This window comes from Dermacentor silvarum, chromosome 10 (assembly GCF_013339745.2).
Source record: "Dermacentor silvarum isolate Dsil-2018 chromosome 10, BIME_Dsil_1.4, whole genome shotgun sequence".
NCBI classification, from domain to species: domain Eukaryota; kingdom Metazoa; phylum Arthropoda; class Arachnida; order Ixodida; family Ixodidae; genus Dermacentor; species Dermacentor silvarum.
In genome coordinates, this window is record NC_051163.1 from 48,152,992 (window position 1) to 48,207,764 (window position 54,773).

The 54,773-nt window shown below is 44.4% G+C and overlaps 3 protein-coding genes and 1 pseudogene across 3 annotated transcripts; 1 reads left to right on the forward strand and 3 right to left on the reverse strand.

Annotated features, from left to right (window-relative positions):
- Nucleotides 1-4,705: 4,705 nt before the first annotated feature.
- Nucleotides 4,706-10,782, forward strand: LOC119466279 (uncharacterized). Its single transcript, XM_037726756.2, has 4 exons — nt 4,706-4,895; nt 5,803-5,954; nt 8,453-8,533; nt 10,714-10,782. Exons 1-4 carry the CDS (start codon nt 4,838-4,840, stop codon nt 10,780-10,782), a joined length of 360 nt encoding a protein of 119 aa, XP_037582684.2. The 5' UTR covers nt 4,706-4,837.
- Nucleotides 10,783-17,659: 6,877 nt separating this feature from the next.
- LOC125940581 (uncharacterized) lies at nt 17,660-48,581 on the reverse strand. Its single transcript, XM_049656919.1, has 4 exons — nt 48,394-48,581; nt 45,690-45,885; nt 23,662-23,879; nt 17,660-18,155 (listed from the first exon to the last, which is right to left on the reverse strand). Exons 1-4 carry the CDS (start codon nt 48,549-48,551, stop codon nt 17,711-17,713), a joined length of 1,017 nt encoding a protein of 338 aa, XP_049512876.1. The 5' UTR covers nt 48,552-48,581; the 3' UTR covers nt 17,660-17,710.
- LOC119432086 (U2 spliceosomal RNA) lies at nt 20,970-21,149 on the reverse strand (annotated as a pseudogene).
- Nucleotides 39,943-41,978, reverse strand: LOC125940582 (uncharacterized). Its single transcript, XM_049656920.1, has 2 exons — nt 41,765-41,978; nt 39,943-40,425 (listed from the first exon to the last, which is right to left on the reverse strand). The coding sequence occupies exons 1-2, from the start codon at nt 41,938-41,940 to the stop codon at nt 39,981-39,983; spliced, it is 621 nt and encodes a 206-aa protein (XP_049512877.1). The 5' UTR covers nt 41,941-41,978; the 3' UTR covers nt 39,943-39,980.
- Nucleotides 48,582-54,773: the final 6,192 nt, after the last annotated feature.

The following is a 54,773-nucleotide window of genomic DNA, read 5'->3' on the forward strand; positions in this document are numbered from 1 at the left end:
GTGAAATGATTTGATATCTAAACACCCACGAATATTTTTAAATACGTTCTAAGAGCCACTAAGGTTGATGAAATTTATAAGTGAAGGCGCATGACTACAGACGTCAACAAAAATAGATACCGGTGTACCGAAATGTAATCGAAGAAGTGAATCGAATTTCTGAGTAAGATCGCGTTTGATTGTCCCGATCGTTTGATGTAGCACTTGGCAATCTTACTTTGGGATATTTAAGAAAAAAAGTGCCAACTTGCCTTCATCTGCGTCGCTGCAATGCATTTTAGAGCAAATATTGGAACCTAATCTGAAAGGACACGCTTTACGGTATTGCAGACGACGGAATTGACACCGTCGTCATGTTTTACAATTCAGTTACTGGTAGATGCTAAGCCGAAGCCGCCTTCAATGCTTTTTCTTGATAAACAACAAAGAACTGTGCCAAGTATTATATCGAATCATCGGTACGATAAGATTTAATCTTCTTGGGGAAGTTTGGGCAAGAACAAAACAGTAGTAGGAGCGCAATCTTGATTCTTCAATTTTTCGAAAGAAATACGCATGTCGCTATATGGCGCGTGGAGTTTTTAAAAGCCAAAGAAGCAGGCAGAGATATTAGTACCATTTTTTTCGTTTCTCCTCTTTAAAAAAATGTATTTCTCCAGGCGTCTACCTCATTCCAGTTTGCATATTTCTCTCTTGTATAAGTGACTCTCTTCTTTTCCTTCTGCTTTACAGGGATGTCTGCAAAAGGCTCTTGGCTTTTAAGGATTCCGTATTGCGGTGTGGTCGCCTTGCAACTAAAGTCTTCCTTAGGATAGATTAACAGGAAATTACGTTTTGGAAGATGCTGAGGAGAGCTGTTGAATAAATTCATTTTCCTTGCAATTTACGCTCGTGGCGAGTGCGTCTGCCTGAAATAAAGCTTTATAATCAGCCATGCAGGTGGGTACAGGGACCTTTACATCCGAGTGCTTCGTGCTTTTGTGGTTCATGCTTCGTGCTTTCTGGGTGTGTGTTCGATGAAGCATTTCAGCGATTCCTTTTGTTTATTTATTTTCTCTTTATAAAGGGAGGAGCGGGGTTCTGAAATATTTATTTAAGTCTATAATCACAGGATATGGATTCCAAAACAGCAGTTAGGGCTTTTCCAAAGGGTCGCATCGCCGAGCAAGCTGCTCGTCTTCTTAGCGTCTCCAATCCGGATGCTCTCACGCATCATTCGATTCACTGGTTTCCCGCTCACGTAGGGTCGGTCGAGGGTGCTCCCCCGAACCTCAATGAGTCTGCTCACGAGGCTGCGCGCGACCTCACCGACCGCGCTTCCTCTGTAAGGAGAGCCGACACCCCTCCCCCTACGGCCACAGGGATGCTCCCGCTACTCACAACGAGGTAACAAAATTCTTTTACGTGTCCAGAAGGGTCTTTCCACCCCCTCACCCCAAATTGAATAGGGCGCAAGCTGTTTCGCTCAGACTTTTACAGACCGGCACATATCCATGTCTGGCCGTTCTGCACGTAGTTTACCCTGACGTATATCGCGACGACGCCTGCCCGTCCTGCGGGCAGACCTCCACTCTAGCACACATGCTCTGGGAGTGCGGGTCGAGATACCCCAAGTTCAGCAAGGATGAGTGTGAATCGCTACTGCGTAGCCCCGCTCTAGACAAGCAAATCCTGGCTGTCCGGCGTGCCCGCGACCGGGCCGGTGGGCTAGACCTGCCGGTCCCGACGTGGGACTAGCCGGGTGCGCGACGAGTTCGCGTCCTCGCCGGACCTCTAATAAAAGTTATTTCACTCACTCACTCACTCACTCACAGGATATGGAAGTGAAACATACAACTAAGAGAATTACTTGTACAAAGTCTCTTACGGTTCCTGGAATTACTGTCATCTTTATCACACTACTGATAACTCCGAAGTGTGCTCATGTGATAACTCCTACATAGACACACACGCTTTCAAGACTATTATGCAATCCTGGGATGTGAAAGTCGACGCCTTACAGTTCCTTCATCCTCCAATCTTAAAGAAGAGTGAAATAAACAGTAAGCAGTGTGTGAAATTCGTCGAATTCGGCTGGCCGAATTGTGTTCCTTCGCTTGAACACTAGTTGGACAGAGGGCTACGAAACATATAGTAGTCGTAATCGTTTGTTGAATGTCGCTCAACTAGGAACTGTTCAACGTTCCATCCAAGATGTGACTAAACCAGAGCGACGCTATGCTGGCATCACTGGCATAAAGGCGCTAGCGCCGTGATTATAGACCCCTTTCACCGCGTTATCGTGGGCGCCACCATGTTAGATCACGTGGTGACGCGCCCATTGCTCGCATCAGGTTATAGCGGAGCGCTCGACACCAGTGCGACACAGAATGCGACAGGTTGTCATCTGTTTGGTTCAGAAACAATATTTCGTGCGATGTCATTACATCATTTAATTTCTACGTAATCATACGTTGAAGTGTCAATTGCGCTATATGTGTTTATGCCGGGCCTTTATTTTATTCCGGGGCTGTGGAGCGACGAAATAAGGACGAAGAAAATCATGGCGTTCTGCAGTAAAGCCGAGTTAGCAGAACGCCATTCACGAGGGGTAGATCAATGGCTTTATGGTTCTTCGTTCTGAACACAGAACACTGTGCGCTGATTAACTTTTACTCCAAAAAAATCATGTGTGAATGCCACAGTTGTCAATCCACAAACTATAAAGTAGCCTTACTTAAGCGTATACGAACGTGCGGCATATTTCGCTGATATAAAAAGGCGAAGATTAGCGTACTGAAAGTTGATTATGAGGGATGCAATAGTGCTGGGGCTTCAGATTTGTTTCGACCATATGACGTAGTTCAGCGTGCTCCTAAAATTAAGTATGGGAGCGTCTTTGCGTACCACCCCTATCGGAACGAGTGCACGGTGACCTGAGCTTAATCGTACTGATGGGCTTATAAGTTATTGCTTAATAGTTTCACTGTAGCAAATGTGGTTCCTTCTAGATATATATTTTAGAAGGTACAGTTAAAAGTTACTCCAGAAATTCTTAGCTGTGGACATTGCAACTTATACTACACAATTATATCACTCTCGTGTCATCTTGCTGGCTTTTTGTGGCTGATGTACAGGTGTGATTCACGAGATAATAGAATTACATGGTCAGCAGCCTTTTGTATTCCTGTTCAACGAGCCTTTCTCTGTGATACTTTACGTTACAATGTTGAAGGCAGTGCTCGCCACAGTTGTACCTATCTTGTAAAATTTTAATGATGAGCACAGGTTGGGACACATTTGACATCAAGGCATGCTCATCCAGATATTCCAGGCTTCGGCAGTGTGACACTATGTGGTTTTAGTGCAAGCAATACGGCCAGAAACGCAGTACTGGCGATTCAAAGTGTACAAGAACTTGCACACAGGTATCAACAAAGTGGCGCAAGCAAGGCAGCAGGTCTTGACCAAAATCAGTCAGGCAAGTTAAGGCGAAAGATTTCGCCACATGGTATCAGACTTTCCGGGTACAACAGGTCTGCTTCATCGCTGAGGCCCGAATTGAATGCCTAATGAATAATGAGGGGATCTGCGTGAGCTTGGTCTTTGTAAGCTGGCTTTCCTACGTTCCACGTTGCAGTGAAGCCTACTCATAAAAAATACGATGCGAACGGGGCTCGACAACGCTATCGCGTTCCACTCTTAAAGGCGAAGCTTAAGTGTCCTCCAATTTTTTCCATGATTTACTATGTCACACGTGTGCGCTGTACAGCGCCAGCGTATCTCTGTGTATACCATCTACCCGCCGTGGTGGCGTAGCGGCTCTGGTGTTGCGCTGCTAAGCCCGAGGTTTCGGGATTGAATCCCGCCCGCTGTGGCCGCATTTTGATGGGAACGAAATGAAAAAACACCGGTGTACCGTGCATTGGGTGCACAATAAAGAACCCCAGGTGGTCAAAATTAAACCAGAGTCCCTCAATACGGCGTGCCTCATAGTCATATCATGTTTTTAGCACATAAAACTGAGGAACTTAATTTGTTTTTTGCATATATCGTCTTGCTGCAGTTATCGTGTACTAACGTTATTTCTATTTTGTTCTTTGAATTGCAGAAGAAACAGGGTTATGTTCACATCACTGAAGTTTCAATGGCTAAATAAACGGCATTGGATGCCCTTTGGTCAACGCAGAATCGAGTGAACGCGAGAGCAGATGACAAGAAACGTTGTTACTCTGACTCAACACGAAAGAAACAACGCCAGAAACGCACGGTACATACCAAGCGTGAGAGCCCGTGCGATCACGCAGGAAAGTCGCGGCTTTTCATGACAAGTGCCAACGCCAAAGCCCGGGAAAAAAAGACATTCAGTGTTGAACCGCACGCGATAGACATGAGGCAGCATCCCTGCTCGTGGGAGCGTGCCCGCCGCCATTGACGTATCTCCGCGGTCTAGATGGCCAGAAAACATTGAATAATTTACATTGCTATCAATGCAGCGCGATGTAGTGGCGCTCTCTTCTGGCCATTTTTCAAGAAGCGCTCAAGGTCAGCGCCGTATGGCGTTAACGACTGCGTGAGCTGAGTGATTCCTGTAAAGACGTGATCAAATGCAGACACACTGAAAAATAAGTAAGAAAGACTAGTCCATGACGTCTTGACGCATTGCGTGACAATCGCAATGATGCGATCGGATTCGGAAAGAAAAATGTACGCAACCACGTTCTTTTTCAGCTTATTTTGCATGCTTCATCAACCGTGCGAGACCCACTTATATTGTTAGAGGTCCCACACGTGGGCATGTGAAGATACCGAAGGTGGACCCTTCTGAATCCAGATTCAGTCGTGCATCCAGGATACCATGCGCCTCAGGATCGCCGCACTTTTGATCATCGCCGCCGCAGTGGGCTCCATCCGAGGTGAAGAAACTGTTTTGGCAGGCGCCCATTCCTCTGAAACTTTCCGCGGCTCACGGGTGTATGAAGTGCGTAAACGACAACATATCAGTCCTGAACGGCTATACTAATGGCGTATGTGACATAAGGGACTACGTAAATAGTTTTACGTGTCATTTGGTAGGATGGTCTCTGAAAAAAATAGTTTCTGCGTCATTATTGAACTTTATGGAAACTTGCTGGTTGCCAATGTTCGTTATTTCCTACATGTCGTATACGTCGTATTGCACGTGAAATTGGGCATATTTCTTCTACTTAATCAGAAAAGGACATGAAACTACGTCTCGTTCAACAAAACGTGCGACTTGTCTGCGAGATGCTCTTCGAACCGGGTGAAACATGACGAAATTGGTTTAAAACTTGTTGGATGCGTTTGGTGTCTACGTGACACCGTACGTAGAATCGCAGGTGGGAGGAAATTACATGTTTAATCTAACCGATGGCGCAGCACATGCGGCTCCCTAGTTACCTTGCAAGCCCGCAGACCGTGTTCATCGATGCTCCCACTTTGATGGCATGGTGTCACTGGTGACATGGCAACCAATGGTACACCCAGCACCTTTTCTGATACTGCTTGTTACATACGTGGTCTTCTTGCTCCCTGATAGTGCCTTGAGAACCCTGAGAACGACTGACAGTTGAGCAAGTTGGTCGGCAGGTGTGGTACGAAAGGCAGGCAGGCAAAACATGGACAGAAATGGGCGTTCCAGTTTTCTTTCATGTTCTGTGTTTTCGTGCATTACATGCCTGTCTTCGGGACATTCTGAAGAAGCGTGCGGGAGATTGTCATAAGCGCATGATATACGCCCTTAAATCATGACTGTGCCCTTTCCTAATGTTCTGCGTCGTTTCTTTTTCGCGTGCTATCAAGGTGATGCGGATGGCATGAAGGAAATGCTCAAAAGAGTGGTCGAAGAGAAGGTAACCGATCCTTACAGCAAGAAGCTCTTTATGAGCAAGTACTCAGAGATGCGCGACTGCCTCTTGGACATGGCTTCAATGACGCCGGATGTTGCCGTGCAGGTGAGATTCTATATACTGTCTAAGTGGGACGTTGTCTGGCAATTAACATGAGCTACCGAGTCAACTCCTGAGAAAGAGCACAGTGCATGAAAGGATGAAGTATCGGAAGAATTGGAGAAAAGAAGGTTTGAAATGATGCTAGCATGTCAGATAATATTTAGTGGTAGAAAGCGGAAGAACCGAATAGACGAAACAAAACGGAGCACCGACTATACACTTGCCTTTATTGATCCGGTTTAGTAGATTGCGCACGCATGAATAAGACAGGTAAATATTGACAAATAATGCAGGAGAAAACGGGATATTTTTTGTTCTGTCTTAAATACATAAGGACGTCGCGACATGGCAGTACAGGAGATTCACAAGAAGAGTGAAAATATTTTGGGAGTAATTAATGGTGGCCCCATCTGCCTATCACAGTGTAAACAATACACCAGGACATCGATTAAGAGTGTTTTAACACTGAAATAAATTTTAAAATTCTCAACAAATACTTGAAAAACAATTGACAGAACTTTGAATTGAGTGATGAAAATGTTCTTGCTTTGCGAAACAGGCAAGAACAGTTATGTCTAGAGTAATAGGTGGAAAAATGTTATTCTCTAGAACTCATGTATTGCTATTTGCAGGTTAGTTCCCGCGGAGAATAGTATATATATATATATATATATATATATATATATATATATATATTCTCACGAGCCTCGAGAAGTAATCTTGAAGGTTTAATAAACCGTAGAGCAGCTGGCTCTTGGAAAACGCGACCGTCGCGGCTTGCTCGAGCAGGTAAGGAGCGCGCGGTCTTGCTTCTTGCTCTGCTTCCCTTGGGCTCGACCCACTCTTGCCCTCGACCCACTACCTACAGGGGGCAATATATATATATATATATATATATATATATATATATATATATATATATATATATATATATAGATCATACGAAGCCAACAATCCGTGACACCAAGGACAACATAGGGGAAATTACTTGCACACACTAATTGAAATAAAGAATTGATAAATTAATGAAAATGATAATGGATGAAAGCACAACTGGCTGTAGGTGGGGAACGAGCCCACGTCTTGGCATTACGCGTGCAAAGCTCTCACCATTAAGCTACCGCTCGCCGTTTTACCATCCACTTTCTGGGGTATTTATGTCTAACAACTAGAATTAACCCTGGGAGTGTTAGCCAGCGCCACCACTCACAAACCAAGGCAGCGGATGTGGAACATCCTTTCTGCCGCAGGCGTCACGCATACGTGATCTTTTTGGGTGAAGGCAACTGATCAATAAACCCCCATATGCTACCTGAAGGCATCAATGTTGCCGGATTCGAGCCCTCGTTATGTAATGAACGAGAAGAAAGGGAACCGCGGGGCCCGATTTGTATTAATCATAGCTTAAGAAGCCAACAAACAGTGACATAAGGCGCCTCGGTATATATATATATATATATATATATATATATATATATATATATATACATATATGTGTGTGTGTGTGTGTGTGTGTGTGTAGCGTGCGCATGTGTGGTTAAGGGTATATACATGCGTTGTCTTAGGAATAATAGAGCAGTTGTTAATCAGCGACAGTGCTTGTCTCGTCTCTTCTTTGTGGTTTGGCCTGGGTGTTCGAGCTGAGTTTATTCAACTCGAAAAGAATAGTACAGTTTGAAAAACTCACAAATTTTTCAGGCTGACTTACATAGGCCACTTCAGATGGCCTATTTCATGCATTGACTTTGTCAAAATCACCGCACGCAGGCTCCAAGAACCGTTGCCACCCCGTATATGTAGTCTTCAGTCATCAAATAATAGGAGAAATACAATTAGAAATCCTGCAAAGTATGGAAGGAATATGAACTGTTTCAATCGCATTCAAAATTTCGGATATTGCCACTTGATTAGTTCCGGTGTAATTGAACTGCAGCCGTTTAGTCCTTGGAGCAACAGGTGCCATCACATCTCCATGCATTCACAAATTGTGTTGGGAGAAGCGGGAGTCACATTCTGGTACGAATGAAATGCTTCATTGACATTTCTGTTCTGCGGAGAACTTTGTCACGATTGCTCAGTCATGTGTTTGTCTGTTTATCTCCGTGGTGGGGCCGTGTTGTACGTCCTCGACGCTTTTATCTAATCGACATCTGTTGTTAATCCGTGTCCTCTATTGAAAACTGTGCGCTCGCTACATTCCGGTCGGGAATGCTATAACACGCTGATAACGTACCCGTCGTAACCTGCAAGTAAAGGGGGATCAGCGCCAAAAGAAGGAACTGCACGCGAGGTAAATGATGATTGCTGTCCGAAGACGCGATAAGCGCAACAGGGAGCACATTGTTTTTATAGTGCACAGTTTTTTGTTCAAATTTTTGTAACAGTTTTGTATAAAAAGGCAGAACCAAACCCAGCATGGAAGACACTCATGTTCCATAAATTCAAATATGCATCCCTCTGATGTTTTTTTTTTTTTTTGTATGCTTCTCAATTACTCGCAGGTCGTCAAGCAGATGGTCCCGCACCTAAACGACTGTGGTGCAAAGCTGGCGTCGGAGCCAGACGACAAGAAGGCAGCTGTGGTGAGAGTTCCAACCACGCTTTGGTGGTGCACGTGCGTGCGAAATCACGTTCACTGCACTGAGCTGTTATCAGTGATAACGTGACATGTTTCAAGTCGGAGACTAGTTTGACGTCCAAACCTTAAAAGTTGAATATCGAAAGATTGTATATTGAAAAGCTGTGTATTGAAAGGTTGACACCAGGAAATGGTAGGACATGCCAAATACAGGCTCAAAAAGCCAATATCTACACCTGACCCTTAATGTTCTCTATCTCACCTGCTGAACAATATTAACACTGCGGGAGATATCTATCCCAACACGTGATGAATACGAAGTCATACATTATAATCAGCACTCATATGTAAAACACGGCTACCCATTGGATTTTAAATTTGACAGTCATGTCCTCACATAACGCTATATGTGGTTGTACAGCTGTCAGAGACACAAGTTAGGTTAGTTTTAGCCGGCAAACCAGGTGGAGAGGTTGGAAGCAGGGGCTTCCTAGCTACCCCGTTTATCTTCTATAAGGGGAAGGCGCTATGAGTGATGAAAATGACGGTTAAAAATGTCTGCCAAAAATTATGAAAAGAAAGGCATAGGGGACTATAGGGCTGATGTATCACTTAAATGATAGTTAAACGAAACATTTATCGAATACCCACTGTCAGCAGTTTGATGGCTATATTCATAGCATACAAGCGACATGTGCAGTGTACGGTAACTGATACTGATAAATGATAACTGATGCCTGCAGGCAGGCATCTATGAAAAAGCCTTTCACTACGAAAGAAGTCAAGGGCATGGGAACAGGGTTTCTCGTGTCGGTACTTTTCATTACGCCGTCACTGTTGTTAAATCCACATCGCCGCCCCCAGCTCCATTATCAACGCGTCGCAAGGAAAATTATGGTGGAACTCAGCTAAGGATGAGTGTCAACGTTCCTGCGATTAGCGTTCAGGCAATGTTGTGCCCCGTATCGGTGGAGACACCTTTATTTACAATCTGTTGTGGGGATGAAGGCTCAGAATGCTTACCGCTTGAACACACCTACGCACCACAGCGCCGTTAGAGACCACCGTGTCTGCACCTTCGGACACTACATTGAAGCCTGTCTTAAACGCGGCCTTTTAACCGGAGTCAATTTTGCGCCGCTGGCACTTTAGACATGGAAGATCTCCATATCTCACTTCTAATGAACTGCGGTGCAACTAAACAGGCATGTTTTTCAGGCGTAAACGATAAATTTCAATGCCAGTTAGAATAGCGCGCATTCTCACTTTTATCAGAGGAACATGTAATTTTCTTTTCGTTTTTTTTTTATTTCGTCAGCCAGAGCGAAGTTTCAGGAGCTAGGTAGCACAGAGGCACACAAAAGGGAGTAAGTTGGTTAAGAGCGTTATTTGCATTAAAAAAAACAGACTTACCTCACCCACCGCCACTGTGCACTGAACACGTGTTCCTGCTGCAACATGCTGTATCTGGCCGAGCGCGCTAACCACTCTACTATTACACAGCGCCCGCAAATCTGTGCGGGTTTCTGGTCGTCACATAGATTCTGAGAGTTGTAGCGTCGATGCGCGCATTTCGGAGGCACTGCAGTATTGCGTAGCACTATACTTGCTATTAAAACGTTTGCGGCGCCGGCTGCGCGGTATCAATGAGTTCAAAGCTGTAGGAATCGCTACGTTTGTTATTTCAATTAATGGTAGAACACAGGCTTTCCTTTGTTAGGGACGTCCAGACCGTAACTCTCGCCTCGACTAGTGACCAATTCCGTTTACTATAAACTAAAGACCAGGAATACGGAAACAAAATAAGGATTGTACACGATGTTAACGCCAGTATAAGGACGTTAAAAGCCAATATTGAATCTGTATTCCGCTATCAGTTTGGAAAAACTGCATAGGCCCAGATCCGCTCTGCTGTGACTTGTAGAGGGCGTCATTGCGGACTGAGATTCCAACCTTCTTCAAAAATAGTGCGTCACTATAAAGTAAGCTTAGGCTTGCTAAACTTCAGCTTGAAGGCATAATGCTGGTATTTGAACATCGGTACGCAGTATTGCTGATGAAATTGTTTCCACGAAATCATTCTCATGCACATAAATGTGTTCCTAACTTCACAGTGACAAGACATCTCAGCATGAATACTAAGAATGGTGATACTTTTATACCACCTTTGTTTCTTTATTGCAGTACGTGACCTGTACTCAAGACGCTGCTGGAAAAGTCAAGGTGTGTGGCAAGAACAACACAGATTTTTAAAATGCGTCTTTAGGATGTGAGCTGTATGCTATTCTCACTTCAACGCGACACAAGACGTTCAGTGTTGCGTTACCTATGTCATAGAGGTGACTATCCAAGGTAACTAGGGCCAAGGTAACTCATATTGTGATAACCATATATATATATATATATAATATATATATATATATATATATATATATATATATATATATATATACATAAAGCTGCACCAAGAGGAATGTGCTGATACGGATTGCACGCTGTCATTTGTTCAAGGATGCACTAGCTTATGAACTGTAAACTGTCTCCAGTGAACCTCCAATACTACCACAAAGCCTGAAACTTGCTGCCTACTACGAAGATCAAGTGCTGTCACTCGCCATTCTTACAGAGGCCCCTGATTCTGCGGATGAAGGCCGTTTCGTTAACGCATGCCCTACTGTGGTCTCTTCCATTCTAGCTATAGTCAACAAGTCGCTCAGCACTAAAAAGCGTCATAAGTGGCCAATATTCTGCTGAGACAGGCTGGATTGTTTGACTTTTCGCAGCAAGAATGGCCACCATCGTTTTCTCCTTCCCGTATACACCATCGCATAGATACGGAATCTGCCCAGCCTGTGCGACAGAAGCCGTACAGAGTCTCACCATCAGAACGCAATGTGATCAACGACCAAGTCCGCGAAATGTTAAATAAGAATGTAATCCAAGAATCATGCAGTCCGTGGGCAGCGCCAGTGATTCTGGTTAAAAAGAAAGATGGTACATGACGTTTTTGTGTAGACTACCGGCGTCTCAACACCATCACTAAAAACGACGTGTATCCTCTTCCACGTATCGATGATGCTATCGACTGCCTTTCATCAGCATCTTACTTTTCGTCTGTCGACTTGAGGTTGGGGTACTGGCAGATTTCTATGAACAACACAGACAAGTAGAAAACGGAATTTGTAACATTAGACGGATTTATTGAAGTTAATGTCATGTCCTTCGGGCTGTGTAATGCGCCTGCAACTTTCGAGCGCTTCATGAACAACATCCTGCGTGGTTTGAAGTGGGAAGTGTGCAGGTGGTACTTAGACTATGTAGTGATTTTGGGTCGCACGTTCAGTGAGCACAACGCACGTCTCGATCTTGTGCTAGACTGCTTGGGAAAAGCAGGTTTGGTGCCCAACTCAAAGAAATGCCATTTTGGAGAGCGCCAAACACTGGTTTTGGGCCATCTAGTGGACATGGACGGCATACGAGCCGATCCAGCGAAGACTGCTGCTGTCGAAGCCTTGAAACAACCTCCCTCAGTAAAGAGCTACGCAATTTCCTGGGCCCTTGCTCATATTTCCGCCGGTTTATTTGTAGATTTGCCAACATCGCGTATCCGCTTACGTGCCTCCTTCAGATGGGCGTTCCTTTTAAATGGACCCCTGAACGCGAGGCCAGTTTTCGTGAGCTGAAGTTGCTTCTGACGGCCCATCCCATTCTCCGGCACTTCGACCCGGCTGCTCCCACAGGAGTTCATACGAACGCTAGCGGTATTGGAGTCGGCGCCGTCCTTATTCAACGCGTCAGCACCAAAGAACACGTCGTTGCCTACGCGAGTTGTTCCTCAAGCAAGTCCGAGCGCAACTACCAAGTCACAGAGCAAGAATGTCTCGCAGTAATTCCAGTCATACCTGTACGGACGCCCCTTCACCGTGGTGACAGACCATCCTTCTCTCTGCTGGCTGATTAATCTCCGTGATCCGTCAGGTCGGCTTGCGCGTTGGACGCTTCGTTTACAAGAGTATGATTTTACCGTTTCTTATAAAAGCAGCCGACGGTACGCCGACGCTGACTTCCTCTCACGCCTGCTGCTTCCGACGATGGACTGCGGCGCGGACAACTTCGATCGCTATATCGCATCGTTGGAACCAGGACTTCCCGCTATTAAACCTTCAAGATCAAGCAGCAAAAGGACAGAACTTTAGAGCCACTGCTTACTACTGCAAGGCAATCAGCGCCATCCACTCGTTTCTGCGTTCGTGACGGAGTACTGTACAAAAAGAACTGTTCTACTACAGGCCCACGATATCTCCAGGTGGTCCCGGAGAGTCTTCATGTTTGCATCTTGCGCGCTATACATGCCGTTCCAGCTTCTGGTCATTTGGGATCTGCGCGAACGCTCTACCGCACACAAGAAAGGTTCTACTGGCCTAGAATACGTCACACGATCGACCAGTACATGTCCAGCTTCAACGAGTGCCAACGTTACAAGCGTCCGACGAGCGCTCCGCCTGGTCGACTACATCCAGTACCACTCCCAAACACTCCGTTCGAGCAAGTCGGCATCGACCTTCTCGGTCCATTCCCGCGGTCATCTGATGGGAATCGCTGGATTGTCGTGTGTGCTGATCGCTTGACACGCTGCTGTGAGACAGCTGCTAAACCATCGGCTACTGCCAACGAAGTGTGTATTTTTCGGCGGTGTTTCGTCATTCTCCGACATGGACCTCCCAGAGTCATCATCAGCGATCGTGGGTGACAATTCACTGCAGATGTGGTCCAAGAGATGCTCCGTCTATGTGCTTCAAGTTTTCGACATTCCACCCCATATCATCAACAAACAAATGGCCTTACGGAACGCACCAGCTGAACCCTAACTAACATGATTTCCATGTATGTCGCGTCCAATCATAAGAACTGGGACAGCGTGCTACCTTTCATGACGTACGCATTAAATACCTCACAGCACAAAACTACGGGCTACAGTCCCCCCTTTCTTCTTTATGCTCGTCCGCCGCCTCGTCCGCCGCTTTATACATTGGACACGCTCTTCCCGTTTTCAAGCCACGATAATCTTTGTATATCCGAGACTGTCTCTCTTGCTGAAGAGGCCCGACGACTTGCTTCTTTGCGCAGGCTAGTTTCACAAGACCGCTCGAAGGTACGCTACGACCGCCGACGCCGACACGTGATACATGACCCTGGTAACTTCGTGTGGCGGTGGAAACCAACAAGAAAACATGGGTTATGTGAACAGCTACTGGCGCACTACGTGGGGCGCTATGTTATCACGGATCGTATGAGCGAATCGACCTACCGTATAGCACGCCTCACATCAAATGGCCGACGGTCAGCAAAGAGTGAAATTACAGATGTCGCCCGTTTAAAGCATTTCATCTCGCGACAGCCTGTTTGACTTAGCCGGCGGGCTTCGTCTGCGCGGAGGGAAATGTGACACTCTTACGTGCCTTCGAGGTTTACGCCCGAACAGAATGTGGGGCACCCAAGACGGGTGAAGAGGAAGGCGACGTGCGGCTGGCTAGCTGAATCTTGACAGGCACTTAGCTGATCAAGGCCGTCGCGACTAACTCTGCCTTGCTGGCTGTTCAATAAACACCTTTCGTGGGCGTAGCATTATACAGAAATAAACATAGAAACAATATATATATATATATATATATATATATATATATAGCGTCAACTGACCTAACAAATGAAAACCGAGCTAGTTGGTTCTGACTCATAGTTAACTGCATGTGGTTTGTGCTCGTGTTAGCCGGTGCTCTCGCTTCGCTTCTGTCCTTTGTCTTTCTGTGGCGCTGCAGTTAATAATGAACTACACCTAAATTCTGTAGTTAATTTTTTGCACTGTGCTAACTGTTACCATACTTCCCGGTTTATGAGCCGCAGATTTCATTCTAAGGTTTTTGGTGGTGCGTCTTATAAAACTTGGAAGTCTTACATATGAAATTTGTCCTAATAAAGAAAGGAGATGCCGCATCGCTGCACAAATGACAAATTCGAAAGTCATATCAAAGTTCCCCTAGACAACGTTAGCTTGACGTGAATAACACAATTTCATTTTATACATTCAGAAAATGGTGTGGCATCTTTTTCTTCGATTACATAAATAAGTGGTAATGAGCGGTGCGTAGGAGTTAAGCGCGTCAGATTCGGATAAGTATACGGTATTCCGCGAGAAAGGCACGTGCGTGCAAACCCCTGAGTAGCTTGTTGCAAAGTGTGTAACTTTGTATAAAATGTACCTCTTATACAACGGTGTGTCTTTTTCGTAAGAATGGCCGCTTTGGGTGGGAAGTGCGTCTATTAAAAGGGTGCGAGTTCTACACCGCAAAATACGGCTTGTTGCTTTTGTTTTTTTAGATGGAGCGCGAGAAATGCAGGAACGGTAGGGATATATTTACCGGAATACTCTCCGCAAGTACACATATCGATGGAATGGAAGCTTCACGAAATGGTTACATTTAGCGCGCAGTTCTTGTTCGACACGTGTGCATATTTGCAATATTCTTTGCAATATTTCTATCACGAAAGCCTCATCTAAACGATTTTCACAAGCAGCAAGGCTAAGAGGAACCCTTAATCCGGGCCGATACCGATTTCATTATTGCTGGAAAAGGCAGAAACGCCATAACTGGAGAACTGTTGAAGCGATATCAATAACTTTCATTGCATTCCGGCCAAGAAAAGCATATTCCACACGACAGTAAGGCACAGGATTTTGACTCCCACTATAAAGTGTTACGATAAAATTTGCGAAGAATGACGACAAAAAAAGAAAAAAGAAAACTCGAACGCAGTTTGCGAATCCATCACTCAATACCAAAAAGAGCTATTGCCGCTCCGCAAATGCAACCGCATAAGTTTGATCTGTGAATGCACACTTTACTGAATTCACGTCTATTGAAAAAGTGGGGCTGTAATTGAGAGCGGTGCATATTACGCAATTTGGTCTGCTACAGGTTACTGAATTCTGATATCGTTTTTATGCTGATATAGAGTTGCGAACTTGTATTTGAGATTTTTTTGGCGTTTTTAATAGTAAAAAAAATCACGTACTAAACATTTCGCGTCCAAAAATCACCGGATATGTTTTCGTTTCTTTTTTTACTTTTAATTGCAGCAAACGTTATAAAATTTGGTCCAGCGGTTGCTGAGAAAACGATTTCTCCTTTCACATGTGTTTATATCAGGAGCTCTCTAGCTACAACGGGATTAATATAGGGGTAAAGAAAGAAATGCAAAAATAACGGAAAAGAAAAACGTAAATTACTTGGCATGCAGATGACGCAAACACATCTATGAAAGCCTTAGATTGTGGACGATGGTCCATTTGATCCCGCATAGTACCCAAGGTCCTTTATCCTCTGCACCGCCATCGTAGGTAGGTGAAGAGAGTGAACGCCTACCTCTGTTTATAAAACGCCGTGGTAGACGAACTACACCAGTTTTTTACGTACACGGTAAAGATTTGCAATGCGTTGAGCCACTGGTGAACGCATATTGGAAAGACTCAATGGACATTCGTGAGTTGAACTAAGTTGTAACCGCACACTGGAGGCGCGAGAGTTTCAGATTAGTTGGCTTGCCGTTGGTAGAGTCCAGCCTCTCCAGCACTCATTAAATGCATCCTTTCTTTATATCTTAGGCTACCGCCGGAATGAATAATGAGGACGCGAAGATCTTCGACGACGGAATGGTACGTCAAAGCTTGTGAAGATAATAGAGTGATACAAGGGGCGTACAGCTCGGCTTTTCCTAATCACAAAGAACGAGTGGCTGAACGATTTGTGATCCAGTACGGTGGCTGACGTGTGCTTCCAGTTTTACTGCTTAGTTAACTTCATGACTTATGCGGTTAGTGGCCCAGATGGACCCCTGTGGTCATAGCTATTTAAAGGTATTCTTCGTCTATTGAAAAGACATATTCATAAACCAACGATTGTAGCTTCTATAACAGGTTATAAAATTGTCAACAAGTGTAAAACATTACGGCACTTGAAAAAGCAGATTGTAAAAATTTTTATTCCCCTAATCACTTAGCAAATAGTCCTACAGTCGGCGGTTACAGTAAGACGGCACAAGAAGTTATAACAATGTTTTATGCGCTCAATGTTGTAGTTTCATGTTTTAGCGTTCTTAGAGGAGACTGTATTTGTGAGGTCTCGCTATCAGGGTTAAAAATGAAATGTCTTGACAATTTTTGGAACGTAAAGAGCTGAAGTTTATGTCATACTTGATCAAGAAGATTCCTCAGGATTGCTCTGACAAAAACGAATTCAATATCTACATTATTGCAGAAAAAATATAGCATTGAAAAACTTGTATGGTACCCCTATGCTATCCTACATTATAGGTACAAATCGGTCGTTCGCGCGTATCGCTTCTACTTGTGAATTATTCAGTATTTCCTTCCCGTTTTTTTTTTTTCGTTTTTTCATCCCTTGCATTATCTATACTAATTTCTTATCTTATCTCTTGCTCTCATTTAAAAATGTTATTTCAACCTTCTGCCTAATCACTAAGACTGACATATCGGGAATTTTCCCAGCATAACGCCTTCAGGCCTGTTTAAACTCTTTTACTCTTGTACTAGAAATGCCAGAACCACCTTAATTAAATAAAACAATGAACTTCAACAGCTTCATAAATGAAATACTGCGATCTCCTAATTACAAGAAAGCAAGGTAGCTATGGAGTTCAACCAGGTAGACAATATTTGTGAGCAGAAGTAGGCTAAAACCATTAGGATATTTGCTTGCATTTTTTTTAATTTCCAGGAGTGCCTTAAGAAGTCATTGGAGTTTTGACCCTCCTAGGGAAGCGAATTTACCTGAAGGCCTTGGCTCAAATAATGCGCAGCAAGATGCAATACGTGGCGATGCTGAGGAGGAATTTGAGTAAACGGTATTTGTATACAAAGAGGTCCTTGACTGCAATGAAGCTCGGAGGACAAACAGCTCGTCTCTTCAGAAACCTGCGAATAAAAACCCTAACACCTTGCACGGTGTTGCTGTTCTTTATTCGGTTCCCTTTTGTCGGTGAAAAACAGGAGAACTTTGCACCAGTAGATTGCAGATGTAACCATGGGAACATCGATGACATACGCCTTCTACGCAAGTAGCAACAGTTATGTTGCTTCAGCACATATAATGCCACCTGGCATGCTTTATTCGGTCGAGTTTATCACGGGATGAAAAAATGGCCGCACATTGCCGGAGCGCATGCTGGTGAGGTCCTCGCCCCGGTCCTTTCTAGCGGCGAGCTCGGCGACGCTCAGCACTGGTGCATCCGGGGACACGAAGTCGGAGGTTCCGAATAGAACCGAGCGCGCCATCTGTCCAAAGGCATTGTCGTAGTCTCTGATGTTGCTTTCGTTCAGCGGAGCGGCGTGCAACGGATCGTATGGCGACTGCATCCGGTAATGCGACAGAAAGTGTATGGCAAAGGCATTCCGCCAATACGGGTACGCATGTGGCTCGTAGAGCACGTCGAGCATGTCCAGTTCGGTTTCCAGGCCGTAGTACATTCGATGGACGAGGTGCGGACGCGGTTCAAGTATAGCTTCGGTGGGCAGCATGCCCGCGTTGTAATACCACACTGAGTCGTTCAACCTGCGCCATGGAAAGAAGAAACACTGAAGCGATAAAGTGACCCCATGTCTCTACGTCGTGCCGAGGCAAGTCAGCAAGATTTTACGCCGGTGGATGGATAGATGTTAGGGGCATCCCCTTTGGAACGGGGCGGTGGGTTTGGCCACCAAGCTCAGGTTATTATATTGCATAAATGTCCTACCTATGTTCAAAAAAACAACAAAAATTTCCTTCACGAAGCTTTCTGAACTCCTACTGGGAACTTAGTTTTTGTACGCCTCCATTGTTTGTCGTTTCCATACTATTCTTCCACCGAATCTTCGAATTGCCTCTTCGGAGTCTCAATTCGGACACATTTACTTTCGTAATGCTCTCGCTGAGCCAAAGGACTTCAAGGAGGCCAGTGGTGCCTTAATCGACCGATGGGCAGATAGCGTCACATTCTAAGGAAACATGTTCCATAGTTACCCTAGCTTTACCGCCGCAAGCTCACGCTTCTTCTTCCTTGTTGTATCTTGCTTCATAAGTGCGTGTTCTAAGGCATCCTGATCTCGCTTCGAAAATTAAAGAGCTTCCCTTTGAGTTATCACATCACGTGATAACTTCTATCGCACTTCCTTCTGGACAGTACGCGCAATCTACGGTGCGGCAGTTTGCCTTTGTTGCCACATTCGGCGTTATGACGCACAACTACTCACATGGCGCCCCCGATAGCGGGCGACATCTGCCCCAACTACAAACAACCAGTACAACCGACCATGTACCGAACACTTCACGTGGGAATGTCCAGCACACTAAGCTGTGCGGTAAAATACCTTCCGCGAGGAACACATACTGAGATACGAGGAGTCCACCTGACCAGTGGGTGGCCTAAATGAGTCCACCTGACCAGTGGGTGGCCTAAATGACCGTCGCACGGCCCATGTGTCTCTCCCGGCGTTTGCCAGGAAATTCGGGCTGTAAAACCAGTTGTAGATCCTGATCGATGATCCTGATCTTGATCCACTCCGCGCACAATTTCTCCCGTTGCCATAGCTTGCATTAGACCAAAGAGCCTTCTCATAAATGAAACATTTATTCAACCAATCCATATGAATGTGCGAATAGTACTGTTTGAAGCCGAATCGAATACAAATTATAGTGCCAGAAGCAATTTATTCAAATATGAAATACTTTTTGAAAAACTCGCGAACTGTAAGGGCTTTCACTGTGAAATTTAAAACGGTATTCACATTGTAGTATACTCAAAACATAGGGAAGCTCCTTAGGAACCGTTCTTTATTAAATTCACACGTGGAGCATTGGGAACAAATTATCAGCTTGCTCACGTACACGGTAAGCGCGAATGACAGCGGTTTAGCTGGAAACAGTCAGCTCCTAGATCAACGTATTGCACGCTCTTCATCGTAACTTCTCATGTTCTAGCGCGATAGCGTTAAGGGCCCCGTGTCACAGAAAATCCGGCGTCGGCATGGATGTCGGTGTCCTTGGCGTGGAAAATTATCCCGAACCACTCCGACCCCGCAGGCCCTCCCCGCGGTGCAAGGTGTTAGTGAACAAAAATTTAATTTCTCACAGGGAAATCAGTCAAAAAATGGCAAAGTACGACTTAACCACAACCTACAGACATGGTGGCGTCGGACTGTTATTTGAATGTACGATAAAACGTAATTCTGTTACGAGGAAAGTCAAACACAAACCCCTTTTGCCAGAATTTCGACCATACCAATGGCGGCACGCTCGGGTACGCTACTTGCGAAAATCTTATCCAGATGGCGCTCCCATCATTGGGACTTGGCCTGCCTAATGCGTTTTGGACACGCGCGCACGTCGGGGCAATAGCAACAATTATTAAAATAATAGCGAAATGTCCTACGGCCTTCACATTTTAATATAAGACGATTTATATTACCCCAGGAAAAATGTATTTCCAGCAATGCATTTCTTTTTAAAAGTGAAGCCGACTTTAAGGGGATCGGTGTGTGTTTGGTTTTTGTAAGGTGCCTTTCCAACGTTCTGTCTTGCAGTGAAGCCTACTCAAAGAAAAATGCGATGCGAACGGGGCCCGATAACGATATGGCGTTCCACACTTAAAGGCGAAGCTTAAGCGTCCTCCAATTGTTACCTCTACTCTAGCCACCGGAGATAAAACTTACCCCATGTTTGCTCCAACTTTTCCTTTCATCCTGAACAGTTGTAGGACTTAAAGTATATTGTAACTGAATTCAGAATTTATGTGCGCTTACGAAACATGACACTTTCATTCGAAAAGAGAATCGAATAGGACAATATCATAATATCTTAATACACCTTGTTGTTGGCCTAGTTGGTGCGTGTCTTATACAACCTCATCATGCTGTGTGTGCGAATTTTGCCGTGTGGATTAGTTTCGTAGCCAAAACTGCCTTAAAGTGGCACTGCTATGAACCTACCACTGAAATCCGCGCCGCGCGCCACGACGCTTACCCGTTTAGACGTACTTGTAGGAGTGCGCTTGTACAGATAATTTAAGTTAACGAAAGTATTATTGTCTTTCATACAACAAAAAGACGCAACACACCAAGGAAAACAAAGACGAAAGGAAAGAGCGTCATCCGAAACTAACTTTACTCCTAGCAAACATCGCAATATATAGCCAAGTCACACCTACGCAGCACGGTTCCGCGCATCATACCACTCTAGATCAGTCAATATCAAACATGTGCTAGTTTATAAAGGGTCTGAAAAATTCAAACTCAGTGCCGCGCAACATAACTGATGTATCGCTATTGCAGATATCCTTTTTACAGCGAATCTGTATATGATTTATTTCTAGCGAATCGATTTATAGACCAAAAACCGTGCGCGGATACCGAAGATAGTGCAATACCTAGCCGACCCGCAGAGGCGGTGAATCGGGCTTCAAGCACCCCACCAACTTGAGAAATTAAGTTTAATATCTTGGGTCCAAATACAACCCGTATCATATATTAAGATGATAAGAACAGATACTACAGTTTGACCCACGTCGGCCATGTCTACATTCGCACCATACACGTGTACGCCATTCCGCGTAGTCAAACTAGTGTGACCAATCTGAGTGTCTTCCGTCTCGTGACGTCATGCTCTACGTAGGCTGCTTACCTCAGTTCTGCTCTGACTGTGAAATGGGTAAGCCGCGTGTTGTACGGTCTGAAGAAGAACAGCGTGCCTACCGAGAACGACGGCGTGAACAGAAAATTTCGCAGTTTCACCCAAAAGGCGGAGCATCAATTGCAATAGCAAATTAGTAGAGAGCTATATGGAGTAAGGTTACTAGTTTTATCAGCTGTATAAACTTGGACATGCAGCAGCACCAGCGACGCGCAGAACTGTTGTCCACGCCGTCGGCGTTTTATTAGCGTGCGCACCGAACGCGCGCGGCGTTGGTGACTGTCGCCGGTGCCTCTGGGGGCGGCTCGGAGGTTTTCGACGAGATCAGAACTGGACTTGTTCCAGTATATTATTGCGATAGCAATTATATGGACACTCAAAAGCAGATTTCTGCCGTAGGCGTCGCCGTCGCCGTGAGGTTCCGTATGACGTCAATGGAGATGAAATCGTCGCCGCGCGCCGAACGCTGTATGTGCGAGTGAAAGGGGGCGAGGGACGCGCGCTTTCACGGGGAGTGAACGCACGGCGGAGAACAAACGCGCGTTCTGCGCTGTGCTCCCTTAAGGCACGTTCACACCGAAGGCGTACCCGCCAAAGCGGGCAGGCGGGTGCGCGCAAAGCGTCGAAAACCTCCTCGCCGAGCGGGTATACCAGGCGTAAAACGCGGCGGCGAGCCCGATCGCTCTCGGACCGATTTTTTCCGCCCCGCCGGAATTCCCGCTTTGCCGCAGCCAATCAGAAAGCTAGACGACGGTGGCGCTGGTGTATCTCGGCGCGAGATCTGCGCGCGGGCGGACGACCGGCGCCACGAGATGGCGACACGTCCCCCGCGAAAGCGCTTGATGCTCCGCCTCCTCGGCGGCGCGGGCAACCAGGCAAGCCGCCTGGTCTGAACAAGCCCGCGCGCTCGCCGACTCGCCGCGTTGAAAACCCGCTTGGCCGCTTAGACGCTCCGCTTTCGGTGTGAACGTGCCTTTAAGGATGATGATAAGTGGTTCTTGAGGGAAAGGTTGGAGCTATCTTCTGCAGCCCTTGAGGGAGCACGGCTCAGCGCCAAGCTCCCTTAAGGGCTGCAGAAGTAGGCGTCTCTTTCCTCTCTACAATCACCATATATGTAGAGCAAACGTGCCTTCTTCCGACGCGCGAAAGGCCGTGGGGGAGGGGGGAGGGGAGGAAAGGGAGGCGACGTTTAGCTGCGGCACCAAGTGCCTATTTATATCAGAGGCTCCGGCAACAGTCACCAACGCCGCACGCATTTTCAGCGAATGCGGGCAAAACGCCGACGGCGTCGACAACAGTTATGCGTGTTGCCGGTGCTGCTGCATGTCCAAGTTTATACAGCTGATAAAGCTGCCATCATTACTCCGTATAGCTCTCTTCAAATTTGCTATCGCAATTGATGCTTCGCCTTTCAGGTGAAACTGCGACAACTTTTTTTTAAATTATGTGTGCGTAAGAGGAAGGTGTGCCTGTAGGCGCCTTAACTAGATGTCTTCATCGACTATCTATGTCTAGGCACCGTGAGTCTTCTTTGAATCGGATCTTATCGTCCGCGCCTGCTGTCGAATCGCACTGGAGACTCAAATTGACCTGTATAATGGACCAGAGGAAGACAGCTTCCTTTAATGCCATGAGCCTTAATTGCTCCACCTAAAGAACTTGGAGGACGCTTAATCATCGTTTTCAAGTACACAGCGTTGCATGTAGGCTACCCAAGGTTTTTGGTAGAAACGCGGCCTCTGGCGTGGGCCAATCTCGATGGTAGCCAGAACCACGTCCGAAAAGTTACATAATTTTATGGTTTCTTTAATTGTATCGCATTTTTAATATTTCTGTCTGAGAAGATTTAACATAAAAGGCATGCGCTGTCGGTGTTTTGTTTCATGACATTTGTGTGTAGGCGGCCATTCTCAAACGTCCGGGGAACAACTTTGTCAATAATGTAAGACAGGGTATGAGCAACTTTAGTGATATAATGGTGTAATATAACCCGCATATACCGCATGTAATATAGCAAGGCATCGTATATAGATATACATAAATATATACAGTAATTTTCGTTCACGGGACACCGACGCCGGACGTCGACACCGTATTTTCTGCGACAAGGGGCCCTTAGCGCTACCGCGTGAACGTACAATCATGTTGAGTACAGCTTTATTGTTATGTCCGCGCTTACGTTGGACAATCGTCTGGTGAGCTGTCAAACATCAAATTGATTTATCATGGCTGCGCGCTTGCAGTTTCCGAATTCATACCTAGGCGCTTGGGGAAGCCTTTTTTTCAGAGTCAATTAACTCTGTGCTTCTCATTAAGGGGATTCGATTTCCTACGAACATCCGACCTCGCTCCTCAGAGAGAAAAGAGTATGCGGCGGCGAACGGCCCGAACTCACTTGCGGTAGGTGTCCAGGTAGAGCCGAAGGAACCGCGAATTCTTGTGAAAGAAGATGAGGTTGTTTCCCAGTGCAGCATTGCTCGCGCAGCTGATCGTTGCCTCGTATCGCAAAAAGCGTCGCAAAGATTGAACCACGAACACGTCTCGGTCGAGGTAGTAGCCTCCGTAGCGCATCAGCGCCCTCAGGCGGAGCACATCGGTTGCGTGGTGAGGCAACTGCGTAAAAATGCGGGCGTAAAGCAAGGAATTCACTCAGCAAGGCGCGCGGGCTGGTCGCCAGTTTGGCCGTGCTCGAACATGTAATAATAAATCTTCATCTGTAGTGCTAGCTATACGGAGACATTCATGTCTAGCAACTTAAATGATTTCCCATACAGGGTGCTTTCTTTAGGATATGCGGACGTTCCATGAAGAGGCTGTTAAATGAAAAGGGAAGAAGTACCGAACGCGGTATTTTGTGCAGAAATGCCTGGATGAAGCAGACATACTTTACCTCTAACAATGGGATTTCAGATGAATAATAAACAGAAATTTGTAAATAAACTTTGATTAGGGTGTTGAGGTCAGTTGAGTATTTGGCAAGCTTGGGGGCTGTCACGTTTATTTGCACCTTATTCTATTTAGCCTTAAAATCGTGCCACATTCATTATATATATCATCAAACTGCAACGCTGAACCCAGGCAATATTGAAACCTAGTGGGCCCGGCTGGGAAACGCCCCATGACAAAGTGTGCGATGAAGATTCAATGATGGCACGTCGCCGCCCACACAGAATACTGCACGTCGCGGCAAATGCTTTCTAGGCGAAACATGCCGTATCAGCAAAAAAAAAGTTAATTTCTGGGGTTTTACGTGCCAAGACCATGATATAATTATATGCCATACCGTCGTGAGGGACTCCTCAATAATTCTCGCCACCTGGGGTTCTTTATTGTCCACCCAATGCACTAGACAGGCGAGACACAAAATCCACTACCCAAGCACGGCGTCTGACATCGCCATCAGATATGATAGCCGGGCAACCTTTGTTGTGCGCACCAGTGTGCTCGGTTTGGATATTGTCGGGATTGAGCGCTCAAATTTGGAGATGAAGATTCCCAATTAGGCGTGATTTTTAAGATAAGGATACAAATGGTGCTGCAAAAACAGGACTACCTGCATGATTCTCAAACAAATAATTCCTTCAGATTTTCTAATCAAAAGTGTATAATTAACTTTTGTGAACTCTTATTCTGAAAATCATGGTATTTGCATTATCGTCAACTGCATTCAAGGCTCTAATAAATTTTTATTCAACAAATTATTCTAAATAATTATTCAGAGACTCATGTTATTAATGGAAAAGAATGTCTGGCTCGTCTAGAAATTTCTCTGCAATGACAGACGTTCACTACTCTCACAGAATTCCTTCTAAACATAAAGAAATATGTATAGTGAGAGAGAAAACAAAAACACCATGTATACTGGTATTTCTTGCGCTGAAGCCGAGGAATACGGGACATCAATAACTAGTGCATGTCACGAGACGTGAGCGGGAACAGGCAATGTTTCCACGGGAAAGAGCCGTGTTTCGTGAACAACTAACCGAAAATGATTTACTTTAGAAATGGCCAGAGGAAATAGATTCTACTACGCCCACCGTCACATCATGAATGAAAGGCACTTTTATTGTGGGCAGAAAAGCGTCGCAAATTCTGTGCGACGTTTGAAACCAAAAGCGACCTACGAAGAAAAAAAAAGAGAGTGCATTTGGCAGGGTTTACAAGCATTCAGCTCTCGTCGTTACCGCGAGTCTCGAAACAACCAAGACGTTGTCCAATGCGAATGAATCGATGAATAAATTTAGCGAATGCAAGAGGTATAATGCAATACATAACGATAAACAGTATTGCTATCATGATAACGCGGTCATGAAATCAAATGCGGAATGCTGGATATGAGCATGCTAAGAACGCGGCGCGGTCAGACAGGCCGTGAGAAGCGCATGCGATGAACGCGGATCGATTCAACTGGCGAGCTCAACGGGACTTTGCTGGTTCAGCAGAGACTCACGGTGAATACTTTTAGCTCGGTTCAACCTCTTGAGTGGATACACATGGTGCTACGACGCACTGTGTGCGTCACCGTGAGAATTTTGAATATTAGAGCCAAGATGATTACCTTGTTAGAGCTCCCGCGGCCAGCGCATGGTAAGAGTGCGCTCGAATGCTCGAAATGTGTGGCTGTGCATGCGGCATGCATATAGTTTCTTCAAAAATTTGCAGAGGGAGCTCTGGCACTCGGGTGTACCAATACAGCAAGCAATGGAATGAAAGCTAAAGCACGCAGAATCATCTAAACAACATGTTTTCTTTTCTTTTTGGCTTCAAATGGCTTCGTTATTTTGCAAATTGATGATTTTCAGCCAAGTATTGTGCTATAAGCTTAACAGATTGAAATTATTCCGCATATGTATGAATACTTCTTGGCTTGTGTGTTCAGAAGCCTATGATAGGTTAGAAATTTTATAAGAAAAGAGTGATAAAAAGTGTTGAAACGACGTCTGAAGCCAAAAGCACAAAAACTATACAAAATCGATTTACCATTTCCCATTATCCCCTTAGCAACGGAATGACAGCAGAGCCACAGCTCCCTCTAGTTATCTTTGTGGGAAACACACAGCAAGTGGCAGGCACATAAAGCTGTCTGGCTGAAGAGCATTCATTTACCATTATGGGAATTCCAAAAACCTCAGTGGGGAAAACTGCGGGGATGAAGGTGAAGTTGATGCCTTCCAGCCAACGAGTGTAGTTCCCCTCAAAGCCGCATGGACTGCAGTGAACGTATATCTTCTCGGGCCGGTGGTTCAAATACATGGAGCGGAAGCTCACCACGTCAATGAAGTCCAATTCGGCCTGATTGTACCTGCGCAGATGTCAAGGGCATTGCATTTAATAGCGAATACCTGCGGAGGCTATACGCTACGACGAGTTTAATAAGTATTAAAAAGAAATGGCAGAGTAATACGCGTTTTGCATGTTTGCGTGTTAACTGCAACGAAATTTGCAGCAAAAACGTAGCCTTTGACTTCTGCCCGATGTTGTTTCACTCGCGCGATAAAAGGTAGCATCAAACAACCGAAACGCATATGCAAATACAAAACGCCGCATGGTGGCCATGACGTATTTCCAGCTCCTGCAGCAATCGCTACCGTAGATTGCTCTATAGAGAAAAGCGTGGCCTTCGATATCGGCTTCTGTTACTCGAGGGAGCCGTTTTCTAACGTGCCAAATCACTTTGTCACAACTCAGCATCACCAGACTGCTTTACGGTTCAAGTGCGCCATCAGAAAATGTTAAAAACAAATTTTCTATGGCACCTAATGCGCTCAAACATGTTCCTGCTGTCTGTGGGACCCACATGGTTTAAAATGTGGAATGCAGAATTAAATCTCATAAATTTCCATGTCACTGTCCCCTTTATTTCAGCGAGCATAATGGCAACGGCCACTTCCTCTCTGGTCCACACTGCTGTGTGTACACCTTCGTACTGCGCCAAAGCGTCAGATTAATTGCTGTATGGCTGTCAGGTACACAACATAGGGCAGCCTACAGAAACCCCACATTCTATATATTTCTCGACGACGAGATCGTGAAGCTTTCGGGAAGCGGATAAATAAATGCCCCGGAACTAATTATATCCTGCACAGCGTTTCGCACGACAGCGATTACCTGACTGCCAGAGAAGGCGGAGAGACCCAAATCACGTGACCCACGTGACCGCGCAATATACTGTCTTCGAGATTGGTTCCCATTGCTTCAACACTGTATCCAGGAGGGGCGCGCAGACTAGAGTGGGCCGATCGTGGAGACAGTGAAACGGTAAACTGCGCTTTACTCGGTGAAGGACCGATTAAGCAAATGTGCCGCACCCCAACCCCGAAATTTCGGCATAGAAAGGTTTGCTTTATTAAAAGAATTGTGCTCTTTCTTATGTACATTTGTGGCAATGAGAATATTTAGGTATCATGCGTTTTGTCACTCAGTGATTCAGTGAAAAAATCTTGGAGGACGCCTACGTTTCGCCTTTCAAAAATCCCTAACTGCTTCTCACGCTTCGCGGCAACTGCAGCAAATTTGGCCGTAATGTTTACATCAAAACGCTGACGGCAAACGCTATGCTCGAAGGCGTATTTCCTGGTTCGTTTTTTGTTTTTTTCTTTCTCCCGCACGGCGGGATCCGCCGCTGCCGGGGATGCGCCGAGGTGAGCGCCATCTGCATGGTGTTGCAAGGAACAGAGCGGGGCGCGCCGCTCCCACTTAGACCTCAAACGGCAGCTGGAAGGGGTTCGTGTTTGAGGGTCCGCGTAGCAGAATTGTGTTTGCTCGTGTATTCAAATTATAATCCGACGCTATCATGTCTGCAGTTTGTGTGGTAGTCGTACTTCATAAATATTCTTGCGCATTTTACTTTGAGAAATTCATTGAGTTCAGTAACGCCAATGCGCCACGCGGAGGGCATGCGTGGTTCGGGATGAGTTTTCTCTAACGAACAACACCGATGGCAACGACGCCGACACCAACACCGGGTTTTCTATGATACGGGATCCTTAACGCTGTCGCGTTAAAAACAAGGGCAGCAGCTCGGACACCAGCAAGGGTGGTAAATCTGATAGGGCTCTCCTAGGTATGAGCTATTCGGCAATGCAGCAGCAGCCAGACACATTCATGAAAATACGGAAAGTTTTCGCAAAGAGTGGAAATTTCATTTTAAACCGAGTTGAAAATCGATTAAATCCCTAAGTGTCGTCTGTTCTCAGCAGAACAGGGAGTGGAAATATAACTTCAGGTCTCCCTTAAGTATGACAGACAGATGTACAGTAACAAGGAGGAGCATTCGGCTTCTTAAATTCTCAGACTTACCTAACCAGGTGCAGTATGTCCGGCACTATATTATAGCTGTACCCCGCGAGTCCGTCGGTGTCGTAGAAGCTCCTTGGAAGATGCTCCCTTTGCGTCGAAACGTTCATTCGTGGATAGGTTTCAGTGGTGGAGACCTTCAATAGGCCGTAGGTTGCCACGGCTGCTACGAATGATGTGAGGACGGCTAGTTCCACGCACTCCCTAATGAGCGAAGGTGGAATACCATGTAATTGCACAGTAAGCATAATCAAATTCGTGCCGTGACGTCGAACTACGCCTCCTAGCACGTTCAAGGCCTGTGCACTTCGATCCATAACATCATGCTACTTTGGCAGACTGCCGTAGAATCTAATAGGGATGCTCCCGAGAAAGTCGCGGTGATTTTTACGCCACCACTTTCGTCACGCCCGGCTCTGAAGTGTAAATTTCGCTCCAAGTAGTATGACGTCATAAAGCACAGTGCACAGGCATGTGCTATCTAGGAGGCGTTGCGTTGAAGCTGCGACCCTATATTAGGCATTGAGCAGGGATGGTCAGCAAATCAACTGCGCCTTTGCCTCAATTCTCTGCGCCTAAAGCCGCTAACTCATCTTAGCCCTTTTGGTACAAATTGAGGGAGAAGAAAAATTGGTGGACGCTTAAGCTTCGATTTTAAGAGTGGAACGCGATAGCATTCAAAGATCCGTCACTGCTTCTTACGCTTCCCGACAACTGCAGCTTAAGCAACCGTAATGGGTACCGGGAAGCACTGTCGGCGAACGCTATGCACGAAGGCGAGTTCTCTAGTAGAAACGCGGCCTCTTGCGTGGGGCGATCCCGGAGATATTGCACAGCCGCGCACCAAAAAAAGCATAATTTTCAGGTTTCTGTTTTTGTGTCGTACTTTTAATATTTCAGTCTGAGAAGATTTAACATAAAAGGCATGTGTTGTGGGTGTTTTGTTTCATGACATTTGTTTGGGGATTGTCATTCTCAAAAAGCCGAGGAATAGCTTTGCCAAGAATTCAAGGCAAGCTATGAGCAACATTAATGATAGAATGGTGTGGCAATATAACCCGCATATAGCGTATATGTCATATAAGAAGGTGTGGCATATACATGTATCTAAATATATTTGGAGGTCCTGCGTGGTTGGGGATGATTTTCTCTGTCACCCGCCGACATGGCACGCCGATTGCCGACGCCGGATTTTCTGCGACATGGGGCCCGTTATCGGGTTAATATCCGTATCTCAGAGGGTGTCACGATTCCCTTAGAGCTGTGATGCCCGGACTACGTGCAGTCAATTCTGATTCACTTCGAGCGGCCATGCTCGGACCACGTGTTAACGCATGGTAATCGGCTTGCCTAACGATCTCGCTCGTCAACATGAACAGACGTGCCAGTCACGAGGGTCAGAGACGAAACCACCGTGCCGCCCTCAACCCTTCCTCCCCCGCTGAGGACGTTCACCCCGCTCCGGTCACCCACCATCTCTACTTCTGGTTTGCCCCATGTCCTGCAATGGCAGAGAAAAGAGGGGCAGATTGCCTGGATGGTGGAGGGTATAAGAAAGCCAGCCAGCAGCCACTTGGAGAACACTTTTGCTTTGCCCTAGCGTGCAGGTGCATGCACGCTAAACGTTTCTTGTATGTTTTCTTTGGAGCACACCGCTCACCCGCAACCATGTATTAAACTTCTGTTACATGTTTTCACGTCGCCTCGTCTTCCCACCCGGACCCTCTCCGATGTTCAACCAGCTGGGAGCTCCAATCAGATGCTGTTGAAGGTTCCGCAAACTCCGGCCCGTAACAAAGGGTTCAATTCTGAGTATGTTCAGTGACAGCCATGCGGACCCAAGCAAAGTAGGAACAAATGGGTAGCTTACTCTATACGTATAGCCTGCAGAATTATTTATAAACATGAGATTCATAGAGTTTTGGTTAGATTAAAAGATATCATCGCCGAAAACTTATCTCAATCTGTTTAATTGTGTTTACGTCAATTCCGCTCAGACATTCGGCTACAGTAATCATCATAAGCTCTACAATCATTAAATCATTACGGTACATAAAGGACAGGCCCCAACGTTCGTGAATAGTTTAAAATTTCCCAAGGCTATCAGATCGCTTCTGTAAGACTCTCAGGAACATAAACAATAAAAAGAACGTGAGAATTTTCCCAGGAAACGTTCTATAGTTACATTGCATGTATAGGTCCCCTTATACAGGGTGTCTCAACTATCATGCACCAAGATATTAAAATATGCCAATGCCACTTAGCTGGACAAACCAAGGTAAAGTTGTTGGCCGTTACTTGGAGATACTCATATTACTTTTCGCATTTCATCTAATTACTTAATTATTCTAAATATTTATCATCTTCTCAAATGTTATAATTAGACAAAAAGTGTCAATGAGAAAACTGCAGCGCAACATAAAAAACTCCCAATACAGCTTTCTGTTGCTCAATACCTGCTACATAAAAGTGTTTTTCCGAGCGTGAAAGGAGCCCGCGACTGGCTGCTCGAGCACTTTGTGTGTATTTGCAAGCAGGCACTTTGCACGTATTCGCATGCACCAAGATTTCAAAAGCTTGGTGCATGATAGTTGGGGCACCCTGTATAATATATAGTTCTGATTTCATCTGACTGTGCACTCGTTATTTATGCACATAGGAATGGTAGTTTTGCAGCTGCTCCGTCCAGTGAAGCATTAAGGTTATGTACGAACAGTGATAATTTCAAAGCTGATACCACAAGAACAAGGCAACTAGTTGTTAGAGCTATGGGTACGAAAACCTTTGGTGGTTATGGGATTACTTTCAGCGCTTTGAAAATGAAAATGCGCATCTTTTTTTTTAGTTCTGGGTGTTTATTTTTCTGATATATTCACATGGGATGATCAGGTGAACCGTGTGTTGCGAGAATGTACGCATATAAAGTGTAAATTTAAAATTCACCCTCAGATACTTCAAGAGTCAAACAAAATTTTTCTTCCTCCTAAGTTAATCCCACGTTGTCTTTGAGATATACAGATCAGCCTTCCCTAACTCTTGAAACTTGCACACCTGCCAACCAGTGACCTTTCAAATTCGTAAACTCGCGCAATCAAGACCGACTCAAGAACAACTGATTTTAGGCTTAGTTTCTTACCAATTTGCCGGCCCTTTGTTACCATTTTATAAGCATTTTATATAAAGAAAAAGATACTTCTACGAGGACAGGTTAGCGCCGAAGCTCCGATTGAATAAAAAAAAAGATTTCTCCCATCCTAACATGAGAATTTAGACTTAATAAAATAGCACTTACTTTAGAGTTACCGAGTAAATTGATAATTAACATTTAAAATAAGAAATTTGCTGCTTGCAGACGGTAAAATTTACTTTTTTGATTTAAATGCTACATTGTCCAGGAAAACAACCAGAAGACACTGTGCATTATTCAACTTCCGGGAGTGTGCCAAGAAGTAGACGTCCGAGCAACGCAAACTTTGGTGGATCCCGCTGGTTAGGAATCTGTGGCGGCTGAGAGTAAAACAAGCGGCACTTCAATGTGGAAATAAACATGAGTTTGTGGACGTGTCTGCCTTCCGCTTGCATCGAATGCAGCCGCCGTAGCATGTAATCGAACGCGTGACCTGGTGCTGAGTGGCAGAGGGACTGCCGTATCGACAAAACCAAGAGAAAGAGACACAGTGGAAAAAAAAACGTTTTAAGGTGTGCGTCAAGGTTCGCTTCGCCAATGCACAGTCTTTGTCAAAAGTGTACGAGTCATATTGGCATCCCGTAAGTTTCAACACACTAGGGATTGAAAACTACTGCCCTCCTCAGCATAGACAGATCGGGAGTGTCAGGTGGGCCACGAGAATTGAATTCGCAATGTATGCGGCAAAGGTTCCGCTTGACCATAATTTTGACAAATGCTGTAATATTCGGTAAAACCGCTGAGCCTGAGTGTTGGTTAAATCACGGATACTTGTCAGATGCTCCCAATTAGGTTTCTGCACGTTTCGACATCAAACATGAAGATCTGCAAAATAAAGTTTGAGCCCCATTGCGCACTGTTTCCCTCCATTTCTGAATTGAAAGCAACACAAAAGAAAAGGAGGATAGAGTGTGGTAATTCTTTTCCTTGCTTTTCGTCATTGGTCCGAACGGCTCTCCGCTTACAATACCACGAGTATCTGCCGGTCCTCCCTTGTTGACCATAAAAATACAATAAAACTGACTAGAAATAATCTTTATATATGGTGGAAAAGATTTGAGACGTACCGGTTAGGAAGCGCCAACAGAGGCCAGGCAGACGGGTCATTTCTTTCCGGCGTACAAGCATCTGATTTCATGGCTTCATAAACTTGCTTGCTTGCTTGCCTTCGAGAGTGGCTCGGACCCAGCATGGGGGATTGGCCAAGAATCGGGTGATTCAAGGAAAACATCTACGTGGCCTCGTTCTTAACAGTTAGTGGCGCATACCCACTATCATAGAGTATCTCACTTTAACACCTAGAGGGTAATCTGGCACCACCGTCTATGCGAGTTTCTTAAAGGGCGCCGTGCCCTCATGGGAATAAAGGGATATGTGTCTGCGAGGCTTGTGTTTGCTGGGTTTACAAGAGGCTTCATTGAAATGTGGATATGGCTACACAAATGATGCGTTCTTAAAACAAAATCTACATAAACGGCTGTCATTCACTCATAATTACATCTATCAATGAAGTTTACTCACCAAAAATGCAGGATCAAGGGAAGAAAAGCAAGAACAGACGACAAGTTGTTCCAAAGCGAGCAATAATCTTGCCGTCTGCCCTCCAACTTTAGCGGCCAGCTGACACTTTTTACGTTTCATATAATCGTGCATCCAATAGTAAGTCCTCAAAATTAAAGAAAACATGTTTTTGTGTAATCATAAAGCGAAAACAGTTTTTTTTTTTCGTGCAGTTTTTTAGCAGGAAATGAATCATTCTGACAGACGGAACGGTACTAGACAGGTACGTCTTCAAGGCTTTCTTGTCTCTCCGAGAACGATGCCAATCCCAAGTCACAATATACCGGCATTCCAATGGATACCACAGCGCAGCAGCACCAGTTTTCCCTCTAGGCAATATAGTGAGAAACTCTGTGCCCACTATAGACGCAGACCTGCATGCGGGCGGCAAGAGAAATAAGTAGAAGAAGCAAATAGCAAATATAATTTTAGGATTATAAATGTTAACCAAACACACATTAAAATATACAATGCACGATAGTAAACATTGGAGCCCATACTTCACTGTGAGGCTCGCAAAGGAAATGTATAAATTTCTAATTGTTATAAAATAAATCGGGACTTTATAGCTGAACATTTCAACCAAGGCGCAGTTAAGAGTTCGATGTATCTAATATAAATGACGTTATCTTTTACGGGATATCGGTTATGGGAACCTTCTAAACTTATAGTACATACCAACACACTTGAAGCGTTGTTATTGTTTTTGTAATACTGGCACACACCCTGTTCTGTTTGTTTGATTTTGCTAATCGCTATCGAAATAGTTCTAGCCAGTAAAACGGATATTTAGGTGAATAATCCAGCATTAAGAGAAAAAAATATAGGAAAATTATTTTTAGGAATTCTGTATGGGAGAATATATGATGCTTTGAAATCATGGAAGCGTTGCAGGTGTATAAAAACACTACATGGTATTGTTATTAAAACTGACGCAAAGGACACATTTGAAGAAATAAGCATAGGGCGCCCTTGCTTAACACGAATTAATTATTGCTCCAGTTACGTTCGTAAGGCTGACACCCATTTCTGAGGCCGTTATGTACAACACTAGAAAAGGCCCATTTTTAGCTCGTCAAGTGTATGTTTGTGAATGAGCTTTTCTTTAAAATAAAAGCTTGCTGCATATAGTAAAAAGATATTAAATATATACATATTCACATTAGGTGAGCAGATGATGCCAAGCCAAAAGTAGCATTAAAAGAAGATTGAGCGGGACGCCTTTGTTGCTTGTCTTCATTCATCTATAAAGGCTGGTACCCACTACCTCGGGATTGACCAAGACATTGAGTTAAAGGGCCACAGAAAGGAATTAAAACCTGTTTTTAAATATATAAACATCTCTGAAAAGGATAAATTTCACAGTATATGCACTATAATAGGATGCATCTGGCAGCGTCAGTTGAAAAAAAATGTATGAATAACATAGAAATTAAAAGAATTTTAAATAATCGCCGATAGAATTGGTACTTGCAGTTCTTCGCTGCGCTCCAGATGTACTTGCGATTATAGTTTAAGCTAGCAATTTGTTGACGCGAACATGGCAGAATTATGGGATGTCGTCTTAGCTGCCCGCCACTCGGCTTTTGTCTCTCACCACGTTGTCGTCGCTTCGACTGTATGCTTGTTCGACGGTATGACCTCAACACTATGGACACGTATATACGCACCTCCTTATCATCATCATTCATCGCTCTTTTTATCCCCCCCCCCCCTTCCCAGTGTAGAGTAGCAGGCAGGAGCAAACTAAAGCTCAAGCCGACCTCTCTGCCTTTTTTTCAAATAAACCTCTCTCTTGTTTCACGCCTTCTGTACTGAACACCTTGATACTGCAAATCATCATCATCATCGTCGTCATCAGCCTATATTTATATTCACTGCAAGATGAAGGCCTCTCCCTGCGATCTCCAATTACCCCTGTCTTGGGCTAGCTGATTCCAACTTGCGGTTCCAAGCTGATTCCAACTAACTTCATCACCCCAGCTAGTTTCCTGCCCTCCTCGACTGTGCTGTAACTCTAATGGTCTGTAACTCTAATGGTCCACCGGTTATCCATTCTACGCATTACGTAGCCTGCCCAGCTCCATGTTTTCCGCTTAATGTCAACTAGAATATCGGCTATCCGTGTTTGTTCTTTGATCCACACCACTCTCTTCCTGTCTCTTAACGTTGAGCCTAACATTTTTCATTCCATCGCTCTTTGTGCGGCCCTTAACTTCTTCTCGAGCATTCTTTGTTAACCTCCAAGTTTCTGCCCTATATGTTAGCACCGGTAGAATGCAATGATTGTACACTTTTCTTTTCAATGACAGTGGTAATCTCCCAGTCAGGATTTGGTAATGCCTGCCGTATGCACTCCAGCCCAATATTATTCTCCCATAAATGTCTTTCTCATGATCAGGGTCCCCTGCGAGTAATTGCAAATATTGCAAATAGCTCTCTGCAATTCTGACGTGAACTCCAAGCTCTTGGAAACTTCTCAAAATTGCGCTTACATTTTCCAAGCCTGCTCAGATTACCTTCCAGGCCTTCCAATGGCCTTCGCTATCTGGGGGCACGCGGTAAGATCTCGAAAGCCTTGGCGTCGCTGCTATTGTTACAACAGCTTCAAGGAGCACCAAACGCGTGCGGCGTTGGTGACTGTTGCCGGTGCCTCTGGCGGCGGCTGAGAGGTTTTCGACGATATCAGGACGGGACACTCGTCGAGCAGCGTCGAAAGTCTTTACCAACTTCTCACCACGCAACGTTTTATTGTGATAGCAATTATATGGACACTCAAAGCGTATTTCTGCTGTCGGCGTCGCCGTTGCTGTGAGATTCCCTATGACGTCAAAGACGATGAAATCGTCGCCGCGCGCCGTATGCTTTATCTGCGTGTGAAAGCGCGCGAGGGATGCGCGCTTTCACAGGGAGCGAACGCACGGCGGAGAGCAAACGCGCATTCTGCGCAAGGAGGTTTTAAACCTCCTTGGTTCTGCGCCGTGCTCCCTGAAGCGCTGCGGAATTAAGCGCCTCTTTCCTCCTTTACAATCACCGTATATATATAGAGAGAGAGAGAGAGCAAACGCGACTTCTTCCATCGCGCGAAAGGCCGTGGGGGGATGGGAGGGAAGCGAGGCGATGTTTAGCTGCGGCACCAAATGCGTAATTATATAAAAACGTTGCGAGGCGAGAAGTTGGTAAAGACTTCCGACGCTGCTAGATGAGTGGCTCGTTCTGATCTCGTCGAAAACCTCCGAGCCGCCCTCAGAGGCACCGGAAACAGTCACCAACGCCGCGCGCGTTCGGTGCGAACGTGGGAAAAACGCCGACTGCGTCAATAACAGCTCTGCGCGTTGTTGGTGCTGCTGCATGTTCAAGTTTATACAGCTGGTAAATCTACTATCCTTACTCCGTATAGCTCTCTACTAATTTGCTACCCCAATTGATGCTTCGCGTTTCGGGTGAAACTGCGTCATTTTTATATACATACGCATTTGGTGCCACAGGTAAACGTCGGCTTGCCTCCCCCCCCCCCCCCCCCACTGCCTTTCGCGCGACGGAAGAAGTCGCGTTGGCTCTCCGCCGTGCGTTCGCTCCCCTTGAAAGCGCGCGTCCCTCGCACGCTTTCACTCACACATACAGCATACGGCGCGCGGCGACGATTCCAACGCCGTTGGACGTCAAACGGAAGATCACGGTGACGGCGACGACAGAAATACGCTTGGAGAGTTCATATAATTGCTATGGCAACAAATATAGGGCTGTACTTGAGAGCGCTGCATATTATACAATTTGGTCCGCTTCAGATTACGGAATTCTTATATTGTTTTTATTGCTGATAGAGCTGTGAACTTGTATTTCAGATTTTTTGGCGTTTTGAATAATAAAAAAACGCACTAAAAAATTCGCTTCCAACAATCACCGGATAAGTTTTCGTTTCTTTTTTTACTTTTAATTGCAGCGAACACTGTAAACTTTGGTGGAGCGGTTGCTGAGAAAAGCTATTCACATTCCATTTACATCAGAAGCTCTGGAGCTACAACGGGAATAATATAGAGTACAGAAGGAAATGCAGAAAGAACGGACTAGGAAAACGTAAATTACGTGGCATACAGATGACATAAACGCATCTATGAAAGCCTCAGATTGTGGACGATGGTCCCTTCGGTCCCGCATAGTACCAAAAGTCTTTGATTCTCTGCACTGTCATCGTGGGTAGGTGAAGAGAGTGAACCCCTCCCACTGTTTATAAAACGGCCATGGTGGACGAACTTCACCGTTCTTTACCTACACGGTAAATATTGGCAATGCATTGAGCTACTGGTGAACGCATATTGGAAAGACGCAATGGGCATTCGTGCGTTTAACTAATACCCCTGTCACACGTGCACTCGAAAGTCTTTTCAGCAAAAAGACTTCTCCCGAAAAAGAGTTTCGCCCGCAGACACACGACAAGGAGCGATCTCTTTTTCAGAAGCGGTCTTTTCTGGAAGAGGATTTCGCCGATCTCCTTTACGGCCGAAAAGGAGTAGTCTCGAAACCAGTGGGCACGAGAAATTATCATATATTAAACAAAATAATCGAATGCGTAATTTTCTGTCGCCTAGGCTCATCATAAAAAACAATGTTATGTCTCGCAGAAGGTGTAGTAAACCCAGTAATACTCATTTTCTTCTGTAGTCTCGTAAGCAGGTCGAACGGGCTGGGGATGTCACGTGAAGACGCTACTACAGTAAATCTTTATATTAACGTTTCTTATGTTAAATATATTTGAAAAACGTGTAAACAATAAGTTTTCACTTTATATTTCGAGATACATAAGTTTTTTTTTTTTTTTTTGGGGGGGGGGGGGCGATATTGTTTCGAACGCTAGCGCCACGCTTTCGGTAGCGTGTCTAGAAGGAAACACTAAAAGGAGATCGTCGGTGCCGTGTGTCTGCTGCGCAACACCTCTTCATTCAAAAGTCTTTCAACCTGGTAGAAGACCGCTTGCGTGAGAGAGTTTTTCGGTGCTCGTGTGGCAGAGGTATAAGGTGTAACTGCACATTGGAGGTACACGAGTTTCATATTAGCTGGTTTCAGTTGGTAGAGTCCAGCCTCTCCAGCACTCAGTAAATGCATACTTTCCTTATATTTTAGGCTACCACCGGAATGAATGATGAGGACGCGAAGATCTTCGATGACGGAATGGTACGTCAAAGCTTGTGAAGACAACAGAGTGATACAAGGGGCGTACAGCTCGGCTTTTCCTAATCACAGAGGACGAGTGGCGGAACGCTTCGTGATGGAGTACGATGGCTGACGTGTGCTTCCAGTTTTACTGCTTATTTACCTTCATAAATTATGCGGTTAGTGACCAAGATAGACCCCTGTGGTCTTAGCTATTTAATTGTATTCTTCGTCTATTGAAAAGGCATATTCATAAACCAACGATTGTAGCTTCTATAACAGGTTATTAAATTATCAACAAGTGTCAAGCATTAAGGCACTTGAAAAAGCACATTGTAAAAATTTTTATTCCCCTATTCACTTAGGACATAGTCCTAGAGTCGGTGGTTACAGTAATAGGGCACAAGAAGTTATGTTTCATGCGCTCAATTTTGTCATTTCTCAGTTCGCTTCATGTTTTAGACCTCTTCGCGAGTATACTGTATTTGTCAGGTGTCGTTATCAGGGATTAACATGAAATGTCTTGACAGTTGTTTGAACGCAAAGTGCTGATGTTTATGTCATACTTAATAAAGCAAATTACACGTATACCTTAGGATTGCTCTGACAGAAGCGAATTCAATATCTATAATGTTGTAGGAAAAAGAAAAGATAGAACTGAAAAACTTATATTTAAGCTTTGTACAAATATGCTTTCGTACATTAGAGGTACAAATCGGTCGTTCGCAAATATCGCTTCTCCTTGCGAATTTTTCGGTATTTCCTTCATTTTTTCGCTTTTTTTTCGTCTGTCGTATTATTTATACTATTTTCTTATCTTCTCTAATGCTTCCCTTTAAAAATTTAATTTCAGTCTTCAACCTAATAACTAAGAATAACATGTAAGGAATTAACACCTTCAGCCTATTTAAAGACTCTTGTACTCGAAAGGCCAGAACCACTTAAAATAAAACAATGAACTTCAGAAGCTGTATAGATGATGTACGGCGATCTCCTAATTACAAGAAAGCAGGGTAGCGATAGAGTTCAACCAAGTAGAGAATATTGATGAACAGAACTAGGCTAAAAACATTAGGATATTTGCTTGCGTTTTTTTTTTTTTTTTTTTGCATTTCCAGGAGTGCCTGAAGAAGTCATTGGAGTTTTGACCCTCCTAGGGAAGCGCCTTGACCTGATGGCATTGGCTCAAATAACGCGCAGCAGGATTGGATATGTGGTGATGGTGAGGAGAAATTCGAGTAAACGATATTTGTTAACCCAGAGTTCCTTGACTGTTATGGAGTTCGGAGGAAAAACAGTTTGTTCTTACAGACACCTGCGAATGAAAGCCCGAAATACTTGCACGGTGTTAGTGTTCTTTATTATGTTCACTTTTGTCGGTGCTCCTCTACGTGTTACAGAAAACGCACCAGCAGCACTTTTCGCCAGCGGATTGCACGTGTAACCCTAAAAACATCGATGACACACGCACACGGCTTCGGATATGTTGTTTAAACCCATATAAGGTCACCTGGCAAGCTTTATTCGGTCGCGTTTATCACGGGATGAAAAAATGGCCGCGCATTGCCGGAGCGCATGCTGGTGAGGTCCTCGCCCCGGTCCTTTCTAGCGGCGAGCTCGGCGACGCTCAGCACTGGTGCATCCGGGGACACGAAGTCGGAGGTTCCGAACAGAACCGAGCGCGCCATCTGTCCAAAGGCATTGTCGTAGTCTCTGATGTTGCTTTCGTTCAGCGGAGCGGCGTGCAACGGATCGTGCGGCGATTCCCCCCGGAAATGAGACAGAAAGTGGACAGCGAAGGTGTTCCGCCAATACGGGTACGCGTGTGGCTCGTACAGCGCGCCGAGCATGTCCAGTTCGGTTTCCAGGCCGTAGTACATTCGATGGACGAGGTGCGGACGCGGTTCAAGTATAGCTTTGGTGGGCAGCGTGCCCGCGTTGTAATACCACACTGAGTCGTTGAACCTGTGCCATAGAAGGAAGAAACATTCAGGTGATAAAGTGACCCCATGTCTCTACGTCGTGCCGAGGCAAGTCAGCAAGATTTTACGCTGATGGATGGATGGATGTTAGGAGCGTCTCCTTTGGAGCGGGGCGGTGGCTTTTGGCACCAAGCTCATGTTATTATATTGCCTAATGTCCTACCTATGTTGAAAACAAAAAAGAAAGGATTCCCTTCACGAAGCTTCTGAACCCTTACTGGGAACTTTGTTTTTGTGCGCTTCCGTTGTTTGTCGTTTCCCTACTTTTCTTCCACCAATCTTCGAATTGCCTCTTACTAATCTCTATTGCGGACACATTTACTTTTGCAATGCTCTAGCTGAACCCAAGGACTTCAAGGAGGCCAGAGGTGCCTAATCGACAGCTGGGCAGATATCTTCACATTCTAACAAAACATGTTCCATCGTTTCCCTAGCTTTCCGTACCAGTATACTGGACCTGAGAAACACGGCTTCCTTTAATACCACGAGCCTTTATTGCTCCACCTAAAGAACTTGGAGGACTGCCTAATCTTCGTCTTTAAGAGCGCAACGCGATAACAATCAAAGATTCCTAACCGCTTCTCACGTTTTCCCGGTAACTGCAGTGTATGTAACCATTATGTTTACCAAGAAACGCCGGCGGCGTACGCTATGCACGAAGGCGAACTTTGTGGTAGAAACAAGGCCTCTGGCGTGAGCCGATCTCGATGGCAGTCCAGAGCCGCATCAAAATATTTACATAATTTTATGGTTTATGTAATTGTTTCGCACTTTTAATATTTGAGTCTGAGAAGATTTAACATAAAAGGCATGCGCTGTCGGTGCTTTGTTTCATGACATTTGTTTGTGGTCTGCCATTCTGAAACGTCCGGGCACTAACTTTGTCAAGAATGTAAGACAATGTATGAGCAACTTTAAGAATACAATGATGCGGCAATATATGCCCCGCATATACCGCACGTCGTATAGCAAGACGTGGTATGTAGATATACCTAATTATACACGGGAATTTTCGCTGACGGGCCGCCGACGTCAGACGCCGACACCGTTCTTTCTGCGACATACAATCATGTTGAGTACAGCTTTATTGTTATGTCCGCGCTTACGTTGGACAATCGTCTGGTGAGCTGTGAAACATCAAATTGATTTATCATGGCTGCGCGCTTGCGGTTTTCGAAGCCATACCTGGGCACTTGGAGGAGCCTTTTATTCAGAGTCTATTAACTCTGTGCTTCGTATTAAGTGGATTCGATTTCCTGCCAACATGCGACCTTGCTTACCAGAGGGAAAATAGTGTGAGGCGGCGAACGGCCCGAACTCACTTTCGGTAGGTGTCCAGGTAGAGCCGAAGGAATCGCGAATTCTTGTGAAAGAATACGAGGTTGTTTCCCAGTGCGCCGTTGCTCGCACAGCCGATCGTTGCCTCGTATCGCAAGAAGCGACGCAAGGATTGAACGACGAACACGTCTCGGTCGAGGTAGTAGCCTCCATAGCGCATCAGCGCCCTCAGGCGGAGCACAGTCGGTTGCGTGGTGAGGCGACTGCGTAAAAATGCGAGCGTAAAGCAAACAATTCGCAAAGCAAGGCGCGCGGGCGTTCACCAGTTTGGCCGTGCCCGAGCACATATTAATATTAAATCTTCATCTGCAGTGCTAACTATACGAAGACATTCATGTCTTGCAACTTAAGGTGGCGGTCCCACTCCGGCGGCACGAGTCCCCCGTTTTCAGTACTTTTGGAGCAACCGCGGCGGCATTTCTACTTGGAATATAAAGTAGTGGTATATACCATGAAAAGCCTAATTATTGCAGATTCCAACTATATATTATATAAAGAAATTTCTGAAATTTATCTAGAAATAAATGTTCAAGAACTAGCATGAGATACGTGGTTTTTGCGAACGGTGTCTCAGTTTTGACCATATTTAGAAGGAACTACCGGATTTACTGCATTGCGGCTTGCTGTGTAGCTTTAGGACATATTTATCTATTTCCTAGAGGAGGCGAAATAATTTTGAATTTTTATTTTTTGCATAATTTGCTTTTGAAGATTTCCAAATGTCGCAAACATTCTCTTGCAAACAGCCCGGCAACTACACGCTCAAGGAAGCTAAATTTTGGAAACATTGGAGTTCAATGAATTTCCATATAGTACGCCAAATTTAATTCATGTACCTTTATTAGTTTTCCGAGTAATGCGGTCAAAATTAAGCAATATTTAAAATTCCGGTTTTACTTTTGCTCATTTTTGCGGGAAGGTACTAAAGCTACGAAGCTGCGGCTTAAAACTAATGAAGGTACATGAATGAAAATTTGCGTCCTAAATGGACAATCCTTGAACTCTAATTTATCCAAAATTTAGCGTCCTTGCGCGTGTAGTTATCGGGCTGTTTACAACAGTTTGCGATATTTGGCAATCTTCAAAAGCAAATTATCCAAAAAGTAAAAATTCGAACTTATTTGCTGCGTCTAGGAAACAGATATATATGTCCTAAAGCTACAGTGCAAGCCGCGATGCAGTACATGCGGTAGTTTCTCCTAAATATGGTCACAACTGAGACACAGTTCGCAAAAACCATGTATCTCATGCTTGTTCTTGGACATTTATTTCTGAATCACATTAATCAATTTCTCTATATTATATATAGTTGAAATCTACAAGAATTAAGCTTTGTTATGGTATACACGACAACTTTATATCCTAAGTAGAAGAGCCGCCACGGTTGCATCCAAAAGTACTGAAAACGGGGGGCTCGTGCCACCGGAGTGGGACCGCCACCTTAAAGGCCTTCCCTTATAAGGCTGTCTTTTTTTTTAATATATGCAGATGTTTCATGACGAAGTAGGAAGGAGCGAACGCGGTATTTTGCGCAGAAATTCCTGGACAAGACAGGCACACTTTGTCTCTGATAGCCTGATTTCAAAAGTATAATTAACAGAAATTTGCAAATTAACTTTGATTAGGGTGTTCAGGTCAGTTGTGTATTTGGCAAGTTTGGAGGCTGTCACACTTAATTCGCACTATTCTATTACTCTTGAAATCGCACCAAATTCATGATAATAATAATCAAACTGCAATGCTGAACCCAGGCAATACTGAAACCCAGCAGGCCCGGCTGGGAAACGCCCCGTCACAAAGTGTGCGATTAAGATTCAAATGATGGCACGTCGCCGCCCACACAGAATACTACACGTTGCCACAGATGCTTTCTAAGGCAAAAACGTACCATACCAGCAAAAAGAAGTAAATTTTGGGGTTTTACGTGCCAATATCATGACATAACATAAGCCGTGCCGTCATAGGGGCACTCCGTATTAATGCTGACCACCTGGGGCTCTTTAACAGTGCACCCAATGCATGAGACACAGGCGAGACACAAATCCCACTACCCCACCACGGCGTCTGATATCGCCATCTGATATGATAGCCACGCAACCTTTGTTGCGCGCCCAGTGCGCTGGGTTTCGATATTGCCTGGACTGAGCACTCAAATTTGAAGTTCAAGATCTACAATTAGGTGCGATTTTTAAGATAAATATACATATTGGTGCTGCATAAAAAAATACTGCCTGCGTGATTGTAAATTAAATATCTCCTTCAGATTTTCTAATCGAAAGTGTATAAGGAACTTTTGTTCATTCTTATTCTGAAAATCATAGTTTTTCCAAGATAAACAACCGCATTGGAGGCTCTAATAAATTCTTATTCAACAAATTCTTGTAAAGAATTATTCTGAAACCAGTGTTATTGGGGAAAAAGTATGTCTGCCAAGACTTTCATATAATTATAAGCCATGCCGTCGTGGGGGACTCCTGAATAATTCTCACCACCTGGGGTTCTTTAACGTACACCCAATAAACGATGATGATGATGATGATGTACTGCGTTGCCTAGAAATTTCTCTGCAATTACGGCACGCTCACTACACTCACTTCCTTTCTTCTAAACATGAAGAAATAATAATAGTCTATGGAAAACAAAAACAGCCTGTCTACTGTTATTTCTTGCGCTGAAGCCTGAAGCATACGGTACATCCCTAACTAGTGCATGTCAGGGAACGTATGCGGAAACAGGCAAGGTTTCTACGTGAAAGAGGCAGTGTTTCGAGAACAACTTATCAAAAAAGATTTGTTCTAAAAATGGCCGGAGGAAATAGATTCTAGACGCTCAGCCGCACATTGTGAATGAAAGGCACTTTTTTCGTGGCGAGAAAAGCGTACGCAAATTGTGTGTGAAGTTTGAACCCAAAAGCAACCTTTTGAAAAAAAAAAGTGCGATTGACTGTGTTTACAAGCACTCAGCTCGCGTCCTAACAACACGTCTCGAAACAACCAAAAAGTTGTTCCATGCAATTGAATGTTTGATCCAATTTCATGAATGCAAGAGGCATAATGCAATATGTAACGATTAACAGGATGGCTGTCATGATAACACGGTGACGAAATCAAACGCGGAATGCAAGATGTGAGCATGCTAACAACGCGGCGCGTTCGGACTAGCCGTGACAAGCGCATGCGATGAACGCGGATCGATTCAACTGGCGAGTATCAACGTGACTTTGCTGGTTCGGCAGAGACTCTAGGTGAATACCTTTAACTCGGCTCAGCTTCGTCACTAGCTACACATGGTGCTATCATGCACTGCGTACGTCACAGTGAGAATTTTGAATATTAGAGCTCCCATGCCGCAGCATGGTAAGTGTGCACTCGAATGCTCGTAAAGTCTGGCTATGCATGCGTCTTGCATACAGTTTCTTTCAAAACTTAGCGGAGGGAGCTCTGGCACTAGTGAGTACTAATACTTCAAGTCTATTGGTTAAGCGATCATCGAAATGAAAGCTACAGCACGCAGAATCGCCAAAACAACGTGTTGTCTTTTTCTTTTTGGCTTCAAATGGCTTTGTGGCTTTGCGAATTGAGGATTTTCAGCCAAGGTTTGAGCTATAAGCATAACAGATTGAAATGATTCCGCATGTGCATAGATACTTCTTGGCTTATGTGTTCAGAAGACTATGATAGGTTAGAAATTTTATGAGTGATAAATTTTATAAGTTAGAAAGTGATAAAAAGTGCTGAAAGGACATCTGAAGCCAAAAGCACGAAGACTAGACAAATTAATTTACCATTACCCATCATCCCCATAGCAGCGCGATGATAACAGAGCCACAGCTCCCTCTAGTGATCTTTGTGGGAAACACATGTAAGTGGCAGGCACATAAAGCTGTCTGGCTGAAGAGCATTCATTTACCATTATGGGAATGCCAAAAACCTCAGTGGGGAAAACTGCGGGGATGAAGGTGAAGTTGATGCCTTCCAGCCAACGAGTGTAGTTCCCCTCAAAGCCGCATGGACTGCAGTGAACGTATATCTTCTCGGGCCGGTGGTTCAAATACATGGAGCGGAACCCCACCACGTCAATGAAGTCCAATTCGGCCTGATTGTACCTGCGCACATGTCAAGGGCATTGCATTTAACAGCGAATACCTGCGGAGGCTACGCTACGACGTGTTTAATAAGTATTAAAAAGAAATGGCAGAGTAATACATGTGTTTCATGTCTGCGTGTTAATTGCAATGAAATTTGCAGCAAGAACGTCGCCTTTGACTTCTACCCGATATTTCTTTACTCGCGCGATAAAAGGTAGAATCAAACCACCAAAACGCATATGCAAAAACAAAACCTCGCATGGTGGCCATGACGTATTTCCAGCTCCTGGAGCAATCACTACCGTAGTTTGCTCTAGAGAAAAGCGTGGCCTTCGATATCGGCTTCTGTTACTCGAGGGAGCCGTTTTCTAACGTGCCAAATCACTTTGTCACAACTCAGCATCACCAGACTGCTTTACGGTTCAAGTGCGACATAAGAAAATGTTAAAATACACGTTTTCTACGGCGCCTAACACGCTCAAGCATTTCCCGGCTATCTCTGGGAAGCAAATGGTTTAACGTTGAATGCACAATTAAATCTCATAAATTTCGTGTCACTGTCCCCTTTAATTTCAGCGAGCATATTGGCTACCTCCACTTGCTCTATGGTCCACACTGCTGTTATTACACATCGGTTCACCTCTGTACTGCGCCAGATGCGTCAGATTAATTGCGGAATGGCTGCCAGGTAGACAATATAGGGCAGCCTAGAGAAACCCCATGTTCTATATATTTCTCGGTCACGATATCGTGAATCTTTCGGGAAGCTGGTAAATAAATGCCTACGGAACTAATTATATCCTGCACAGCGTTTGGCACAACGGCGATTACCTGACTGCAAGAGAAGGCGGAGAAACCAAAACCACGTGACCCAAGTGAGCGCGCATTACACTATCTTCGGGATTGGTCCGCTTTGCTTCAACACTGTATCCAGGATCGGCGCGCTGACCAGAGTCGGCCGATCCTGGAGACATTGAAACGGTTAACTGCGCGTTACTCGGCGAAGGACCGCTTAAGCAAATGTGCCATACCCCAACCCCGAACATTTGGCATAGATAGGTTTGCTTTATTAAAAGAATTGTGCTCTTTATGATGTGCATTTGGGGCAATCAGAATATTTAGCGTTTTGTCACTCAATAATTCACTCAGTAAAAAAACTTGGAGGACGCCTAAGCTTCGCCTTCAAGAGTGGAATGCCACAGCCTTCAAAGATCCCTGACTGCTTCTCGGCTACGGCAGCTTATGTAACCGTATTGTTTACCTGAATACGTTGGCGGCAAACGCTATGCACGAAGACGTATTTTCTGGTTCGTTTTTTTTTTTCTCCGCAATGCGGGACCCGCCGCTGCCGGGGATGCGTGCAGGCGAGTGCCATCTGGATGATGTTGCAAGAAACCGAGCGGGGGCGCCACTCCCACTAAGGGAGAGCTCAAACGGCCGGTGGAAATGGGGTTCGTGTTTGAGTTTCCGAGTAACCGAACTATGTTTGCTCGTATATTCAAAAAACAATCCGAAGCGATCATGTCTGCAGGTTATGTGTAACTCGTACTTTACGAATTTTGTGACGCATTTTACTTTGAGAAGTTCAATGAGTTCTGTAACGCCAATGCGCCACGCGGAGGGCATGCGTGGTTGGGGATGAGTTTTCCATAAAGAACAACACCGACGGCAACGACGCCGACACTAACACCGGATTTTCCGTGGTACGGGGTTCTTAACGCTCTCGCGTTAAAAACAAGGGCAGCAGCTTGGACACCAGCAAGGGTGGTAAAACTGATTGCGCTCTCCTAGGTATGAGCCATTCGGCAATGCAGCAGCAACCAGCCACATTCCCGAAAATACGGGATAGTTCACAGAGAATGGGAATTTAATTTCAAACGGAGCTAAAAGCGATTATATACTTGAGTGACTTCTGTTCTTAGAAAACAAGGATTTGAACTATAACTGCAGGCCTCCCTTAACCCTTTAACTGGCAAGATAAGAAAGCCTTGACTAGCTAGAGTGCTATTATTGCTTTAGTTCTTCTTTACTTCGCCCAAATACATACCAATTGAAATAATAAACGGTTTCTCTAAAAACTAAGCGAGATACAGTAGGTCAAAATTATTGTTGTCCAGGTGGTGAAAGGTAAATGTATGGTCCAAAACTAATTGCTGGCACTTGCTTTAGCAAGGTGAATGTGTGTTCTTAACATGTACCTTGATGGTGTAAAGAAATAAGAGCTTGCTTTAAAAAGAAAAATAATCACATTGGCGAAAATATCACCCACACGTGCGCTAAGAAGATAACGACGAATCCTTCTGGTGTTGTGATCAATACATCTGCTACTGCTCACGCTCGACATTTTATTGAATACCACTGTTGAGCAGGTACATAAATAACGGTGAATTGAAAAGCACAGACTATTATTTCGATTTCTCTAGTTTTTGCAGATGCTTTTGTTAGGTCAACAATATTGTTGAGCTACCAGTTAAACGATTAAGCGTGACAGACAGCTGTATTCTCAGACTAAATTCTCAGACTTACCTAACCAGGTGCAGTATGTCCGGCACTATATTATAGCTGTACCCCGCGAGTCCGTCCGTGTCGTAGAAGCTCTTTGGAAGATCCTCCATTTGCGCCGAAACGTTCATTCGTGGATAGGTATCAGTGCTGGAGACTTTCAAAAGGCCGTAGATGGCCATGGCCGCTACGAATGATGTGAGGACGGCTAGTTCCACGAGTTCCCTAAAGGGCGAAGGTGGAATACCATGTAATTGCACGGTAAGCATCGCCAAGTTCTTGCCCTGACGACGAAAAACTTCTCCTAGAGACGTTGAAGAGCACAAGGCCTGTGCACTTCAATCCATGACCTCATCCTATCTTGCCCGACTGCCATAGAATGTAATGGGGATGCTCTCGAGAAAGTCGCGGCGATTTTCACTCCACAACTTTCGTCACACCCGGCTTTGCAGTGTAAATTTCGGTCCAAGTAGCGTGAGGTCATAAAGCACAGTGTACAGGCGTATACTCTCTAGGACACGTTGCGTTGAAGCTGTGGCCCTATATTGGGCATTGAGCAGTGATTATCAGCAAATCGACTGCGCCTTTGCCTCCATTCTCTGCGCCTAAAGCTGCTAACTCACCTTAGCCCTTTTGGTACAATTTGAGGGATAAGAATATGCGGATCTCAAATGGGTTCAATTGTCAGTATGTTCAGTGACAACCATGCGGACCCGAGCAAAGTACGAACGTATGGGTAGCTTACTGTATACTGCAAGTATACAGTAAGCTGTAAGCCTGTAAGCTGTAAGTAAGCCTGTAGAATTATTTGTAAACATGAGATAAATTATAGATTTGAGACTCATAGACAGAGAGAGTTTGTTAGACTGAAAAGTATTTCCGCCACAAAGTTGATTATCTAAATCTAGGCAATTGTGTTTACGTCATTTCCGCTCAGACATTCTGCTACAGTAATCATCATAACCTCTACAATCATTAAACTATTACGGTACACAAAGGACAGGACCCAAAGTTCTTGAATAGTTTGAAATTTCCCAAGGCTAACAGTTCGCTTCTGTAGGATTCTCAGAAACATAAACAATAAAAACAACTTGAGAATTTTTTCAGGTAGCGTTCTAGTTACATTTTAGTTCCCCTTATACAGGGTGTCGCAACTATCATGCACCAACATTTAAAAATATGGTTATGCCAAATAGCTGGACAAACCAATGTAATCTTGTTTGCAGTTGCTTGGAGATGCTCAGAATATTTCTTGCATTACGCTTAATTGCATAATTAGTCTTAAATAACTATTCAACGTCTCAAATGTTATAATGAGATGAAAAGTGTTAATGAGAAAATTGTAGAGCAACATGAAAAACTCCAGATACAGCTTTATGTCGCTGAATACGTGCTACATATAAGTGTTTTTTTTTCTGAGTGTGAAAGAAGCCCGCGACTGGCCGCTCGAGGCACTTTGTGTGTATTTGCAAGCAGGCACTTTGCACGTATTCATATGCACCAAGATTTAAAACTATGATAGTTGGGACACCATGTATAATATATAGTTCAGGTTTCATCTGACTGCACACTCGTTATTTATGCACATAGGAATGGTAGTTTTACAGCTTTTCCGTCCAGTGAAGAAGCATTGAGGTTATGAACGAACAATGATAATTTGAAAGCTGATACCACAAATAAAAAGCAACTAATTGTTAGAGCTATGCATAGGCAATCCGCTGGTGGTTATGGCATTACTTTCAGCGCTTTGAAAATGTAGAGTGTCGCATCTTTTTTTTCCGTTCCGGGTGTTGATTTTTTTTATATACTGACTTGAGATGATCAGGTCGACTGTGCGTTGCGAGAATGTATGCACATAACGTGTAATCTCAAAATGCACCCTCAGATACTTCAAGAGTCAATCATTATTGCTGAATTAAAATTTTTCTTCCTCCTAAGTTAATCCCACGTTGTCTCTGAGATCTACAGATCAGCCTTCCCTAGCTCTTGAAAGTACACCTGTCAAGCTGTGAACTTTCACATTCGTAAAATCGCGTAATCAAGACGCACTCAAGAACAACTGATTTTAGGCTTAATTTCTTACCTGTTTGCCGACAATTAGTTACTTTTTGATAAGCACCTTCTAAAACGAAAAAAAAAACTTTTACGAAGACAGAATAAAAAGGACAGAATAAAAAAAGAGGTTTCTCCCATCCTAACATGAGAATTTAGAGCGAATAAAATAGCACTTGCGTTGAGGTTGCCGAGTTACAGTCTTGCGAATTAATATTTGAAATTATTTGAAATTTACTGCTTGCAGCCGGTAGAACTTATCTTTTACATTTAAATGCTAAATCTTCCAGGAAAACCACCTGAACACACTGCGCATTAGTTAACTCGCAGGAGTGTGCCAAGAAGTAGATAGCCGAGGAACGCAAACTTTGGTGGATCCCGCTGATTCGGAATCTGTGCCGTCGGAGAGTAAAGCTGGCGGCACATCAATATGCAACAAAACCTGAGTGCGCGACCGTGTCTGCCTTCAGCTTGCATCGAACCAGCCGCCATAGCATGTAATCGAACGCGTGACCAGGTTGTGAGCGGCAGAGTGACTGCCGTATGCTCAAAAAGAAAGCGACAGAGAAAAAGAAACGTTTCACGGTGTGCGACGAGCTTCGCTTCTCTAATGCACAGTCCTTGTCAAAAGTGTACGAGTCTTGTTGGCATCCCGTAAGTTTCAACACACTATAGGGATTGAAAACAACTCCCGTACTCAGCAAACACAGATCGCGAGCGTCAGGTTGGCCACGAGAATTGAATCCATAATATACGTGGCGAATGTTCCGCCCAACCCATTTTTTTTACGAAAGCTTTACAATTAGGTCAAACGCTGAGCGCGAGTATACATTCAATCCAAGTAAACTCGCCAGATGCTCCAAATTAGGTCTCTGCACGTTTCGACATCACACATGAACATTTGCAAATTAAAAGCTAGCGTCCCATTGCGCTCTGTTTCTCGCCATTTGTGAATTGAAAGCATTACAAAATAGAAGAAGAATAAAGTATGGTAATTCTTTTCCTTGCTTTTCGTCAGGGGTCCATACGGCTCTCCGCTTACACTACCGCGGGTACCTGCCGGTCCTCCCCTCGTTGACTATAAAAAAGAATGAGACTGACTCGAACGAATCTTTATATATACCGGAAAACGTTTCAGACGTACCGGTTAGGAAGTGCCAGCAGAGGCCAGGCAGACGGGTCATTTCTTTCCGGCGTAGAAGCATCTGATTTCATGGCTTCAGAAAAGCTACGTGGTCTCGTTCTTAACCGTTAATGGTGCATACCCACTATGGGCACAGACCTGCATGCGGGTGGGAAGAGAAAGAAGTAGGAGAGGCAAATACCAAATATCATTTTAAGATTATAAAGTTAACCAATATTCATTAAAAAATGCAATGCACGATAGTAAACATTGGAGCCCATACCTCGCTGTGAGGCTCGCAAATGAAATGTATAAATTTTTATTTGTTATAAAATAAATGGGGACATTATAACAGAACATTTCAACCAAGGGGCAGTGAAGAGTTCGATGTATCTAATATGAATGACGTTATCTTTTATCGATGTTTTTGTTATGGGAACCTTCTAAACTTATCGTACATACCAACACTCTTGAAGCGTTGTTATTGTTTTTGGAGAACTGGCACACACCCTGTTCTGTTTCTTTGATTTTACTAATCGCTGCCAAAATAGTGCTAGCCTGTAAAACGGATATTTAGGCGAATAAGGCAGCAGCAAGAGAGAAAAATATAAGAAAATAATTTTTGGAAAGAGTGCATAGAAGAATATGTGATGCTTTGAAATCGTGGAAGCGTTAAAGATGTATAAAACACTACGGGGTATTGTTAATTATAAATAACACTGACGCAAAGACACATTTGAAGAAATATGCGTTAGGAGTCCTTGCTTAATACGAAATTAATTATTGCTCCAGGTACGTTCCTTAGCCTGACACCCGTTACCGAGGCCGTTATGTACAACACTAGAAAAGGCCCATTTTCAGCTCGTCAAGTGTAAGTTTGTGAATGAGTTTTTTTTTTTTCAATATAACCTTGCAGCATATGGTAAAAAGATATTAAGTATATACGTATACATCAACCCAGCAGATGATGACAAGCCAAAGTAGAACTAAAATATTGTGCGGAAAGAGTTTTTGATGGTCTTCATTCACCTAAACGCTGATACCCACTAACAGGGATTGGCCAATAATTATCACTTCTTCTTTACTTTAAACATCTCTAAAAAAAGCTGAATTTTCCAATATACGCACTATAATAGAATTCATGGGGGAGCATGAGTTGAAAAGGATATATGAATAACGTAGAAATTAAAACAATTTTAAATAATCGCAAGTAGAATTGATACTCGCATTTCTTAACTGCACCGCAGGTGTACTTGCGATTATAGTTTAAGAAAAAAAATGTGTTGACGCGAACATGGTAGCATTATGGGATGTCGCCTCAGCTGCCCGCCAGTCGACTATTGTCTCTCACTACGTTGTCGTCGCTTCCAATGAATGCTTGTTTGACGCCTTCCGTAGTGAACACCTAGATATTGCAAATACCTCTCTACAATTTCGACGTGAACTCCAAGCTCTTGGAAATTTCTCAAAATTGCGCTTACATTTTCCAAGCCTGCTCAGATTGACTTCCACACCTTCCTATGGCCTTTGCGATCTGGGGCACGCCGTAATATCTCGAAGGCCATGGCATCGCTGCTATAGTCACAACAGCTTTAAGGGGAATGTTCGCACGCCATGCGCTGGGCACGTTTGATGCGTCGTTCCCATGGTCGCAACATCTTACCCGCGTCTGTGCAATAGTCACGCGATACTTAACATGGTTTCATAAAGCGTAATGTCGTAGTGTTTTTGCGTAGTACTCGCACTACCATGAGAGCGTAATTTGCGTATGATATTTTTAACCTCTTGTAGCGCGCCTGTTGCCACGATTCCGCGGCGCACATAATATGAACTTATAAATCGCGACGGGACACTTAAGCGAGAGAAATCCTTTTTTTTTTGACATGTTGCGTGCATGGTCATCGAGCGAAAACGCTTGACTTTGCGCATGAGGCGCCCAGCGAGAGTGAACCCTCTAACAACATCATGCCGCTGTATCCATTCAGGTGCATAAATTGCAGTCACCATCTCGGCGATACTGACTGCTTTTCAGGTCCATAAAGTGCAAGACGGCTCTCGTGCCAAGTCTGAGTTATTCAGTGGGAGAACATACTAATATGTTGTCATTGTTTTATGCTGAATGCTTGTTTTATCTTTTTTTTAAACGTGTCTACAAATCCCACCCCGGGTAGAAAATTGTGTGAGTGTAATTTTGGAGGCTCTTGCTTAAGCACATAAGTATGTCTTACGGCAGTTAAAACGATCTTATGCAGGCGAACACTTTCAGTCTATAAGAACGTAACAAATGTTCATAGTCCCCACTCTTCGACGTCAGGTCCGTGGCACGACGTGGCACATAATCACCGTATGATAATGCGGCTATCATTGCCGCCTAAGCAGGTTTTTTTTTTCGAAAACGTTGCGTACCCAAATATTATCGTATAATAATGGAAAAAAGGGTTTCCGTGTTCACTCAGAGGCTGAATTGCAAAGTTATTGAATGCTAATTGCAGGCAAGGTGCCGGACTGGGTTTTCAATGTGGTGGGGTGTATGTTGACTTTTGTTATCAAGGGCGATTTCCTGTTAAGCCTACAATTTCTAAATTGTGTGATAGTACTGAGCAAAGTGCGTCCAATATCTAGATTAGAAAGCCCCACTAATATCGATGATGTGACACGAGTCTGTAAACTATCTTCTAGTTTGTTATAGTGCAGGCAGAAGGACAGAGACAAAGGAAGGCGCATTAGACAAATATGCACTGCGCTAACTTTTAGCAACAGATTTGTTTCTAGTTCTCGCAGGCGTACGAATATGAATACGAATAATGCAATCGCGAAGGACATCGCAGTGGAGGTTCGGCCCTATTAGTAAATTCAAGACTGTCATATAAACGCCGTCTTGACCTCACTTTGTGCACCTCTCTCTGCGAATATGTTTGGTTGGAAGTAGATCAAAGTCACTTTCAATCAAGCAGTAACTTGTTGCCGATCAATCGTAATATAATAATTGCGTCCATCTATCGCTCACCTTCGTCTTCTTATATCGAGTTCTGCAGAGAATTCGAGCAGTTACAGAACAAGTTAATTGACGAGAACAAGGATATTATAATTTGCGGTGACATTAGCATCAATGTAATTGACCCTAACAGTCAGTCATGCTCTGAGTACGTTAGCACTTTTCTTAGTTGTGGATTTTCTTCGCTAATTCATGCTCCAACTCAGTGCGAACAAAATGGTTCTAGCACTTAAA

Excerpts from the sequence above, each read along its gene's own strand:
- LOC119466279 (XM_037726756.2), top strand. The coding sequence starts at position 4,838 with ATGCGCCTCAGGATCGCCGCACTTTTGATCATCGCCGCCGCAGTGGGC. Across the intron at positions 4,896-5,802 it reads CGCAGTGGGCTCCATCCGAG|GTGATGCGGATGGCATGAAG; the intron begins GTGAAGAAACTG and ends CGTGCTATCAAG. Across the intron at positions 5,955-8,452 it reads CGCCGGATGTTGCCGTGCAG|GTCGTCAAGCAGATGGTCCC; the intron begins GTGAGATTCTAT and ends AATTACTCGCAG.
- LOC125940582 (XM_049656920.1), bottom strand. The coding sequence starts at position 41,940 with ATGCGCTATGGAGGCTACTACCTCGACCGAGACGTGTTCGTCGTTCAA. Across the intron at positions 40,426-41,764 it reads TACCTGGACACCTACCGAAA|GTTCAACGACTCAGTGTGGT; the intron begins GTGAGTTCGGGC and ends TCTATGGCACAG.
- LOC125940581 (XM_049656919.1), bottom strand. The coding sequence starts at position 48,551 with ATGGCCATCTACGGCCTTTTGAAAGTCTCCAGCACTGATACCTATCCA. Across the intron at positions 23,880-45,689 it reads TTTTTGGCATTCCCATAATG|TTGCCTCACCACGCAACCGA; the intron begins GTAAATGAATGC and ends ATTTTTACGCAG. Across the intron at positions 18,156-23,661 it reads TACCTGGACACCTACCGCAA|GTTGAACGACTCAGTGTGGT; the intron begins GTGAGTTCGGGC and ends TCCATGGCGCAG.